The sequence below is a fragment of the Amphiura filiformis genome, chromosome 18 (genome assembly GCF_039555335.1).
Source record: "Amphiura filiformis chromosome 18, Afil_fr2py, whole genome shotgun sequence".
NCBI classification, from domain to species: Eukaryota; Metazoa; Echinodermata; class Ophiuroidea; order Amphilepidida; family Amphiuridae; genus Amphiura; species Amphiura filiformis.
Genome location: NC_092645.1, coordinates 64,644,101 through 64,704,169, shown reverse-complemented (window position 1 = coordinate 64,704,169; position 60,069 = coordinate 64,644,101). Strand labels below are relative to the sequence as shown.

General features: G+C 40.2%; 2 protein-coding genes across 2 annotated transcripts; one reads left to right on the top strand and one right to left on the bottom strand.

Moving 5' to 3' along the window:
• Nucleotides 1-273: 273 nt before the first annotated feature.
• Nucleotides 274-37,112, top strand: LOC140138928 (DNA polymerase alpha subunit B-like). The gene is given in 16 exon segments (XM_072160710.1): nt 274-410; nt 3,673-3,680; nt 7,500-7,616; nt 7,719-7,807; nt 8,566-8,623; nt 21,491-21,600; nt 22,803-22,996; nt 24,606-24,694; nt 25,872-26,090; nt 27,570-27,737; nt 28,167-28,205; nt 29,628-29,695; nt 30,541-30,643; nt 32,310-32,416; nt 34,454-34,640; nt 36,810-37,112. Coding segments are annotated over 16 exon segments (1,848 nt in total). The 5' UTR covers nt 274-277; the 3' UTR covers nt 36,969-37,112.
• Nucleotides 37,113-42,408: 5,296 nt separating this feature from the next.
• Nucleotides 42,409-54,471, bottom strand: LOC140139315 (uncharacterized). Its single transcript, XM_072161095.1, has 10 exons — nt 54,426-54,471; nt 52,341-52,823; nt 51,322-51,605; nt 50,434-50,509; nt 49,371-49,532; nt 47,188-47,432; nt 45,836-45,920; nt 43,990-44,103; nt 43,243-43,356; nt 42,409-42,665 (listed from the first exon to the last, which is right to left on the bottom strand). Exons 1-10 carry the CDS (start codon nt 54,469-54,471, stop codon nt 42,409-42,411), a joined length of 1,866 nt encoding a protein of 621 aa, XP_072017196.1.
• Nucleotides 54,472-60,069: the final 5,598 nt, after the last annotated feature.

The window sequence follows — 60,069 nt, the reverse complement described above, 5'->3', positions numbered from 1 at the left end:
ATATTTATTAGGTTAAGTCATATTTTATTAAATCAAAATTACTGTCACGTACTCACGTTTTATTCGAATTTTGATTACTATGCTTTAAATATAAAATAATAACTTAATTTTCATCATATTGAAGTAAGATTTGTAAATATTGTCACAAATAAATTTCAAAAGTAAAGTCTCCCAAAAAATATCTTAATATGACGTCACGTATTTATTATTCATATTTAGCAATCTTGCGTATTGTGTATAATGTCTATCCAAGTACAATAAATTTGCCGGGAAACTTATGATTGCAAATTGGAAGAATTCCGCCTCTGCAGATTTACTCACTAAAATGACTGAAATTAGCGAAGAAGACTTGATCTCTGAATTTGAGGTGTTTGATATTGATCTCACTAATGCTGAAGTAATAGACAAATGTAAGTATCTATGTGATGTCATCTGTCCAACACAAAAAAGTATCATCCAGTTTTTGGTCCAACACATGATATAGGTATCCTAGGTGAATTCAGATTTGCCATCAAACTGCATCATTTTATATATCAAATTAAAGCCCTTGAGTAAACAAAGCCAAAACTGAAAACCATTTTTTCATAGCACTTTCCATAGCAAAGTTACATCTTGTCAAAGATTGACTTTCATCAAAAAGTTTCAGCTAGCAAAATTCCCCAAAACGGCATTTCGGGGGTGTTTCTAGATCTTAGTCTATCTGTATCTGTCTTGTCACGTACAATCACCATCTCTGGTTGTCGCATACGTTGGGGGGTCATGTGCAAGTCGCGGTTAAATATTAAAGTGGGCCTTTGAAGTCAGCGTCTTGATGTTGATGGTTTCTAGATTGGTCTTGAAGGTCTTGACGTCGGGTGCGGTGCGTAGCCGTAGGTTCTGGTCGAGTTGGTTCCATTCGCGAATAGTCTTTGGATAAAGCGAGTGCCTATAACAGTCCTTGTTTGTGGTGATTATGTTGTAAGATAAGGCCCCCGATTGCCTGGTCCTGGGTTGACTGGATGAATTTGTATCACGAAGATGACATTTGATGTTACTTGGACTGGTATGTACCCGTGAGTTTCTTTGTAGATGGTCGTCAGCGTAATTTGGTCCTACGGTCCTGAAGAGGTTCCCACTCTAAATCAGCAAGAATTTTAGTGATACTGGACTCCCTGCTGTAGTCGCCAACAGTAAACCTGGCAGCTCTTTTTTTTTTTTTTCTAACTTATCCCCATCTGATTTGTGCTGTGGATCCCAGATCCCGGAGCAGTACTCTAACTTGGGTCTTATCAGGGACTTGTAGGCAATAGACTTAGTGCTGTTGTTGCAGTAATATATGTTTCTCTTCAGCAAGCCCAGCATTTTATTAGCCTTGGTAACAGTTTGATTGATGTGAGTAGACCATTTCAAATCATTGCTAAGTTCAACGTATACCTGGTCTCATGTACCCATACCTAGTGTATGGGTACATGGTATTACCAGGCATTCAAACAGGCACGGAGAGAGCTGTCAAAGAGTGTATATTTCAAAACATGATAACTACACCAGTTATAAAAATTCCTGTATACCTACCACTTTCAACTTGCATTAAAAGTCCTTATTCCATGTCTGAAAAATATGATCCCCAATTTGTACTCACTTTGTTCAAGAAAGTTTAAATATCCACAGTCAAATTTCAGCTGTATATGTTCAATGTATATACTCCAAAACATAACCCCAAATCATGATTTCCAATTATTACACCTCAATACAGCCCAAGGCAGTGCAAGCAATAAAAAAGTCACTGTGTGTCCACTAGCATTTAATCCATAGCACCCCAATGTGTGCAGAAAGGCATGAAATGGCAACCCTTTCTAAATTGCCAACATGTTAACTCCTCATTGGTTAATGCTTGCATGCTTGAGTGGAGGGTATTTCAAGACATAGCATGCCATGCATGTGCAATGATGTGTGCAATATTGCATCATTATCTGGAACATGTGTGCATATTATCATCATATTGAGGCATAGTTCTTATTCTCTGCACTAGATGGTATTGAAGAATAGGTCAGCCAGTGCAAGGAATGAGATGGAAAAAAACATCCTATCCTGCATTTGGGAAGAAGCCATCTCCCAATGAGTGTGGTTGGGAGTTGATATGGCAATTGGGAGGCTTGGCCAAGCACATTGTCATAAAGGTCAGAACATGCTATGATAACATCTCTGATCAATTCATGAAAGTTGGACATTTAGGAAGCTGCTGCTGGGAATATTGACATGAAATTGTCATTTTGAAGGAACATACATGTTGAAAATGGATTCTATAAATTCTTCACCATGTGCTGGTCAAGCTTGAGCAAACATGAAATGGTAAGTGAAACATATTTGGGAGAAAATTACAGCTGTACATCGAAGGTGGCATGTTTTGGTAGTCCATTGGGAAAGTGAATTAGTATGATGTTCTGAACATAAGTTCAACGCCGAGGTACGGGTGATGTTTCACCTCCTCGAGGATATGGTGACCCATCTTGTAATTCTTGGTAACTGGATTCCTCTTGTGAGTGACTCTCATACTGAAGCACTTGGAAGAATTAAAAGACATCTGCCAGTCTCTCTCCCACTTGACTAAAGCATCAAGATCTTCTTGGAGTTTCTCGAATCCTCGGTGGATTGTATTCTGTTGTAGAGAATACAATCGTCCGCCAAAGTCTGACCTTTGAGTGAACTTTTGACGGCAAATCATTAATGTATGCCAAAAACAGTAGGGGTCCCAAGACTGTACCTTGGGGGACCCCGACGTAACACTAGCTCTGGTGGACGAAACTCCTTCCAAAACCACCTGCTGGTGACGACAAGTAAGGAAAGACTCAAGCCACTTCAATATGTTGTTTCTGATTCCCATATGGTGAAGCTTCATCAAAAGACGTTGGTGGGGCACTGAATCAAACGCCTTGCTGAAATCCATAATAATTAGGTCCGCCTGGCCTTTATCATCCAAAATCTTAACAATGTCGTCAACAAGAGCAGATAATTGAGTGTCACAAGAACGTCCTTTACGAAAACCATGTTGCACGCCAACCAATATGTGATGTTGATCAAAATGATTCATGATGTGGTGATGCAGGATATGCTCCAAAATCTTACATGGAATTGATGTCAACGAAATTGGTCTGTAATTTCCAGGGTTACTTCTATCGCCTTTCTTATGAAGCGGAGTTACGTTAGCATCAAGCCAGGCATCAGGTAAACATCCCGAATCAAGCGATTTTTGAAAAATCTTGGTTAACACAGGAGCCATTGAAGAGGCGCAAACTTTCAAAATCTTCGCTGGTATAGTCTCATTATGATAGCAGCTTTTTTTAATGGAAATGCTATCCAAATCCCTCTAAAATTCCATGTGCGGGTGACTTATCACCATAAAAATCATATATTTGGGTCAAGTGAAGTATAGAAAACATATTTATGTAGGTTTCTTTCTTCGGGCACTTGTTTTAAATTTCTATGTAAAAATGCATTGACATTGTCGGCGAATTTGACTGACTAGCAAATGTGTTAACTAAGGCTTGCCTGGGTTACCTACATGATATTTACAGGGCTAGGGACAGGCATAAAAATTTCAAATTAATTCTATTAACATGAATTGTTGTTCATTGGAAGAGGGAACTTCTCAGAAACAATTTGACACCAAAACCAATCTTCTACTGTATTGCTAAGTAAGTGAAGTTATGTCATGACGAAATTACTGTCGCAACATTGGGCTTACCATATAGGTATCCCAGGTGAATTCAAATTTGCCATCAAACTGCATCATTTCATATATCAAATTAAAGCCCTTGAGTAAACAAAGCCAAAACTGAAAACCATTTTTTCATAGCACTTTCCGTAGCAAAGTTACATCTTGTCAAAGATTGACTTTCATCAAAAGTTTCAGCTAGCAAAATTCCCCAAAACGGCATTTCGGGGTATTTCTAGATCTTAAGTCTCATTATGATAGCAGGTTTTTTTTAATGGAACTGCTATCCAAATCCTCTAAAATTCCATGTGGGTGACTTATCACCATAAAAAATCACATATTTGGGTCAAGTGAAGTATAGAAAACATATTTATGTAGGTTTCTTTCTTCGGGCACTTATTTTAAATTTCTATGTAAAAATGCATTGACATTGTCGGCGAATTTGGCTGACTAGCAAATGTGTTAACTAAGGTTTGCCTGGGTTACCTATACCATAGCATAGGAGTGCATGCCATGGGGGGGGGGGGACTTGATAATTTTTGTGCCCCCCCCTGTCAATTTTTTGTTTTCACTGTAATTTAATCTAATTTTTGTTAAATATTATGTATGTTATCATTTTCAACACATCTGTGAAATTTTGTATGAAAATTCAAATTATAACTTATATAAGGTGGTAAAAAACCCGGGGGGGGGGGGGTCACTCCCATTGTGGCATGTACACCATCCGCGATAATGAAAACGCGTAAAAGGGTAGTTTTTCGTGAGGTAAGCACGATCACGCCAGTAACGCGCTTAGGGTGTCAAAACATGAAATATTGGGAAAAAGGGTAGCAAAATTGCAATTGCGGAAATGAAATTTAGGGTATGAAATTTGATGCAAGGAATAAAATCCTTGTTTAGGGTATTGTTTTAGCCAAGGATTAAATCCTTGTTTAGGGTGCTTTTCAAAAGTTGATTATCGCGGATGGTGTACAGGCCACAATGGGAGTGACCCCCCCGGGGTAAAAAAGTGGTCAATTTTGGTCAAAGTTGGCAATTTTTCGGCCATTTTGGGCCCATTTTAGGCCAAAACAATGATTTTTCCCGAGCGATAACAAAAAAGTGCTTTCTCCCAGCAAATAAGTAAACTGGAATTATTATGTGAAAAGGATGAAAGTTTTTGTCAAACCATGTTTCCCTTTTGTCAGAAGATAAATTTTGGGTCAGAATAGAATTTTTTCCCAAAAATGCCCCTTTTTGACCCCTTTTTTGACCAAAACAGTGATTTTCACCAAGGCATATCTCACAGAAAAAAATATTCAAAAATGAAGTCAATGTTGCATTCTGCTTCCTAAAGCATTGAAACTGTTGTCAATGCAAACTAGAGCATCTGAAACAGATTAATTTTGGTTTTATTCATCATTTGCCATCAAACTGCATCATTTTATATATCAAATTAAAGCTCTTGAGTAGGCCTAAAGAAAGCCAAAACTGAAAACCTTTTTGTCATAGCACTTTCCGTGGCAAAGTTACATCTTTTCAAAGATCGACTTTCATCAAAAAGATTCGGCTAGCAAAATTCCCCAAAACAGCATTACGGGGGTGTTTCTAGATCTTAGTCTCATGATGATAGCAGCTTGTTTTAATGGAACTGCTATCAAAATCCTCTAAAATTCCATGTGTGAGTGTCTCATCACCATAAAACATATATTTGGGTAAAGTGAAGTACATAGAAAACATATTTATGTACGTTTCCTTGACCGACCTGTTCTTGAAAAAAATTGAAATTTCTATGTGTGTATCGTGTTTGGTCCCCGGTCTAGGCGAATTTCGCTGACTAGCAAATGTGTTAACTAGAGACTGACCGATCAGATCGGTAGCTTCCGTATCGGGCCGATTATTAGCTTATCGGTAGTGATCTGCATCGGCCGATTTTTCCTTCATCCGCCGATGTAATGCACCGATCACCCAATATCATGAAAGTAATTGTTGAAGCTTAACAAGTATTCATTTATTGGTATATTTCTTTGAATTAGACTAGTTAAATCAAGCGAAATTTAGCAAAAGAACAAGCTTTGTAGGCGATAAACATATATAAAATCATACCGTGATTCAGGCACGCAGCTGAGATAATCAGGTAATTCCCCGCATGCACATTACAATTGTAGTTCTTACTTCCGGGTTACATGTACACACGTGCGTACGGGCCGTGTGCAAAACTCAACACTTCCGGGTTACACACGTGCGTGTCAGATTGGAGAGAGCTACGGGCAGCGTGCAAAACTCGACACTTCCGGGTTACACACGCGCGGGCCGTGTGCAAAACTCACACTGACTTGAACGTAAACACAATATTAAAATGGGGCGATCGAATGATTCGATGGACTGGGACATCAGGGGGAAAAGGTAAATTGAGCTTATAATAATCATGGTCAAATTCAGTATTTTAAATGCATATGGGAGTGTGTTTTTTGTGCTCAGAGCATACATAATTGTGGTAATACTTTATGCATAAGTACCCTTTCAACATACGGGTGAAATTTACTCACGGTGATGGCAGCCATTGTTTACAATTGGGGAACTGGTAATCGGCGATCGGCGATCGAATCGGCAGATCAAAGAGATAAGGACCTGATCGGTCAGTCTCTAGTGTTAACTAAGGTTTGCCTGGCATACCTAATTTATGGGTAGTGGCAGAGGCTCTTTACTATAGAGCTACCTATAACCATGATAACCCAGAGAACTAGTTAACCTACTATAATAACTTTCATACCTACAATGTATCATTGTATGTGACTTATTTGTAATATTAAATATGCAGTTCTGATACCTTATGTTTACATCAATGACAGAAGTACTCCCATAATTGACAACTCAAATACAAAGGATATCAGTTATGCAATCAAGTTTACAACACATCAGTCTTACAATGTGCAGAAAGTCACTGAGTCACGCCATTCAAGTACCAATATTGATTACTTCAAGTGGCCTACTGGAGTTACCAGATATGACCCTGTGTGATTTCCATGTTATTTTGCAATAACAAAACCATGTTTTCCTTGATTTTGGTATGAAATTGAGCAAATAGAATGCATTGTCATGTCAATTTGGAGTTATTAGGGAGCGATCGTTATTTATGGCAGGGGGGGAATGGGTAAATTTAGGGGGGAACACAACATTTTTTTGTGGTTTTGAGGGGGGAACCTGAAATTTTTAGTTGAACCAGGAGGGGGGATTGTTAAATTTTAAATGGAGAAAATTGAGAAAACAAGGGGGAACGCGAAAATTTTGAGCGGACGCGAGGGATTGAACGCGAAATTTTTTGTCGATATTTTTGCCAAAACACCCATTCCCCCCCCCTGCCGTAAATAACGATCGGTCCCTTAAGGGCAACTAAAACTGATATAAGGTAAGTTTTATCTGTTTGGAATCTGTATTGACTATTCTGAAGGAATTACTGCAATGTAAACAAACCAACTCATGGCCCATATGGACATCAAGTGTACTGGTTTTCAGTACCCTGTTTTCCATGGGTGACTGTAGGAACCCATGGATTCAATTCGATCCATGCAGCTCTATTGGGTAGCTGTGTTAACATGCCTATACTGAAATCCTGTCGAGATCGACCAGTAATGATTTCACATCAATGTTTGTAATTTGTACATTACAGTGAAAGAGTTATGCTTGGTGTTCCGCCGACTGTACAGACCTGGCATCAGAATGGGTGGCATTCTCACATACCAATGACAACTTGAATCTTACCTTGGACACATTAGATAGGCTGGAAAGAGATGTAAGTTATATGTGTACAGACCCTTGGGGGGGTGAGTTATGCTTGGTGTTCTGTCTTGACTGTACAGACCTGGCATCAGAATGGGTGGCATTCTCACATACCAATGACAACTTGAATCTTACCTTGGACACATTAGATAGACTGGAAAGAGATGTAAGTTATATGTGTACAGACCCGGGGAGGGGGGGGGGTGAGTTATGCTTGGTGTTCCGTCTGATGCGATTAAATAAAATGTTCACTTCATTTTGTTTACAGAGGCTGAGTAAAAAGAAGACTATTGCCAAGACGCCAATCAGCAGTAAACCACAGAGCCGTTATGGGAGTGGAATTAGTAATAGAACCAGGTATGTGTTGGGGAACAAAGCATAGGAGTGATGATGAAGCCCCATGATGCATTTTCGTCGTAGAAGTGATGATGTAACAGGATTAACTACCATAGCAGTTGGGTCAAACAATTTTTGAATATATACCGCATTGCACTAGTATGTTCACGCAGTACCTCTGCATTGTAACATAGATCAGGCCAAAAAAAAAAATTGTTTGTTTGTCCTCCACAGGTTTGAAAGAGGATGTGCGGGCGGGCGGATTTTTTTTGTTTTGTTTTGTTTTGTTTTGGATTTGGCGCATTCCAGGACCTAGCTAGAGCTAAATGCTACAATCATTCATGGTGACTTAAAAAAACCAAACATTTTGATTCTTTAATATGCAGTTTAAGTTATAATTTGTGTTCATGTCATAGTATTTTAATGATTTCAAATCCAATGTATTTTGAAGTCACTAAAAATAATAGACTATGACATGACTTTACATATTTATAGTTATAATTTTGCATATTGAAGACACAAAATGTTTTTGTGGGGCTTTTTTAATTTTCAACCATGAAAGATCTTAGTATTTAGCTCTAGCTAGGTCCAGAGATACTTCAAAAAATGAAAAAAAAAATGAATTTTACTTATTTTTATAAAAAAAAAGAAGTTGAAAAAAAAAAATATTGGTCAGGCCTTAATCTGAGGAGCGGGCGGTGGAGGACAAACAAACATTTTTTTTTTGGCCTCATTTAAAGAAATGAACTTGACATCACACATGTCTTTTGTATTTTCAGTTTGGGATCAGAAGCTGAGGATGACTTATTGAGCTCTTATGGCACACCTGCAAGAAAAGTGAGTACAACTTGAAGGCAAAACTTTTGAATCACTGTTAAATTCTGCCCCCACAGAATGAAAACCAGAGAACCAGGACTGTATACACACATGGAATTCATATTTCGCTCGCAATGCACCCAAAAAGAAATGGTGCATGTGCGTTATACTAGTCATTAAAAGATTGCAGTGACGTGTTGACATGGTGGTAGGGTGGAAGAGCGGCCAACTCAGACATTGGGCTGTATTGGCTCAATGCGCCACCATTTAACAACTATAGCCACTGAGTAACATGTTTATAAGTATAATTTTGATGTATTTTTACCATTCGACTGTCAACTAAATAAGTTTAATTGTCTTCAAATATTGTTCAGCTGATGTGCAAATCAGGTAGGAGAATTCTACAGTATTGACAAGGATTTGTGTGGTAGTATTGATAACAACTACTAGGCCCATGCATGGTTGATTTCAATCAATTTTCCAATAATCATCTTCAATAAGAGCTATCAAGGAACTTCTACTTTTAAGCAATTTGAAGTGGTACTTGACTTGGCAACAATGAATTTCTACCAGCTTGCTGTGTTGCTGTTTTTGTGTTTAGGTGCAGATAGCAATCAAGTAACCTGTGCCAAACCATGTCAAACTGACTGTATTAAAACAACCAAATGTACTCTATCTCGTCCAATTTGCTATTATAGTAACTCGGTTTCCACCTTTCGAGTTAACTTATTAGACTGTGGGGACATAGAACCCCACCCTGGTCCAAACGAGCAGCTCTCTAATAATGGTAATAGCAAAACAAAAGCTACAGAATCCCCTTACGCAAACATAAGGATGGTTAAAGGGCTGAAGATCATCTCGCTCAATATATGTTCCTTATATGCAAAATTAGAGGAACTACGCCTGTTAGTTATTGAGTGTAAGCCTGATGTCATTGCTTTAATGGAGACTAAGCTCAATTATACTATCTGCTCATCAGAGCTGGACATTCCAAATTTCAATCTTCACCAAGGGACAGGACCCGAAATGGAGGGGGTGTAGCCATTTATGTCAACAGCCAACTTTCTTATACACTACTTGAGCCTATTCTACCGGAAACATCAGAAATGTTATGGATTCACCTTTCATTACCAAAAACTCGTCCAATTCTTCTTGGAGCAGTTTATAGATCAGAAATAGAAACAAACTTTTGTGAGACTTTTGAAATTGCTTTACATGATATATTAGAATCAATAAATAAACGTAAAATTCCATGTGAAATAGTGTGCGTAGGAGACTTTAACTTCAACCAATTTGAAACAAATACTTCTCAATGGAAAAAAAAAAAAAAAACAATGGGTATTTTTAAACTTCAACAAATCATAACAAAAGCAACTCGTCTAACTAAGAACACTATAAGTTGCATTGACCATATCTGGACTAACAGGCCACACATGTACTCAAGTAGAGATGTAAATACCTGTACACTTAGTGACCATTCACTTATTTATGAAAGAAGAAAAAATATTACCATCAAACGTCAGTCCAAAATTATTGAGGCTCGATCTTACCGCCATTTTAATGAGACCAAATTTGCAGCTGATCTTCAAGATATCAACTGGGATCCTGTTAGCACGGCTGATAGCCCAGACCAAGGTTGGGACAAGTTTTTTGATTTATTTCTTCCAGTATGTGATAAGCATGCTCCTATAAAGAGGATCAAAGTATCTGACCAACAGCCCACATGGATCACTAATGATTATCTAAATTTGAGACGGCAGAGTCAAAAGCTCGTGAAATTGCTGAGAAATCCAAATCCTCAGCAGATTGGGAGAAGGCAAAACTTCTCAGAAACAAAGTTAATAATTTGCGCAATAAATTGAAATCCAAGGATCTTCAGCAAAAACTTAATGAAACAAAAAGTGATCCACGTGGACTTTGGAAAACACTTTTAAGTGTTACCAGGTAATACCAGGTAATACCAGGTAATACGGTTTTAAAAAACCGTATTACCTGGTAAAACCAAAAGTGATATCCCTGCTGTTAAAACGCAGGATGGAATTGTTAATGACAAACAACAAGTAGCTGATGCTATGAACAATTTCTGACTCAGTACACCGGTCGATCTTACCGTTTCCGATGTTGATTAAGATACTTCTTGCATCGATCCCGAGATGCGGAAAAAACCAATAGTCATTTTGTCCCACATAAATGAATAAATAACAAAAACCCCGATCCCCGAGTGGACTCACCCATTCGGTGACGTCACACACGATAATCACCCTTATCCTCCTTGGTTTCTAGATGAGATAGACGTGTGGATTTTTCTTTACCAACGCTAAGTATCATTACTGAACCAAAGGATGAGATATACAGTTTGTTTGTTACACTGAGGTAAAAACCAACCAGTATATTCGCTAGTGAGATAGTTTTGACGACATTTTTCGGCTAGAAAAGTGACAAAAAGCGATCCAAAAACTTAGCTTGTATGTGTGTTTCCGTTCATATCACGGGACACACGTTTTCAAAAATGGCCGCCTTAGGACGCCATTTTATTTTTGTTCTCACGTAAAACAACTATAACAGACTAGTAAGTTACAATAGATGTTTGTACAGTACTGTGTATACATGTATGGTGAGTGATTATCGCTATGTTTATGGTGTGCTCTATCGTTATATCTTTCAGTACGCGTCTGATGACGCCTTGAGTTACTGCTAAGAGTTCGGTGGGTTTCAAGGACCAGCCTGACAAATCTTCCCCAAAAGGTTTTCAGTTTTTCATCCCTTTGTATATATATTTTTATATCATACCACTACATCAGCGTCAGCCACTGTGCGTGTGGGTCTGTTTATTGGGCTTGAGCTTGTGTTCGGGGGTAGTGCTGTACGCCCCGATTACTACAATGTCTAGGCCTTGTCAATCATGCCCTTCCCTTGTACCAGAGTGGGACCGCATCCACTCTGCTACTCCCACAGGGATTGCTCTAAATCAAATAAGTGTGCTTCCTTTTGCATAGGCTTATCGGACATCCACTTCAAGGATTTAGAAAGTAGCGCTCGTTTAGGTCTTCGACACAGACAGAAGACGAAGACTAAGAAACAGAAGCCTACAGGTAAGATTGATATGGTAGGTACTAGCGAGGCGGCAAGGGCCACGCTAAGGTAACCTCTGGGGCTCCGGTCCCGGCAAGCAGGCGGACCCTCCGGGACTGCTAGCGAGCCCGAAGGCCTAGCAGCCAGCGAAAGCACTGACTTAACGTCTAAGCTAGTAGCAGGCAGCAGGGCGGTACTTGCCCCCTAACAGGCGAGTACCAGTCTACCAGTGAGATCTCTAGCGAGCTTCTTGCAGGTGGACACCCGCTCTATTGCTGGCGACGAGCGGGTCTAGCACCAGCGAAGTAGCCGGCGACGGACAGTATGCCAAGGGTACCCGGCTTGCCTGGGTTGAATCTAGCATACAGCGTGCAGCGGACTTGCCTCGGCCGGTCTGTAGCACGCAGCGTGCCAGTGGAACCCGGGCTTGCCTGCGTTGATCCACGGCACGCAGCACGCCTGTCGTTCCCGAAAGGGTGGAATGAAAACGTGCATGGGTTTAGCAGAGACGATACCGGGGCTAACGCTTCAGGTGTAGTCTTAGCAGAACCAACTGGGGTTGTCACACGGCAGCGTTCCGTGGTGGGACCGCCGAGTGATTCCCTGGGCCTTGGAATGGCTGCCGGCTGTCCTCCGGGACTGGCTAGCGGCTGTACCGGGGTTGGGCTCGCAGTCTCTCACGGGACAGCGACCCAAGTGCAAACAGTGGCAGCTACCGAGTCGAGCTACGGCTTGACTTCAGTGGTAGCCACTATGCACGCCGCCATAGCTGCCGTGAGTGGTCCGCCACACACAGCGACCTTGGGCAAGGCTCAAGAGGTTAGGGTAGGTAGTTTGAACAGCCTGGCTGATCAACAACCCACTTATGTCCTCGAGAGCCAGCAGAGCGTGGTGATCCATTACAGTCAATGGGTCAATTACCCTCTTATGATCGATCACTATCTATTCAGCGGAGCATGGCTCCATTGATTGATACTGCCTATTCAGGTAGCGAGGTGACTGATCGAGGGCATACACGCTCAGCTACCCGTGATACTAGGCAAGCTCCTTTTAGCCAAGGGACAGCCAGTAGAGCGGGGTACCCATGCACACGGCTTGATCCTCTAGCGGGGAACGCTGTGAGGCATGGGTACAGTGGTACGCAGCCGGGAGCCCTACCGGGCACCTACGCTACAACCACGCAGGTACCGCAGTACTGCGTCCTGGTTACCACAGTCTCTGTGGCAACAGGGGGAGGCGGTACTGGTACTGCCGCTCCATGGGGTTTCCCTGGTGGCGGATCCTTTCAGGGTCAGCTACCAACAGGGTATGCCCCGTGGTATCCGCCGCAGGGTGGTTTCTTCCACGGTCTACCACCGTGGCAAGTGCCGCCTAGCGTTGGGCAAGCAGTACCACCAGTTGTTACCCAACCCGGCGGCGAGTGGCTAACCCTGATACAGCTCAGGGTAGGCCGCACACTGCTATGGCTAGGGCGACAGCAGCGAGAGCGTCACGCGGATCCCGGGTGCTATAGCTAGCATCTCGGGTCTAGCGGGAGTACTCCCTCTTCTGCTGGTGTTCAGTTGGCTAGCCACACGGTGGCGACACCTCCCTGTCCACCTTCAGATGCCTGTCGTCAGATCTCTTCCTCATCAGAGAGTGAGTCAGAGTCTGAAGGCGAGGGAAAGGAGGCGGAAGATGAAACCAGTAGCGACTCACAGTCTGATGAGACTGTGCAGCTAGCTTCAGGTATCCTTCCCCGCTTCCCGTGAGGAACTCGCTAGCAATGGTCTGCCTGCGGACACCGCTGAGGTGATGAGCCGTGTGGCCCAAGGTTTGGGCCTGGCTTTCTCTCAGGAGGAGTCCGTTCAGGAGGACCAGGGCATCTTTTCAGTAGGATGCCCAGCTAGCGCGCCCACACAAGGGTCGCCCGCACTTGCATTCCCGGCGGACCTCAAGGGTAGGTTTCGTAGGGCTTCGCTCGCTGGAGCTTCGACGCCGCGTGCTTGCACGCTTCCACTGCGTGTTTCGCAGGAGGACTACGAAACCTACCTCAGGGTCCCTGACATGGATCCAGACGTTGCCAAGCGCCTGCCGCTGGCGGCCAAGGCGCACGGGTCGCTTCTCCCCCAGTGGGAGGAGGAGCTAAAGCTCATCGATAAGCGAGCACGCCGCTTATCAGAGTCTCTAGCGTTGCTACCACGCTTGCCGAGCACCTCGGTAGGCAGGTCGCGAACGACCACGGGGCAACGTTGGAACTCTTCCGCGAGGTTAATCTGTTAGCGGTGCTAACAGCTAACCTCAACGAGAGTTCTATGGGCCTAGCCCATAGGATGTCATCTCGCCGCCGGAGAATGCCTGTCTGTCCCTCCAGTCAACTTACGGCTCCGACTTTGCTGAAGCAATGAAGAAGTCAGACTCGGTGGGACAGGGGCTACTTTTGGTCAGGCCTTTTGCGCCACGGTGGAGGACCGGGCGAAAAAGGCCACCAATGAGAGCACTCTGAAGAAGTCAGAGGCTGCCCTGACCAAGGGAAGGGCAGTAAGGCGAAGAAGAAGCACAAGAAGAAGAAGGCTTCTAAGCGTTCTTCAGCGCCGGCTCCGGCTTCAGCAGGACGCGCACCACAGACTACACCCGAGCCCGAGGCTACTCCAGCACCTCCCAAAAAATCTGGGAAGCGCAAGAGTAGTGCTGGATCGTATGGCAAGCCCCCTAAGAAGAGCCGTTCTTCTAAGGGTGGCAAACCAGATCGGTCCTGAGGGCACGGCGGTCGACAGTCCATGCCGGCAGGTTTGACTTCCACAGGGATTCCCCTGTGGGCGGCCGCTGTTGCATTACGCCCAGAGATGGCATGCCATCTCACCGGGCGCCTGGGTATTGTCAGTGGTCAGTGGGGTTACAGACTGGAATTTACCAGCCACCCTCGTGCGCCTGCACGATTCAGAGGTCCACGGTAGTGCCGCCAGACGGGCCCCAGCGTCGGGCACTACTGTCAGAGGTCACTCAGCTTCTCACGAAGCAAGCGATTGTCCCGGTCTACCCCCCTTTCACCAAGGGGTTTTGGAGCACTTTTTTTTTTTTTTTTTTTAAGACTGGCGCCTGGAGGCCCATTCTGAACCTCAAGCCGTTGAACGAGTTCATCAGGCCCAAGAGGTTCAGAATGGAGACTCTCGCTTCGGTGCTAGCCTGCCCCATCAAGGGTATGTGGGCGGCATCGCTAGATCTCTCGGACGCATATCTGCATGTTCCGATCGCACCTCAAGATCAGAGGTTTCTACGCTTCAAGGTACAGGGTCAAACTTACCAGTTTCGATGCCTGCCATTCGGCTTGTCCACCTCCCCCAGAGTGCTTACACTCCTGGTCAGGGCGGTGGCAGCGTACCTGAAGCGCAGGGGAGTCAACATGTGTTGCTACCTGGACGATTGGTTCATTTACGGACGCACCCCACTGGAGACACAGTGTCTCGTGGAGTTAGTAGTCCGTGACGGTGCGGGACCTGGGATTTCTGATCAACGCCAAGAAATCCAATTTGGTCCCGACGCGAGACACCACTATTCTTAGGGGCCCAGATCAACCTCAAGGAGGGGATCGCGGCGCCCCCACCCGAGAGGGTGACGAACATGGCGAGGTGTGCCCGACTCTTGGCCGAGTCAGAGGGAGCACCCGCTGTGGCATGGATGAAGGTTTTGGGCCTTATGGCCAGTATGGTAGACCTCGTGCACTGCACTGCCGCTTTCACATGAGGCCTATACAACTACACCTTCTAGCCTTTTACAGGCCCAGTCGTCACCCAATATCCCTCGCGGTTCCGATGTCGGAGATCGCGCGAGAGGAACTCTGGTGGTGGACCCATCAGCCCAATTTGACTCAAGGTGTCAGGTTCCTGCACCAGCGGTCAAGGCCACGTAGTGACGCCGACGTCAAAACTGGGCTGGGGGGCCACATCCACGGGACTCAGTCTCGGGCCTATGGTCGGCCACGGAGACGGAGTTCCATATCAACCTTCTCGAACTTTGGGCAGTGGAGAGAACTCTCCAGCATTTCGAGAAGGTGATCGTGGATCTCATATCGTTGTCCAAGCGGACAACACAACCGTGGTGGCCTACCTCAACAGACAAGGGGGCACAAGGTCACCACGGTTGTGCCTGCACGCACTACGCCTGATAGGGTGGTGCAAGGCCAGGCAGATTACGTTGAGAGCGATGCACATAGCGGAGTCACCAACATCCTCGCGGACGATCTGTCACGAGGAAAGGTGTCGGGACCTACAGAATGGTCCCTTGCTCCGCAGGTCGCCCAGACGATCTTCGAGGTGATGTACCACCCCTCGATAGATTTGTTCGCATCTCATCGCAATCATCAGCTGCCGGTGTACTGCTCGAGGGTCGCAGACCCACAGGCATTCGCCGTGGACGCTCTGTCCGTGAGACTGGGGAGGAATGACTGCTTACGCTTTCCCCGATCTCGCTACTCGCAAGGGTGGTGACCAAGATCGGGAGGAGGATTGCAACGTCATTCTGATAGCACCGTGCTGGCCGAAACCCCTGTGGTTTCGACCGATGGTGGATCTACTAGCGGCACAGCCGCGAGTACTCCCCGAGTTACCAAATCTACTCCGGATGCCCGGAGGAGAGGTACCAAGTCTACCACTAGAGCACCTGCAGTTAGCTGCGTGGCCCTTATCAGGGAACGTGCGGCGGAGGGAGGCTGTTCATCAGAAGCTGCTTCTCTCATCGCCGGGGGTAGACGAGTCTACCCTCCGTGCGTATAGTCAGCGTTTGGCTCCCTACTACGCATGGTGCGATGAGAGAAATACATCTCCCACTAGAGCCTCTGTGCCTCTAGTGGCAGATTTTCTGACAGAAAAGTTCAGGTCAGGACTTCAGCAGGCAACGATAGCCAACTATAAGTCAGCCATTCTCTCGATTCACCGGGGATTCGAAGACGGGGCGACTATCAATTCAGATGGGTCCCTAAGTCTTCTTCTCGACGGTATGTTCAACGAGCGCCGAAAGGAAGGTGGTCCCTCCATGGGACCTCAACACAGTCTTGGAGTATATTAAGGGTCCCCTTTTGAGCCCCTGTCAAAAGCGACCCTTAAATACGCCACTCTTAAGCGGCCTTTCTTCTGGCGTTGGCTTCGGACGGCGCTGCTCAGAGTTGCACGCAGTCTCGAAGTCAGCCTCCGTATTTACTAACAACGGAGCGACGCTGTTTCTTCGCCGGATTTCCTTGCAAAAATGAGCGAAGTACATTCCGACACTCGCCCTCTTCCTCCCCAGTATTGGGCAGGGTTCGTCAATAGCAAGACAGGTTGTGGTGCCCGTGAGGGCGCTACAGCACTACCTTGGCGAACACAAACCTTAAGAGGGGCTCATGACCGCTTATTTATCACTCACGCAGAACCGCCGCGGTCCAGCCGCTAAACAGACTCTGGCACGGTGGCTGGTCCAGGTGTTGGTGGACTCGGGGCGGCAAAAGACGCTTCGCCCCAAGGCCCACTCAACCAGATCTATCTCATCTTCGTGGGCCTACCATAGGGGGTCCCCATAGAAGAGATTTGTCAGGCTGTGTCTTGGAAGAACCCGTCGTCCTTTTTTCCACGGTTTACTACAAAAACGTAAACCAACGACCAGGCGATAAGTTCTCCAGGGCTATTCTCGGAGATAATATGGTGGTTGGGTATCAGGTGTTTTGGGACAATCAGAATTCCAACATGGTAAGAACCAGTGTTTCTATTTCTTAACCACTGAACTTTCAGTTCAGGGTTTTTGTCTGTTCACGTAGTCTTTCTGTTTCCGGCCGTGAGGGGGGGAAATAGTTTGACCTCGCGATTACCATGCTACCCACTCTCCCGATCCTTATCAGATGCTGGCCAATCTTGTACCTCCATCCGTCGGTTACTTGCTAGATCGATCTTTCAGATGTTGATGCAAGAAGTATCTTAATCAACATCGGAACGGTAAGATCGACCGGTGTACTGAGTCTAGTCCCAAACAAAAATGTTTGGTAGACTCATAACAACGTGCGATCTTACCTTTCGATGTTGATTATCCGACCCGGCCGCCCCTACAAGTTTGGCCGAGTAGGGGCTGCCCAAGTCGGATAAGGGTGATTATCGTGTGTGCGTCACCGAATGGGTGAGTCCACTCGGGGATCGGGGTTTTTGTTATTTATTCATTTATGTGGGACAAAATGACTATTGGTTTTTTCCGCATCTCGGGATCGATGCAAGAAGTATCTTAATCAACATCGGAAAGGTAAGATCGCACCGGTTATGAGTCTACCAAACATTTTTGTTTGGGACTATTTCTTCTGTTGGTGAAAAATTAGCAGAAAAGTTTGACAATGTTGATGATAAATATTCTAATCAAATGTCTACTTTTAAGGGTAATCATTTTAAATTTTCCCCCATAACTGAGGAGCAGGTTTTTAAGTGTCTCAAGTCTCTAGATACAAAGAAATCAACTGGTTTAGATGGTATTAACAGTCGGCTTCTCAAAGCAGGGGCTGGTCCCCTTACTACTCCTTTGACTAAGTTATTCAACAACAGCTTATCCAGTGGGCAGGTCCCTCAAAAATGGAAATTATGTAGAGTCACTCCCTTATTCAAAGAGGGGTCCAGAGACGATGTCAACAACTACCGTCCCAATTTCTGTTATTCCTGTTGTTATGAAAACTTTTGAGCGCCTAATTCATAATCAGTTGTATGCCTTTTAAGTCAACATAATTTGCTCTCTTCACATCAATCCGGATTCAGACCCAAACATTCCACACTTACCACTTTGATCGATGTTTCAGAATACATCCTCCAGAACATTGATGCTGGCCATTTTGTTGGAGGGGTCTTTATTGACCTAAAAAAGGCATTCGATCACGGTCAATCATGCCATTCTTATTCAGAAGCTTACATCTTTTGGAATTTTGGGTCTGGAGCTGGATTGGTTTAAATCTTATCTTAGTGATAGAGAGCAGGCAACTAAGATTGGTAGTACTATTTCTGCATTCAAATGTGTCAGCTTTGGTGTGCCTCAAGGTACAATTTTGGGCCCACTTCTATTCACGATGTACATCAATGATCTGCCTCTAACTGTGTCCAGTGATACCAAAATCACGCTTTATGCTGATTTACACGGCCGTTTTTTCGCTCATCAAAAGACATAAATGAGATCAATGTGCATCTTAATGATGATCTTAAACGAATTACATCGTGGATGGAAGTGAACAAATTGACCTTAAATGCTAAAAAAACAAAAGCCATGCTTTTTTGTTCAAGTTATTTTAATGCAAGAGTTGATGAGCTAAGTCTTTACATGAATAGGGTACAACTTGAAAATGTAAATCAATGTAAATACCTGGGAGTCATTCTCGACCAAAATCTAAAATGGGAAGCACAAATTAATCAAACTTGTTTAACAGTTTCGAAATACATTGGTATGTTGTACAGAATCAGGGAATGGCTATCTGCTAACCACATGAATACAATTTATAAAGCTCTTATTCTTCCAAGATTGACTTACTGTGATACTGTATGGGGAAATTGCAATAACACGCTTCTGAATAGGATTGAGCGTCTCCAGAACAGGGCTGGGAGGGCCATTCTTAAAGTTCCAGTCAGGACACCATCTTCTTTAATCAGGGAAAAACTTAAATGGAAGCCTCTTAGCAACCTTAGACAAGACCATCTGTGTCTTTTAACTTATAAATGTATTGCTGGTTTTGTTCCAAAGTATATGCAAACAATTTTTACCTCTGTGAAAACCAGTCATCGCTTAATACACGTGGTAGCGCTCATGGTAATATTGCACTTAATTTCAAACCCAGAATTGAAGCTGGTAGACGCTCATTCTTATTCAGAGGGGCTAAGGCCTGGAATTCACTAGATCCTAAACTGAAATCACCTCTCCCAATTAGCACAGCAACTTTCAAAACAATATACAACTCTCAATTTTATGATTCTTAAATAGTAGCCTTTAAATGTGTTTCATATTTTGGCTTCATTCGTTTATTTTGCAAAACAAGAGTTATATTTATACTATCATGCTATGCCTTACTACTATTTTGTGCAATCAATTTCCATATTGAATTATTTGTATTTGACATTAAATGAATTATTTTGTTTGTATTTGGTGCAATCGATAGTTTTGAATAATATTAATGTTTTATAGCTATGCTGGTTCATAGGTTGATTTTTGTAGTGTTTTATCTTTTAAGTAGTTTTAATGCTTATTGGGTCCCCCATATTATTTGATCCTTTATTCTATATGCTTTGCCTATGTATGTAGTATTAATAGTATTTTAAACATGTTGTAAAGTTACATTGTAATTTGATTTATTTTGTAAACATTGTATTTATCTAAATTTGCAATATTATCATGTATTTGAATGTATTTAGTATTTTTAAAACCTTAATAATTATGTTATGTAAATGTTGTATTGATCCCTGGGCCTCAAGGAAGAACAGATGATTAATTGTGTTTTCAACTGATTGAGTGTCCCAGGTTAAAGAAGAAATAAAACAAACAAACAAACACTTCATGGCGTGATGCACTGCGATTGTCAAGTAGAATTGTTTTTGTTTGTTTCCGCGTTTCGTCGGCAAGGACCCGATTACTCTTATCGCGCTGTTGCATGTGGCGATATAGGGAGTCATGTGACCCCCATAAATGCTTTGCAGTATGAAAAGGGCTGGGGTATGAGCGTTTGGACAGTATTTATTTTGGGACATCGAGCACATCAGACATATCGAATTGCATTCTGAATATTAAAGAAGAATGTCATTCTGATATCAAATAATTTTGATTTTTGAAATTAGTAATTTAATACACATTTTATGGCAAATCATTAAAATTGATATTTTTGATATTTAACAGTACTTGAAGTAAACTTTCTAAATCTGATGATTTATACTTTAAGTGTATGTAGGTGGGATGAAAAGCCGACGATCAATTGAAAATTTTGACCTTTAGTATTGAAGATATGGATTTTTTTTTCCAAAACACCAAAAAAAATTAGGTCTTTTTGGAAAAAATCCATATCTTCAATATGAAAGGTCAAAATTTTCAATTGACCGTCGGCTTTTCCTCCCTGCTACATACACTTTAAGAATATATCATTAGATTTACATAATTACTTCGAGGACTGTTATATATCAAAAATTTGAAAAATATCAAATTTTTATAATTTGTCATAAAATTTGTATTATATTGTGATTTTCAAAAATGAAAATTATTTGATATCAGAAAGACATGCTTCAGATTCAGAATGCAATTCGATAGGTCCGAGGTGCTCTCATGTCCCACAAAAAATACTGTCGAAACGCAATAAACGCTCATTTTAGATCCCTTAATCTATGTGTTAAAAACGATTTTGGAAAGAATTATGTCACATCTGTTGAATTAAGAATTGTATCAATTTTCGGCCTGTTTTAGGGTATTTTAGCCCGATTTGCCACAGTTTTTCAGGATTTTCTATCACTTTCAGGATATTTCACAAGCTTTGAATCACACCCCTTAAATGCAATTTTTTACTTTTTATAAGTTGTGGACATATCAAGACATTAGTGAACAAAAGGTCAATGTATGTATAATGTGCCAACTTTTTAGTATGCTAGCAAATCTATAGTTTGTTTGGCTTATAATTGGCAAAAAAGACTCGTAAATAGTGTGTATTGATATAGAATGGCGTGCACCACTTACGCTAGTTGCGCGGTGCATAATGCATGACTAGCGATATCTTGTAAAATTGATTTTGCTTTATTTCATGGTTTAATTGCATTTTATATGTACAATTTGCTTGTTAAACATACATTGAACTTGTCTTTTTTTCTTTTTTAGGGAACCCAAAAGAGACCCCATACTACTCCGGAGAATGTGTCTAACAAGAGAGGGATTCTGCCTAAAAATGTGACAGCAGCATTCTCACCCGGTAGCCTAGGATCACAAGCGTAAGTATCTTAAACAAAAAAAAAAACAGGTTTGTCTCAAAGCTCATGAGAAATTTAAAAACAAATGCGAAATGCAATTTTTTTTTTTTTTTTTTTTTTATTCCGACTTTTTTCATGGTATCTTGAGAAAAAAAAAAGTTGGATTTTCACCGATTTTTTCTGGAAAAAACTAAAAAAAAATATTTTGAAATAAAAAAATTTCCGCATTTGTTTTTTGTCAAATCGTGGGATTTTACAAACGCGCGCGCAAGCTTTGAGACAAACCTTTTTTTTTTTTTTTGTGGCCTTATTCATATACCATCCAATTCATTGGCGGATCCAGGAATTTAGGAAAGGGCTGCCACCTTCACGGCCATGGTATTAGGTTTGCGTGCTGCAGGGGATGTAGGAGGGATCAACATAGAGGAGCAAAACAAAGGGGTTTTATTGTTTTCCAATATTGTCCAACAAAGTTGTAAAAAAAAGGAGGGATAAAATGGGGAGATACAGGCCCGGTGTGCCCATGCCTGGATCCGCCACTGATCCCATGAATGTGACATCACCATTCTCACCCAGTAGCCTAGGATCACCACTTTCACCAGCAAAAGTTTTTTATTTGTACGAGACTAGACTTGTCCATCATGTAGCTATTACATTTATATATAAAACACTGATTTGTATTAATTTGTGCACAGTTGATAGATTTTCCACATCTGATCTTTTCAGTGGTCATACTTCCTCTGTTTGCAAACTGCCCAAGTGGACTACTGAATTGAATTAAAGATATGGATTTTGTTCCCCAAAACAGCAAAAAATTAGGTCTTTGGGAAAAAAAATGTAAATCTTCAACATAAAAGGTCAAAATTTTCAATTGATCATCGGCTTTTCATCCCAGCTACATACACTTTAAGTACATATCATTAGATTTAAAAAGTTTACTTCGAGGACTGTTAAATATTAAAAATTTAAAATTATCAAATTTTAATAATTTGTCATAAAATTTTTATTATATATATCGCGAATTTCAAAAAATCAAAATCATTTGATATCAGAAGGACATTCCTCTTATTCAGAATTCAATTTGATATGCCTGATGTGCTCTCATGTCCCACAAAAAATACTGTCCAAACGTTGCTAAGAGCCCTTTAAAGACGGGAGGGTAGCAAAGTTCCCAGGAATTTGTCCCAGCTCAAGCTGACATCGATATATATTTCTTTTTACAGAGCTACACCATCACAGAAGTACAGCAGTAGATCCAATGCCAAGGAGATCGTAGCCGGTATGGCGCTGTCGGAAACGTGAGTGTGGACAGGAGCTGAGAACGCTGCATCATGTCAGATAGATACACTCAATCCTCAAAGCACGCTGAAAAACAACTACAAGTATATGTTCCAAAAACTTACGGAGAAAGCTCTTGGTAAGACTAAGTCATGTAATGATTCTGCTTAGTAATGGGCTACAATGTAAAGGTCCATTAAAAAGAACCGTGTTCAATTTTGTAATTGTGCTTTCAAGCATGTAATATCCATATGGGGCTACATAGAATTTCTAGTCAAAAACTAACTGAACCGCTTCCCCAAATTTGTTTACATTCATTCAAGTATTGGTAGTATTGGCACATGAATATTGAATGATTATAAAAAACACCTGTGGTCTCTGAAGACCCAAGTTATTCAAAATCAGTCTCCTGGACATTTTGTGAACCTAAGACCAGGTCAAGATCTAAGACAGAGACCACAAGTCAAGTGGATTGAACGACGCATCAAGGGGGCAGTGCAAATCAAAGTTAACCAGCTCTCTCAACAAAGCAGGAATGTAAATCTTCTGGAAATTACTGGAATTCTGGAAATTTGCTCCACAAAAAAAAAAAAATCCAGAAATGTAAAAAAAAAGTTGTTGTTTTTTATTTCTGGAGTTGGATGATGATAATTAGTCATAAAAAAAAGCCAAAAACTTTTTTTAGGAGGGAGTGATACCCTGCAGCCTATTCCCCGGACAAACCCCTTTAAATATTCAATACCCCACTCAAGCACTCGGCCACCTACCTGTCCAAGGACCAGATGGATTTTCAGGAAATGGATATGTTGCCCAGGCCAAGAAAAAAAAAATGTTTGCTTGCCCTCAAATGAATTTTAACAATTGGGTCGGTCGGTCGGGATTTCTTTTTTTTTTTTTTTTTTTTTTTAATTACCATTTTTTTTTTGTATTAATTAAGGCTCAAAATATGAAAAATCAGACAATTATGGTGTCAAAATGAATCAACTAACATTACAAAACAACTAAAATGTTGAACACAAGCTCTAAAATACATTTTTGTTACATCTTCAGAATGCAAAAATTTGAAAAGAAAAAAAAAATTTCAGGAATTTCCAAAAATAGGGTCGGTATTCTTTTGTACAGTAAATAGAAAAAAACAACTTTTTTCTGATTTCCAGAATTAGGGTAGGTCGGTTGAGGGCAAGCAAACATCTTTTTTTTTTTTGGCCCCATTTACATCCCTGAACAAAGACAGGGGCAGGTACAAACTTCCAGGAGTCTGTGATCAAGTCTAAGGTCAAAAGGTCACAACCTGATGATATATACCATGGTCTCAATCTCGCTGATGAAAGATGGAAAGCCATCTGAAAATTCTGTGGTAGGAATAATTTATTGTGTTTGGATCAAAAGTTTTAAACTGTTTAATAAGCCCAATCGCCATTCTAACTTCCGGTTTTTTGAGAGCAGTTTTGGGACACTTTGACCTCTGACATATCGGGAAAATTTACGTAATTATTATTAATTTTCTTATTATTGTCACAATTTTGATCATTAAAAATACCAAATAATTAATTTATAAAACACTAATATTTTTTATATTTGTTTTAAATATTGTAAAACATTTTAGATTATATTTTGTACGTATAAAAACCCAATATTTCTGAATTTTCTGAAAGGTCAAAGGACAAAGTGTCCTAAAACTGCAAAAACTGTCCTACAATGCATTGCAAACTTCCAATGACGATTGGGCTTATTGCATTTGTTTACAGTTCTCAATGATATGATAGAAGACATGACAGAAGTTCTTCAGGAAAAGTACAACATAGAGAGTATATCTCATGTGGCATTCCCTGTGCAGGTTAGTAGATTCCATTTGAAATCCACACTCCCCCTGTGGATTCCACTGGAAGATTTAGCTATAGACTTCCACAGATGGAGTATGGACTTCAAATAGAATTGACAATTAGGTAACTTCCGTGGGAAATATTCACTTCAGTTGTGGAAGATATAGGTAAAGCTATGTCCAGGAAGAGTATGGGTTTCAAAATAATTTACTGGTTGTCCTAAGACTATAGACTTTAACTTGGTATATAAGTTATAAATAGTCATCCCTGTAATATTGAGCAAAATATTGGCCTATAATTTGCGCATTATTTTCTGGAATTTCCCACATTATATTTATTAAGCCATAGCGATATCATGTGGGGAATGTTTATACTTATTTTGGTATCACTGGATAGAGGATACCTACAGCTATCCATTGGTATCAAATATATTAGTATAGGACATTTAATATAGAAAATGTGGGGTTTCCAGCAATACAATACTATAGATCAACTGATTTGTACAGCTAAGTAGGCCTATACGATTCATCTATTTGTCAAATTTATTATTCGCACTTAGGCGCGATTGGTCCTAATCAAAATTTTAATATCTATGTCGGGGAGTAAGATTTGCCATTAATTTTTAATGGAAATAAAAATCACCTGAAACATAATCATATTTTTACCATCAACCACCGCTGTTTCATAGTTATTACCATCACAACGATTCAAAATTGTCATATCAGGCACGATATTTTCCTTATCTACGTAGGAATCTCTACTTTTTAATAGCCAATATTTATGCCTTTTCATTTAGTTTCAGCATGACTTTAGGGTTTTGGCCTGGTTTTACGCTGTTCCCCCCCCCCCATTTTCCATTTTTTATCATACCTGCATACGAGTCATTTTAACCCTATAGGCACTACCAGCTGAATTATCAGCCTCTTAGAACTACTTTGATTAGTTACAAAAATGACTATATCATGTATTTAGCCAATCATAGATATGGTAAGAATGGTCAGTAGGGCTGACAGGGGATAAAGCTTTTAAGTACAAAGAGATGTAAGCTCTCTTTTTTGATTGGTTTCTGAGATGATTATATCATGTAATTAACCAATCAGGGGCTCTGTAAGAAAGACAGCAGTGCCCACTGCCCATATATGGGGTTAACAAATAGTTTTGTTCAGTCCGAGTCATTTTTGCATATTGCAGGAACCGGTAACAATCGTAGGTCGTGTGTGCTGTGACAGCAATGGCCGCCTTAATGCCCAGTCAGTGCTGCTAGAAGGCTCTGTCGAGACATCATCTGGCAAACAAGTTGCTATTCATCTGGGCAATGTCCATGAATTCTCTCTGTTTCCAGGACAGATTGTTGCTATGGATGGCACCAATACATCGGGCAGCAAGTTTGTGGCATCAAAAGTGTATGAGGTATGTACACTATTTTGCAAAGACCTTTTTGTACTGGCTGACCGATTGCATAAAAAGATCAAGGTTCATGCCTGTGTCATGTGATGCTACGTCATGTGATGTGACGCAGATCTTTTTTTCCTTCCTTTCTCTCTTTAATATAGTCGGATAACTTGTCGTCGTTTTGTCTTGTACTGTCCCATGTAGGAGGGCACTACATCCCCACGCTTTGCGATTAGCAATGTCCTCATCCTCCATTGTATATGCATTCAAAAGTAAATTCAATCAATGTAGCTTCTATTTAGACCTAACTTATCATAATACTAATCATGGCGTGTCCGTCCGTCCGTCCCTCTGTCCGCTGGCGCTATCACGTGCGCGTGGCTTTCGCTAACGCGTGCTTTCATGGTGCGTGTCGCGTCTGAAAACTATCGCGTAGTCGCGTGAGTATACCGATAAGGCGCAAAGCGAGCATCGGAAAGCATTACAGTGTGGTTAATCGTGCAGGTGCATCTCATCGGATTCCAAAACGGCACACGTGCAGAGGCATATTAGTAGTTTAAAAGGTCAGGGCAAATAGGCCTATATGGGTAACGGGTGTTGGGTAATTAGAGATAGTCACAAGAACCACCCAACCCGAGAACCGTGAAATCTAGTATTATATATTGTTTCAATAGCATTATTACCATGTGCAAAATATATTATAATGTACATTATTGTATTGTAACCTATTCTTGGTATACTTTGCATATAATATTTATAAATTTCTACAATTACGAGCATGTTGCATAGTATAATTTGTACTACACAGAATCGTATATATTTTATACCCAATACATATAGTATTACTCTGTACCACACTGTATTTGTATTGTGCATGTATTGTTGGATGAATGAAATTTGATTGATTGATTGATGATTGATCAGTCAATGAGGAGCAGATGTGATGATAACGTGATTCAATTAGCCAATCGGAACCAGACTTCATGTTTACATCATAAACGGCACCAAATCAGGCAGTGCAAATGGTCTTTACTAATGGGTGTAGGCAAGATCCTGATTATTATTGATTCATTATTTATTTAACCTCTTGACAACTACCTGCCGATTGGCCAAAATGACTATTATGTCCAATTTTGAACCAATCAAGGATGGTATTAATAAGATCATCTGCAAATGCAAATATCAGTGTTGAATAAGATGGGTCCTAAAATAGATCCCTGTGGGCCCCCATATTTGACTTACAATACTCACATTGATAGGGTTTCTTGTGCTTGTGTTCATACAGGGTGTACCTCTACCGTTGCCAGATATTGAGAACTCTCTTCTAGACTATGGTGCCTTACAAGTATTGACAGCTGCTATGCCATTCACTACCTCTGATAATCTCAATGTTGAATAAGATGGGTCCTAGAATAGATCCTTGTGGGACCCCAGATTTGACTTGTATTTCTGACAATACTCACACTGATAGGGTTTCTTGTGTTTGTGTTCATACAGGGTGTCCCTCTACCATTGCCAGATATTGAGAACTCTCTTCTAGACTATGGTGCCTTACAAGTGCTCACAGCTGCCGGGCCATTCACTACCTCTGATAATCTCAACTTTGATGCTTTGAATGACCTCATAAAAGTTGTGCAGCAAGACAAACCAGATGTCTGCATATTGGTAAGTTTCTTATACATATAAACATGCAGTTCAGGGTTGCAGCCAGCCCAAGTTGAGTGCCGGTTATTTACTATCCAACTATCTGGCTCTGGGCACAATCTTTTTAGCAAACGCGAGGATCAGAGAATAGGCTACGGGGTATCACCTCCCTAAAAATTTGGTGTTTTTTATTCTTTTTATTTGCCAGTGTCCTTGCCGGTTAAACCCTCTGACGTGGCTACAAACGTGTTGCAAACGATCAGCTTAAAAAGAATCTGGTCCTGAATGAACATTTTTTAATTAAAAATATCAACAAATGTTGTGCATATCAATGACTGGGTGCATTTCAAGGGTAACTGTTGAATGGCATTTTTTACGTTGTCAACAATAGTCATGTCCAAATGGAATCTAAATATCAATGAACTTTGCACTATCTTGTTTTTCTTTCAGTTTGGACCATTTGTTGATGCTAAACACACTCATATTGAGGTAAGTTGAAAAATGAATGTAAACTACTTTTGATGTATTGATATCTTTTTAAGCGTGTATGTAGTTATTAGGCCATCGTAATTTAAAAGTTTGTCTCAAAGCCATTCCCAAGTTGAAAACATAGTGCGGAATGCATTTTTTTTAAGGATTTTTTTTTTACTTCAATTTTTTTTTATCTGTTGGACAAGCTTTTTAACAAGAATGGACCACCTATCATATCTCAAGGAGGTTTCACTGTGGTCAAGATGAAGACTTTTATTGAGATTTACGATTTGGGATATTTTCACGTCTGACGATGTCAGACATGATATTTTTGTGTGTTGGATTTGAAAAAAAATGTTATAAAAAATGAAATTTACTCAATCCAGCAAGAATAATTCACAAAAGGCGGGGTCTTTGAGACAAAATTTTTAATTAAGATGGCCTTACATGAAACTAATATTTAGCTATTCTAGTTAAAATCCATAGCCCCCGATGGAAATAGGCTTGTGTGGCAATTTGTAAGGCATGAGACTTAACAAGTCTAAACAGGAAATCACCTGTCGTTGGGCAGGAAAAACCTGTGTCATTTGCCCCTGAACATGTTTAAAGCAATACTTCCTCTTAGCAGTTTTACTTTAAACATGTTCAAGGGCCACAAGTACATAGGAGGTTTTTCCTTTGCACTTTGTGGACAGACCTTATTGACAGAGAAGATATCTCCCAGAATCCTTTGCAACATGATACATCACCTCATTTCATCAAATGACACATGCATTACTTCGTACAGGTTCCGATTTTCGCGAATTAAAAAATTAAAAATTTTTTTTTTTTTTCTTTTCCAAAGTTTTCGGCGACTTTGGAGAGCCACTGGACCTGTTCTGAAGTGCTAGGATCATTCGCAGTTAATTTGAAAAGAATTGGAAAAAATTACAAAAAAAATTACAGTTTGTTATCCTTAATATGCAAACCACTAACTAATGTTTCGTTCAGAGTACATGGCGTTCGCCATGTACTCTGTTTTCTAGGTTTTCAATGTTGGCAGGTATGAGGTTCCCATTGTTTTCATGTTGAGAATAAATTGGATAAACGTGGGCCAATAGTTAAGAAATTAAAGCATATTGCAAGATCTTGATGTGCTCTGTTGATTGAGGTTAAAAAAAAGTTAAATCCTAAATCCTTCCCAAGCCTTTCGGCCCATTGGGCGGCAAACCCTTTTTGGACTGCCATCTGACTAATGGGCTTTTCCTCTTTTCTCCTGTTTTATTTACCTCCAGGAATAAGAGGGGTAAAAACCTTTTCAGACTGCCTGGTGACTAATGGGCTTTTCTCCAGTTTTTTACCTCCAGGAATTAGAAGGGGCATTAGTCCAAAAACCCAATAACTTAGACCTTTTCAGACTCCCTTCTGACTGGTCTTTTCTGCTGTTTTGTTTACCTCCAGGAATTGGACTCTACCTACGATGAGCTATTCACCAAACTAGTACAAGAAATGATGGATGCAACTGAAAGGCAAGTTGATTTTCAAAATTCCTTACGTTTCACTCATTCAGAATTGTCAGTTTTCAGGTAATTTGTTTGAATATAACCAAACAAAAGCAGACCTGCCAACTGTCCCTCATTTTGAGGGACTGTCCCTCCCTCATTTGGGATTTACCAAAGTGAAAAAGAAGGACAGACCTGTTTTCTGAAAATTTCAGTGATGGCAAATTTAAATATAAGAACAACAGAAAATGATGCAAATTTCATTTTGCAATAGCATTCTCTTTACTCTATTGTGATAAATTCAGACCTGCAAAACCTTCTGAATTCTGAAAGTATCGCACACCTAAAGTCTTTAAATTTGTCAGTATCTGGTTTGTGTACATATACAAGGTTTTGGCCTCAATGTCCCTCTTTCTGACTTTGGTAGGTTGACAGGTCTGCAAAAGTATAGAAAAATTGACTTCCTTTTGGCAACACTGACTGGTATCTCAGATAATTTAAAGTGGTGTGTGAATTAAGGGGGAAATATGTAGTCCTATAGGATACCCAGTCCCAGAATTGAAGACCGAAGTAAAAAGACTAGTTTGCGTATGACATCCTGTCATCAACCAGACCAAAAGTGTTGTACTGTCAGGTCAGCAACCAATCATGTCGCGCCTTTACCCTGACGTCAGACGCAAACTAGTCTTTTTAATTAGGTCTTCAAGTATAGAACTACTCTGCCAAGATATTTAGTAGTCTACAGATTTGGTTTAGGATAAGATGCCAAATTCAGCACCCCAAATTGCAGACCTAGTTGTTTTCCGTATCACATTAAATGAAATTCGAATTTATTATAAAGATTTGATGGTTATTATGTTAATTTATTTCAGGTTCGGAACTCAAGTTGTGTTGGTGCCGTCTTTACGGGATGTACATCATTGTTATGTTTATCCACAACCACCGTTTAGCTGTAAGCTGAATGAGCCTAGTGAGGTAAGGAGTGGGTGTGTATGCATGTGGGGTGTGTTTGTGGGTGATGGGGGTGTGTGTGCGTTTGTACATCATTGTTATGTTTATCCACAACCACCGTTTAGCTGTAAACTGAATGAGCCTAGTGAGGTAAGGAGGGGGTGGGTGTGCATGGGGGTGTGGGGGGGGTGAGTGTGGGAATGTTTATTATTTGTTATGTTTAGCCACAGCCACTGTTTAGCTGTAAACTGAATGAGCCTAGTGAGGTAAGGAGGGGGTGGGTGTGCATGGGGGTGTGGGGGTGAGTGTGGGAATGTTTATTATTTGTTATGTTTAGCCACAGCCACTGTTTAGCTGTAAACTGAATGAGCCTAGTGAGGTAAGGAGGGGGTGGGTGTGCATGGGGGTGTGGGGGGGTGAGTGTTGGAATGTTTATTATTTGTTATGTTTATCCACAGCCACCGTTTAGCTGTAAACTGAATGAGCCTAGTGAGGTAAGGAGTGGGTGTGTATGCATGTGAGGTGTGTTTGTGGGTGATGGTTGGGGGTGGGTGGGTGTGAGGATGTACATCATTGTTACATGTACCCACAGCCACTGTTTAGCTGTAAACTGAATGAGCCTAGTGAGGTAAGGAGTGGGTGTGGGGGTGTGTATGCATGGGGGTGTGTTTGTGGGTGATGGGTGTGTGGGGGTGCGTTTGTACATCTTGTTACGTTTATCCACAGCCGTCGTTTAACTGTAAACTAAATGAGCCTAGTGAGGCAAGGAGTGGGTGTGTATGCAAGGGGGTGTGTTTGTGGGTGTGGTTGTGCGTTTGTACATCATTGTTACGTTTATCCACAGCCACCGTTTAACTGTAAACTGAATGAGCCTAGTGAGGTAAGGAGTGGATGTGTATGCATGTGGGATGTGTTTTTTGGGTGATGGGTGTGCGTTTGTACATCATTGTTACATTTATCCACATCCACCGTTTAGCTGTAAACTGAATGAGCCTAGTGAGGTAAGGAGTGGGTGTGTATGCATGTGAGGTGTGGGTGGGTGGGGGTGTTCATCATTGTAACATTTAAAACAGGCAAAACTCACAGAATTATGAAAAATAAAGCCAAAATCATGGAAAGTGGGTAGAGGATTATTGAACATGGTTCCCTGCCACTTTGGGAAATACATATTCCGGACCAGGAATACTCACAGAATTTGAGAAGAAGAAAAAATTTAAATCAGAGAAAATTTGGAGAATTTGAGTGATTTGACCGATTAAACACCCCTCCAAACGGTGTAAGTCCCAATTTTCATCAGCCTTGCGCTAGCAAAGTGTGCATATTTCTCATGGAATTTTGGAAATGTGTGAGGGAAAACGTTTGTGTTTTTGAAATGCTGGGAACCCTATTTAAGCACTACCCAACACCGACTGGGCAAACTATGGTATAAGTAACAAAGCAGGGATGTAAGTTTTCAGGATTAATCTGTAAATTCCAGATTTTTTTGTGTCCAAATTTCAGCACATCTATTTATTTTCAGCCTGTTTGGGAGCTTTTTAGCCCGAATTCACACATTTTTTTCAGTTTTTTTTTTTACAGATTTTCAGGTTTTCTTCTTTAGGGCTACTTAATCCCTGAACAAATTTAGGTCAAAATTTAAATTTAAAATGGTTATAATATAATGAGTAATTTCTGTTGCTATTTCTTCCAGAGACTACACTTAGTATCAGACCCCTGTACAATCTCAGTTAATGGCATTGTATTTGGACTCACCTCGACTGATATTCTGTTTCATCTTGGAGCTGAGGAAATCTCACAGTAAGTGAAATAAAACCAGTTTCACGAGGTCAAAATTTGGCTTTAGAACCAAGAGATCCCACAGTAAATGAATAAAACCAATTTAACAAGGTCAAATTTGGCTTTATAATGAAAGACAGAGATAAAAAGAATTTATCGCGTCTGATGTCACTGTCAATTATGATCCTTGTTTGGTTTACGCAAGTTAATTGCGCGTAAAAGGAAGACCGATTTATCTGGTGCCAATCGGAGAAAAGGATACTTTTACAAGACAAAAAGCAACTTTTCTAGGCATTGTTGACATGGTTCCTTCGTGAAAGAAAGTTTCCTACTATAAAGACCTAACTTTTGAGATGGTTTGTATGTTTGAAGGTGCAAAATCAACAATACGGCGCAGGTTATACCGCCGCGTTCAGCAAGTCATCATCACGATACTTGTAAACAAGTCGTGCTCAGACGCGATAAATTCTTTTTATCTCTGTCGTTCATTATAGGGTCTGGAGATCTCACAGTAAATGAAATAAAACCAGTTAAACAAGGTCAAATTTGGCTATAGAACCAGGTGATTTACCAAAGCGAAAACCAGTTAAGGTCAAATTTGGGTTTAAGAACAAGATCCTACTGTAAATTGTTCAGTTCAGTTCAATTTATTGACATCACCAAATACGTAGGTACAGTCAAAACAACAAATACAAGTGTTTCTAGAAGTTTAACACCAGTTTAATTCAATTAAAACCAGTTTAACAAGGTTTTGATTTAGAACCAGCAGATTCTTTTATGCTCAAAGTAGCCATCAGGATCTATTGTATTCAATTATTTTTTTAATCCAGATATGGGAATTATGTGTAATTCTGCACTCGTAGAAGGAGTCGTAATATATAAATCAAGAGTTCTCACTTTTATTTGCACATGGCCATGGTGGGCCATACTCATTTTAAAGATCTGATCTGTTTTTGAGGGGGTCCTCTCGCTATTCCGAAGGTCCGCCATTCCAAAGATTCGCTATTCCGAAGGTTCGCTTTTCCGAATGTGTAATTTTACCATTTGCTATTCTGAATGTAATTAAAGGTTCGCTATTCCGAAAAAACAGTTCTCTATTCCAAAGGTTCTCTATTCCGAAAATTCCCAAAACACAAACAGGTTCTCTATTCCGAAAACAGAAAGGTTCTCTATTCCGAATATGAAAAAAGGTTCTCTATTCCGAATATTCAAATATGGGTTCTCTATTCCGAAAACGAATAAAGGTTCTTTATTCCAAAACAAGTCACCATGTTCTCTACTCCGAATATGAAAAAAGGTTCTCTATTCCGAATATGTTATATGCAGTGGAATTCGTAACATCATGGCTAACCGAAAAACTTTACTTGGTTTCTTTTAGGGCCTTTTCCTCCGTCATCAAACACATCATTCCGTCAAGGCTAGCGCCCATATGTGGTACACTAACGGGCCCTACCCCGTCGATTTATCCTTTGCCCATCTTGGCCCCAGAGGTCAAAGGTCACGGGCCCCAGATTTCGGAATTGTAGAGCCCTTTTTTCATATTCGGAATATAGAACCTTTTTCATTTTCGGAGTAGAGAACACGGTGGCTTATATCAGAATAAAGAACCTTCTTTCGTTTTTGGAATAGCAAACCCATTTTTTCATATTCGGAATAGAGAACCCTTTTTCATATTTGGAATAGAGAACCTTTTATGTTTTCGGAATAGAGAACCTTCGTAATAGAGAACCTTTTAATTTTCGAATAGTGAACCTTGAATAGCGAACCTTCGAATAGCGAACCTTCAGTATAGCGAAGTTCGCCCTTTTTGAGGGCCAAATGCACTTTGATTTGTTGCATAAGATCATCAGATTTGTTCATTAAATAATTCATTAAAAAGATCAGATGGCTATATCAGTCATACCTGATGGAGTCCTCCGGTGTGAAGGACAAAATATTGTAGCGAGTCTATTTTCACTTGGTTTTGTCAAGCAAAAATACCAAATTGTGCAATTTGTGCGATATGTACTGAACATGAAGTTTTATTGATGGACAATTTGTTTTGTTTTCTTCTTTCAGCCCACCAGGTGGTTCTGATCGCCTTGGTCGACTCGTCAAGCACATGGTTGCACAACAGAACTACTATCCACTGTGTCCGTCTCATGTGAGCGTACCCATAGACTATGAACAGTTTGCTAACTATGCCCATATGACAGTCACACCTGATATACTGATTACACCTTCAGATTTGAGATATTTTATTAAGGTAAGGAGCTGTTTATATTTACAATGATATTCCAGTTGAAATCCATACACCCCATATGGAAGACTTAATATTCCACACAAGGGGTGTGAATTTCAAATGGGGGTTACCTGAATGGGTGATGGATCACTGTCTGATTTTTCCGGTTTTGTGTCCTTCAGTGTTTTGCTTTGCATTTGTTGTTTGAGCTTTTCAAATGTCCATTTTGGGTAACCACAGTTTGCAAGGGCTCTTCTTATTCTTTCCTCCTCTTCCTTTTTGTCTTCGTCTTCCATCACTATGTTATGCATTCTGTCTAAAAGAGTGTTCTTTAATATTATGCTGAGTTTCTGATGCTGCAAGGTAAAGTTCAAGTATTGGTCTCTGTGGATCTTGTTTGTGGACGATCAAGGTATCAAGAAATGGTATCTTCCTGTCGCCCTCCTCCACATAGGTGAATTTTATGTTCCTGGTGGTGTGTATGGTATTGAGGTGTTCAGTCAGGTGTTCGGTAGTGTCCTCTTTGATGATTTCAAGAACATTGTCAACATAACAACACTACAATTTTGGTTTGCAATTTAGTGGTGTACAAGCAATGGCCTGTTCTTCCTACAACTCCATATAAATATTGGCGATAACAGCACTTAATGGACTTCACATAGCTGTCCCAAAGCGTTGGCGATACCTTAAAACGTCATCTTCAAGCATATAGAGTACTTTTGATGAAAGCTAAATTAATCCAAGTGCCATCCATTGACAAAATTATAACATTATGGAGTTTGAGCAAATAAATTACCAAGACAAGTATATACAAAGAAGTACTATTGTAAGACCAATCTATTGTATTGGCATATTAACAGCTGTTTGGTATTAATTTGGCTGTCATCAAAAACATTCTATATGCTTGCAGACGAGGTTTTACTGTATATGCTGCCACAGAAGAGATATAGTTGTCACAGAAAACTTCAGTAAGTCCATGGATGATATCTTCCCCATTAAGATTTAGTGCGTGTTGAGAAAGAACGTTCTTGCTCCAGTTTTATCTTGATAACTTCCAACTCTTTTTCAACTGGTGTGTTTGTGAAAAATTACATGTCCCTTCCAGTCAACTCTTCTGCCAGAGATTTTAATTGGTCACATGGTGCTCAGTGTTTCCCATTGGTGCAAGGATATCTGCCAAGGCTTTTGAAATTTGATAACTGACACTTCTGATGCAATCTACTGTTGGTCTTATTGGATCATACTGTTTATGTACTTTTGTAGTGCAGTACGGTCGAGGGGTGTTCTCAGCTGTTGGGTATAGCAATTGGTACTGCCCTTCGTCAATATTCTTTTCGGATTTTAGCCTTTGTAAAATGTTAATAAGCTTCCTTTGATATATTGGAGTGGGGTCTTTTTGAGCTTTTTGCAAGTTCTTTTATCACTCAGCATGGTTTCCACCTTTGTATGTGTCTTAAGGGAAGGGGTATGAACGTTTGGACAGTATTTATTGTGGGACATGAGAGCACATCAGACCTATCGAATTGCATTCTGAATACGAAGAATGTCCTTCTGATATCAAATAATTTGGATTTTTTGAAATTCGCAATGTAATACACATTTTATGGCAAATCATTAAAAATTGATATTTTGATATTTAACAATACTTGAAGTAAACTTTATAAATCTGATGATATGTACTTAAAGTGTATGTAGGTGGGATGAAAAGCCGACGATCAATTGAAAATTTTGACCTTTCATATTGAAGATATGAATTTTTTTCCCAAAAACACCAAAAAAATTCTTTTTGGGAAAAAAATCCATATCTTCAATATGAAACGTTAAAATTTTCAATTGATCGTCGGCTTTTCCTCCCAGCTACATACACTTTAAGAATATATCATCAGATTTATATAATTTACTTCGAGGACTGTTATATATCAAAAATGTGAAAATATCAAATTGTCATAAAATTTGTATTTTATTGTGAATTTCAAAAATGAAAATTATTTGATATCAGAAAGACATGCTTCAGTATTCAAAATGCAATTCGACACGCCTGAGGTGCTCTCATGTCCCACAAAAAATGCTGTCGAAACGCCGAAAACGCTCATTCCAGATCCCTTAAGATTGCACCACAGTACATTTGCCTTTTTGTCAGCCCCATTAATGACTGAACTTTTTAACTTATTTTTTTTATTTAATACATTTCAGGATGTGTTGGGTTGTATGAGCATCAATCCAGGTCGTCTGACAAAGGGCCAAGGAGGTGGCACATATGGGAGACTTGTTATACAGCCAAGCAAGACTGACAATGGAAGCAGGGGTAAAGGTGTACTGGATAGGACCACTGCTAAAATTGTCAGGATATAAACAAGTAATTCTATCAGTTGTTATATCTGTCACTCTAATGATGGTTTTATACTTTCTGCCGCTTGTCGTTTAACGGCGTGACGCTTCATCATGCCGCTTGCACTTTCTGCAAGCTGAGTGGCACGCCACTCAGCGGCAGCGGCAAAACTACATTTTTGTATGAAAGCCAATGTTGCTGCTCAGCATGCCAAAAATCGTATCATATTCTCATACATCAGAGGAGCACCGCTCTCAAAGCGGTGGAGTGATCGATATATCGGCTTGCCGGTGGTCACCGCTAGCGTTTTTGGTGCGACTGTGCAGCCGCAAACAGCAGGAAAGTATGAAACCAGCATTACTCCCTAGAACTATACTGAAACCTTATAGGGAAATGACAGGTTTTGTTCAGTTCATTCTTCCCAGTTTGAAAAACTGGATTATCATTTTTTTGAGCAGAAATTGAGATAATTCTACAAATTGGAATAGGTTTATTCCAGTTGAAATCCATACACCTCTTATGGAAGATATGACCTTAATCTCCCACACAGGGAGTGCATTTCAAATGTAGTTACCTGAATGGGTGGCTCTATTTGAAATCTACACCCCCTGTGTGGTCATGTCTTTCATAGGGGGTGTAAGGATTTCAACCAGCATAGCCCGTTGCAAATATGGAAAGAGTACATGACATCGGTCAAATTTATTGTAGTGTTCACTTACTGTGAACATTTATTCACATGATATAATGTCACAAGATGTATTTAGAATCAAAGTATCAACAAAAACGTAACAAAAGTACTATAAATTCTTTTACAGAATGTTTTGGGGAAAAAACACAAAAATGATTAAAGATTACAGTATTTATATATAACCTTTGTAGGAAGAAGAGGTAAATTAATTGAATGTGTATAGAGCAGGGGGTTCTCAACTGGCTGCCCACGGGCCAGATCCGACCCGCCAACCGCCCCTTGAACAGCTCTCTGAAATGTACATTGTACAGTAAACCAATTTTGTGCTTATGCTCGCGTAAATTCACATAAGAGCGTCAGCCACGTATTATGCAACATGCAACTATACTCTGATTAGCTGGTAATAGTCAGGACTCATGACTTAGGGATTCAATCATGTTTTATCGTTGTTCATCACCGATTAACAACGATGCGGCCGCGTCGTCTGCGTGGTTCGCCGGACGCGAGTTGTTAACCGGTGATGAATAGCGGTGAAACATGATTGAATCCCTTTCAACAACGAAACAAGCAAAAGATTGTCTAATTCACATGATTCTTTCATTCGGAATATCCGTTTGTCATTGCCTTACAAGAAGATCGATGATTTCTCTGTTGATGTTAACAATAAAACTAAAGAATACAACGGTAATGTTTTGCTTACTTTAATAACATTTAAGAAAGTGTTTACGCAAAAGTTCCAGGTATGATGAATTTTACGCACTCACGCGTAATGCGTACGCGTAACCTTGTGTCCGCGTATACGCTACTGGAAGTGTGGATTCATCACGGATTAACAATGCTTGGCACCTGTACAAAGGTATCAGAAGAGTTGTTGAAATAGTGGATTGATATAGAGTAGCATAAAAACAGCTTGGTGCACCACTTACTCAAACCGCACTTTGTATTGCTTTGCTGACGCGGGCTTTTGCAAATTAAAGCAGGCGTAATTTGGGACTTTATTGACATGCGCAATAACAAAAACCGAATAATTCTCGCCTATTACATGATGATCAGAGTATAATGCAAGTGCTGTGCACACCTGCGTGCATGACATTGTATATCAAAACACAATGTTATGTGTCTAATTTTTTTCACCATTAATAAGCAGAATAAACTATATGTTGTTAGAACTTCTTTTTCTAAAAATGCACAGTATGTAAATAAATAGTCCTACCCTATAGGACCATGCAATTCAGAAAATGCAAATGATGTGATCTTTGGTGTTGATATTGGAATTTCATATGTACAAAATAATAATAATCCCCAAAATGAAAAATTTGGGTCAGATAGGCCCAAAGAACATTTTTTTTGTCTACATTTGTGACCTGCGCCCACGAAATGAGCTTAAAGTCGCAGCAACTGTTGAGTTGCTGTTCTTTGTTTGAAGACATCTACATCTATACTGTATTGGCAGTGGTATGTCCTTTGTGAATGGAGATATGCTGTACTCTGTATTCAGTTGAATACCTGAGTGGAAGAAGGGCCCAACTCCATCAAAACTGTTTTTTGAGATATTAAGAAAAAACTTAATATTTGGAAAAGTTTTATAGACAGAATGTTTTCACAAAGGACATACCACTGACTATACAGGTGGTATGTATTCAAACAAAGAACAGCAACTCAACAGTTGGAAAATCTCAAAACACCCAACTTGCAACTTTATGCTCATTTAGTGAAAGCAGGTTACATTTTTTTGAGGCAGACATTTTGAGTGTTTTTGAATTTTTCTTCCAAAGTCAAAGCCAGTATTTGCTTGTAACTATTAAAAGATATTGCATTGGGCTAGTCCAGTTAAAATACATACACCCCCTATGGGAGACATGCCCTGCTTGATACACCTGCATCACTGCCAAAGTGCAGCTGCGCTTGGTGCAAGGCTCTATCTGTATTACATGTAGCTGCCCTATAGACATTTGACAATTTCTGCATTCTATCTTGTACACGTATCTGAAATTATGACACCTGGCAGCTATTGCAGATAGGGCTTTCTTGCAATAACCCATAATAGCTGCCCTATACAGATTTGACAATTTCTGCATAGGTCTATCTTGTACACGTATCTGAAATTATGACACCTGGCAGCTATTGCAGATAGGGCTTTCTTGCAATAACCCATAATAGCTGCCCTATACAGATTTGACAATTTCTGCATTCTATATTGTACACACATCTGAATATCTGACACCAGGCAGCTATTGCAGATAGGGCTTTATGGCACTAACCCAGGGCAACATTTGTCAAATATTGTGTATCAACCTCCCTATACTGCTGAGATGAATACAGTGCCTTATACGATGAGAGTTGGTGGAGCCGTAACAGACGTATTGTGAGATGCATGGATAAACAACAGTAGATCGAGTGCTTACTTCTCATCCCTTTAGATATTTTCGTCTCAACTACACTGAACAGCTCATTTGCCGCGTTGTAAAAATTAAACCATGGCTGTGTCTGGGGATGTGATTGCCTACATCCTGGTCACTGGCCATGCAGGTATAGATGTTTTAAGGGTAGACGAGGTATTGTTGGTCGAAGCAACCTAAAAATCGATTTTTATTATCTAGATCAATATATTATTGAAAAATAACACCTTGATGTTTTGCAAAAGTTCATTCTGCAAATCATATACTTTGAAAACTTGCTTAATTTATTGTTGTTAATGAGTTATGTACGTTTTACAAAAGTGTTGTTGTTTCAGCCCTCTCTACAACGTAACTCAAGAACCGCAGCACCTATAAAAGTATATCTGTGATATTTTAATTCTTCTACACACTCGCTATGAATTGAGCAATACAGTTTTTGCCAAAGCTCACTACCATTCGTAAGATGCTGTGAACTACCAAATCACAACAGTTTAAAATAATTAATAACCTTAACAATCCATGTAATCTTGGACAGCTAGGTAGATGTTTTACAGTTCTGCTGGGTGGTCTTGGTCATGGGAGTACAGTATGGTTCCTCACAACGGCACCACAGTCCCACAGTACATGGAGGTTGAAACATAGCTACAGTATATGCCCTCTAAAAGAAATATATCGACTGATTAGTGCCAGAAGTGGGTAAGTGAAATATATACCATGTGTTAAATGAGTAAATTTATATTGTGCAAATTGCCAAAGGGCAACTAAACTCCTCAACGAAAGTTTGGAAAGTTTTTTCAAGCATCTGTATCTCCAAATATTTGTGACATATTCATATCGTGTTGCATATCACTGGATAGCTACAATACTCCCCGTTACAATGACACCCCATTTGAAACAATAACATTTTTCACGGCTGAGTACATGCCTTGTGATTGTAGTGGGGTCTCAAAATGAATTTGCCAAATTGACCATTATTCTGTGCAGCAAGCTGCAATCCCATAACTTCACAATCTGGGACCTAATGCAATCCTCCAAGATGACACCGCTCGCCCACATAGCCACGGTTGTCAATGACTATCTACAGAATATGGGAGTAGAGTCAAAATGGCCTGCCATCAGGCCAGACCCGGGGACCAGACCTCAACCCGATTGAACACTTGTGGGACCAGCTTGATCGCGCTGTGCGTGCTGAAGAAGCCCATAGGCAACCACATTGAATGACCTGCACGAATCCTTGTGGAAGAATGGAATTCCATCCCACAGTAACGCTTAACCAGGTCGGTCAGCAGCATGAGCAGAAGGTGCCTGACTATTGTGGCTGCCTGTGGTTTTTCCACCCGCTATTGAGGTTAGTGGCTAGCTTTGTTTGAGCACAGAATAATGGTCAATTTGGCAAATTCATTTTGAGACCCCACTACATTCACAAGGCGTGTACTCAGCCGTGAAAAATGTTGTTGTTTCAAATTAGGTGTCATTGTAAAGGGGAGTATTGTAGCTATCCAGTGATATGCAACACGATATGAATATGTCACAAATAATTGGAGATACAGATGCTTGAAAAAACTTTCCAAACTTTCGTTGAGGAGTTTATATGTGACATGATCAAGGGGAATGAGTCACTTGTCAGCAATTTTAAATTAGAAGTTTTTTGCATCATTTTCTAGCTGTTTACAAATGCTACATTTTGATGCAAACTCCATCAAAATCGGACATCTGGTTACCGAGTTATGAGCAATTTATCACTGGCTGAAAACAATATAAAACAAAAGAATTTGAACACTGTTTTTGCCAATATCTCAAAAACAATATTAGGGACATCTGACTCATTCCCCTTGATCATGTCACATATATGCACTTATCCACTTCTGGCGGTTCATTCATCTGAATGTTGATGGCAGTAGTATTTCTTTTTGCCACTATTTAGGTCCGTTCATACTACGCCGCAATTGCGATGCGTTGCTGATATATCAATTTTTGTCGCAACTTGTCGCATTTCCCAGTTACAATGTATTTAACTTTATTGCAATGCAGTACGATGCAGTGCGGCACCTCAAAGCAATTGCGGCGTAGCATGAATGGACCTTAAAGCAGTGAAAGGAAATGTTAGGCAGTGATATACAATGGAATACTCATGGTATACTAGTAAAGGAACAAATGAAAAGTTTGACGTCCCATAAATAAAAGTCCTTTTGTTAGAAGGACCGGGTCAAAAAGTCTGATTACATGTGTAGAGAATTTGCTAAAATATCGGTCAAATTTGATGTTTCGATTTCACTTTTATTTTAGGCAGCCTCTTAACAAAAGCACTTTTGTTTAAGACATCCAACTTTTCGTTTGTTCCTTAATACTTGTGACTGTTGAATAGAGCTTTCGTTTTCATTTATCGTCTTCATCATCAAGTGCATTCTTATTCACATGACCACCATCACCATAATCATTCTTAACTCCCTCCTGTACATGATGTAATTTGACCTCATCATTGAGTTTGGGTTTCCTCTGCCTTGTACAGTACACCGTCATCCCAGAGCATGTTAACACAACAATGAGTGCAATGACAGTACAGGTGATTATGATATTCACTTCATCAGGTTCAAGACCTGTGTCTGGTTCCTTTGCTGGTGGTTCTGTAGCAGCTGTAGAAAAAGAACAAAATGGGCTGTTCAATTTGAAATTGCTATCCCCCTGTGGAATATTTAATAAAATTCTTCCACAGATGGAGTATGATTTTCGAGTATAATTGCCTAGGGTTAGTTGAAACACACACCCCCTTGTATAAAGGTATAGTTTCCATGGAGTGAGTACTTTAAATAGATGATACACAATTCTCTCAGGGATGTGAGAGTTCCTCTTTTCAGCTGATTTCCTCTTTCTTTCTTTTTTTGGTTGCCAAAGTTTTCCATGTTTGGCATTTTTACCCTGGTTTTACACTGTTTTTCAACTTTTTTTTATAGAAATTTTCATCTTTTTTGGTCTGTTTTATAAAATATGATAATTCCTTGATTGTTGACCCATGCTTTGCCAGCCTAATCTCAAAATGAAAATGAAAAATGAAATGGATGTATCATGTTGCAAAGGATTCTGGGATGGGTAAGATATCTTCTCTGGCTATCAAAGTGTAACATTTCTAAGTTTGCCACAAGCTTTATTTTGATTGGTTACTAGGATGATTATATCATATAATTAACCAATCAGGGGCTCTGTAATACTTACATGTTTCACAGTTCTCTCCTTTCCACCCTTCTGGACACACACACTCATATCCATTGTTTAAATCATTACATATTTTAGGTTCTGGACATGGGTTACTGTAACAGTCACTAATATCTGAAAAAAAAAGTAAAATGTTGGGTGAGAAGATCCTGCAGACGATTCAGCAAAATACATGTGCATGTGCATAAAGAGTTTTTTGTGTTTTTCTCAAAAACTTTTTTGGTGGAGTTGGTCCCTTCCACTCTGGTATACAATTAATGACTCTTTTCAGAACCTCAAACTCTCAGTGGACAAGGGGAGCTCACTTTAACGGCTCTTTTCAGAGCCACCAAATCTGCAGTAGGAAAGGGGCATCTACAATTAACGACTCTTTTCAGAGCCACAACTCAGTGGACACGGGGAGCTCGCAAATCTGCAGTAGGAAAGGGGCATCTACAATTAACGACTCTTTTCAGAGCCACAACTCTCAGTGGACAAGGGGAGCTCACTTGAACGGCTCTTCAGAGCCACCAAATCTTCAGTAGGAAAAGGACACTTAGTATAAACAACTCCTTAGAGCCTTAAAGGGGCAGTCCATTTGAAACCACTCTTTACAGAGCCACTGAATTCAGCAGGGTCCAACACCTGCCATAAACGACTCTTTTCAATCTGTCCAAAGACCATTGGGAAAATCTGCTATACCCTTTTACCAAAATGAAAGCTGAGTAGGACCTACCACTCTTTGGAGATAACAAGAAACAAGCATACCTAAATCACACTTTACTCCCGTCCATCCTGATGTGCAATTACAGTAGTAGCTACCTCCCTCATCTATGCATTGAGCTCCATTAAAGCATGGATCACTTGCGCATACATCAACATCTAACAGAAATAGAAAAATATGGTGTTAAACAGTGCATTGTCATAAGGGATGCAGAGAGTGCATTGTAATGTCATTCCTCCAACCTTAAAGGGTACAGGGAGCACATTGCCTTCCCCTCTGCAATCTTGGGGGATACATGGAACACATTGCCTCCCCTTCCCACAATCATTAAAGGATGCAGGGAGTACATTGCCTCCCTCTCCTCCAAACATAAGGGATACGTGGAGCACATTGCCTCACCTCCCCAGTCATTAGAGGTACAGAGAGTACATTGTCCCCCTCCCCAATCTTAAAGGACACAGGGAGCATATTATCTCACCCCAATATAAAAGGATACATAGAGCTCATTGCCTCCCCTCCACAATATTAAAGGATACATAGAGCTCATTGCTTCCCCTCTCCCCCCAATCATAAGGGATACAGGGATCACATTGCCCCCCTCTCCCAAACAAACATAAGGGATACATGGAGCACATTGGCATCCCCTTCCTCAATCATAAGGGATACAGTGAGTACATTGCCCCACTCCCCAATTTTAAAAGATATACGGAGCACATTGCCTCCCTCTCCCCCAATCTTATGGGACACATGGAGCTTATTACCTCCCCGTCTCCAATCAAAAGGGATACAGGGAGCACATTACCTCTCCCTCCCCAATCATAAGGGATACAGGGAACACATTGCCTTCCCTCCCCTAGTCATAAGGGATACTGGGAGCACATTGCTCCCCCAATCATATGTGATACAGGGAGTACATTGATTCCCCCCTCCCCCTGTCATAAGAGATGCAGGGAATACATTGCCTCCCCTCCCAATCATAGAGGGTACAGGGAGCACATTGCCTCGCCCAATCATAACAGATACATGGAGCACATTGCCTCCACTCACTGTGGATACAGGGAGCACATTTCCCCCCTCCCCCAGTCATAAGGGATACATGGAGCACATTACCTCCCTTCCCCAGTCACAAGGGGTGCAGGGAGCACATTGCCTCCCCCAAATCATAAGTGACACAGGGAGCACATTGCCTCCCCCAGTCATAAGAGATACAGGGAGCACATTGCCTCCTCTCCCCAATCTTAAAGGATACAGGGAGCATATTGCCTCCCCGTCCCCTGTCATAAGGGATACAGGGATTACATTTACCCCCTCCCCAATCATTAGGGATACATGGAGCTCATTGCCTCCCCTCTCCCCCAGTCATGAGGGATACAGGGAGCACATTGCCTCTCTCCCCTAATCTTAAAGGATACAGGGAGCATATTAGCTCCTCTCCCCCATCATAAGGAGCACAGGGAGACATTCCCCTCCCCTATCATAAGGGATATAGGGAACACATTGGCTCCACTCCCCCGTCATAAAGGATACAGGGAGCACATTGCCTCCTTAATTTTACTGGCTTTTCCAGCAGATTTTCAGCCCCCCCCCTTCCCCAACAAAAGAATCCTGGTGCTGCTCCGCCACTCGATCTTCACATTTTGTTTCTATCCTTTTTAAAAGGGTTTTGTTTCCTGATTAAGCTGAGCTATTCCTATAATGGCACTTTCCTGCTTATGCCGTGGATGAGGTGGATACCCGGGGTGGATATCGATGTCACGACCTTCTTGACCTTACTTTCATTATCCTATAATCACTTGACACCCTTCTTGTCCTGTCTTTTGTCATGTGATATCAGTTTTCAGCCATCAACGGCAGGAAAGTGTCAGTTACAGGAATGGTCTATAAACTTACCAAAGCATCCCGATCCAAATATCCTAATATCATCTATTGCAATATCACCATGGTTACCATCACCACGTATGCCTGTGAAACCAACCTAAACACAGGAAGATGTAAGGATAATGTGGTTATTTATGGGATTACCTAGGCGGTGGCGTCAATTAGTGCCTAGCATCATCATTGCAATATTAAAATTATGTTCAGTAGGTCAAAATGCCATCCTAGCAGGGGCGTAGCCAGCTTTTTTTTTTTTTTTTTTTTTTTTTGCATTATTCTGACTCGCCTTTATCGGTTGGATATATTCATATAATTATATATAGTCCGAGGTTGCTCAGACTGATATTCTCCAATATATTGGGACGTCGATATATTCGTACAAGGCTAGAGAAACTCAGCTAGGATATAGGCCTACCGTTTTTCAGAGAGACTGTATACGTAAAGTCTTAAAGCTTCCAAAAAATGGTATTTTACACTATTTTAGCCCATGATTGGGGTGAATTTTGGTTGAAAGCAAGCTTCTTGCCCCTTTTCTTTTCCTTTGCCTTCCCGATTTTCTCTTTCATTTTTTGTCAGACGGGCACTCTGCCCCCTGGCTACGCTACTGCATCCTGGTCCAGAGGTCAGGAGGTCACCAAGAGGTGATACCCTGGAGAATGTCTCTTGCTTTAAATATACAGTGTTGGGTGTTTAAAGCAGAAGCAAAAATGGTGGGCCCCTCTAAAGTGAGAAACGTTTGCAACCTGAAGGCCCCATTGGAGCCATTTGGGGAACCATTTTGGCACTATGTGTACAATTTTAGTTTGGAAATCTGAAAATGGGTTAAAGACACCAGGCATGACCTTAATCTCACACAGAGATGGTGTACTTTAGATTTCAAATGGACTCACGCATCCAGGTAACCCCATTTGTAATTCACACTCCCTATTCAGATCAAGGTCATGGATGTCTTCCATAGGGGGTATGGATTTCAACTGGAATAGCCTAAATATAAACGCTATACTCAGTGGCGTAGATTTCTTTTTGACATTGGGGAGGGGGATGGGGTTGGAAAATATTTCTTGAAGTATAGTGAATCAAGCACCTTTTGGCGACAGAATAAGTTAACGGTACAAATGCGCGTGAAGCGCGGGCAAAAGTTTGCCATATTGAAGCTAAATTGATGAAATATGGTGCAAAAGTGGAATAAATTCGCGCGAAGCGCGGAAAAAATAGCACTTTGGGGGCTAAAATGGCCGGCCAAATATGAGGTTAATTTGGTCAGAAACCCACATACAGGCGTCAACATTGGGGGATGATTGTATGGACACCCCCCGGCAAATATTGGGGGGGGGGGGGCCGGGATATACGCATATGGCAATACTTACCGTATATCTACCATACACATCGTCAAACCCAATTCTCGCTCTCTTCCACTCATCCTCGCTCTCAGTGATCTCAAACTCCTGAATCTTATCCTGTATCAATACGTTAAGTCCTCCGATATTGTCTCCATAAGCATGATAATAAAATTCCAACGTACATCGGCCTGGTTGCTTGTAGTATTCAAAGCTTCTAAGAAAGGCTGTCTTCTCTTCGTCTGGTCGGGTAGTTTCCACAAAGAGGTAATGTCCTAAATATTTGAAAAGGGGTATAATCATTTTTGTCTTCCAGGAGTAATCGAGCATAACATCACTCATAATTATGACTAAGAAACCAGACAAGTAGGTTTCGAAACGTCGAGTCTCCAAAAAATATGAGTACTTCGTACATGGACATGTTATAGAACTTATTGTTTGATGGTATGCAAAACTGTATTCAATTTTAAGCAAAGTTGAACACTGATGGCGCTATTTATCTGAAATCTTGATTGCATCGTTACAAGGGGTAGACACTTGTATAATGACATTTTAATGTTTTAAAAAACATCAGAACAATTAGTAACAAATAGCAAGGAAATTTCCTAAAAACTTAATATCGTGAAATGAAAGGAATAACTCATATTTTGGTGCTAAATTAAACTTAAAATATATGTAAATAGCGCCCTCAATTTGCAAACAAATATACAATTTACAGAATAAAAATTACCACAAAAAGGCAGAAAAGGATGATATAGTTGATAAATGAAGGGAAATCTATGATAAAAAATAGATAAAAAATATATGTGTAGGCCTATATTAGTATGATACCGGTAGCTGTTGGTATTGTCCAGGTATAGAATTACAAAATTATATAATGTTTTGTTAGAAAAAATAATTAATATCACATCAAACCACCGTGTTTAAGGCTACAAAATAATGTGAAGTAGCTGGCAACAATATTAATTGCTTTTTTGACGATCAATCACAAAATTTGAAAATAAATTTTAATTTAAAATATTTAATTTAATATTTAAAAATATTAGGCCCACGGACTTATTACGGACCAATGCAAACTTCTGTACGAGTCTTAATTCGATCGACGTGTTGGACAAAGGCAGGGGCGTAGCCAGCTTTCTTGGTCAGGGGGGCAAAATAAAATTTTGGGGGCACAGACGAAAAAAGTTGCAGTTGCATCATATAATACATAGAGACTGTATGTCTTCGAGCTTCCTGAAAAGGGCCTTATTGGGATGATGTGCGCGCATAGCGCGAAAAAAATGGTATTTGACACTATTTTCGCCCATTATCCGGCTAAAAAGGGGCTTTATTGTTACAATGTGCGCGCGTAGCGCGTAAAATTTTGGTATTTTACACTATTTTGACCCTGAATTTTGCTAGAAAAGGGCTCCTTGCCCTTTTCTTTTCCTTTGCCCTCCTGATTTTCTTTTCTTTTTTTGTCAGAGGGCACTTTTTCTTTCATTTTGCCCCCCACAAAAAAAAAACAAAAACATATACTGTGACTGATACCATATAGAAACGTGCTCTTTGTTTAAACATTGCAAGTAACATGAGTGGCAAACATTAATGTTTCATATTGCTTGACTTCCCCCAAAGCAATGTTGGAGCCAATACTAGACCAAGTGTCCGTTCCTGTTACAGTATCAAAACAACATTGACTGGTGGGTGCGGAGGGGGGGGTGAGAATTTCATACTAAATTAAATCCTCATCACTGCCATCATCGTCACCATCACGACTCTAATAATCATCTGACATCAGTTGTATTATCCATCATCATCATCATCATCGTCATCGTCATCATGATCATCATCGTCGTCGTCGTCGTCGTCGTCGTCGTCGTCGTCGTCATCATCATCATATCATCATCATTACCTGACTACTAGCCACAAACCCATACCAAGGAAAATAAAATATCAATTTTGCTGCAAGCCCTCAGAGAAAAGTAATATACAAATGTTTAAAATCATGTTTTATTACAACGTATCTAATAGTAATAGGAATTTGCACACAACCATGACAACTGCTAAATTAAGCTGAAATGAAGAAAATATAGACTATAAAAAGTCTAAAATGAAAATAAATGTTGTTACTTACTAATTTTTAACTGGCAACAGTTTCTACTCTCTGATTCAACACGCTATACCGCACATAAAATTAAAACACAATGTGTATAGGTCCATGTTTTTTCTACCTGACTCGTTCTCGAAGGTGTGGTCAACCAACGGTCCTGTGTCGAGTGAGGGCGTCTCACCAGCATTCCACGTCCAGTCAAAGTGGTCGTTCACATCTTCTTGATAAAATCCACAAAGAGGACCAAAGTCGCTTGATTCGAAATCACAACTTTCAGGTAGAGCTGAAAGAAAGGACATCAGGTTGAAATCAGTGGTGGTGTCACTGAGAGGGGGGTGGATTCCTCGTAACTTTTTCTTGATTTCTTCCATTTCTGATATTTTATTTTATTTTTTATATTCTGTACTCACGTTGGGTGAATGTCATATCATCTATTACTGCAGTTACTGTCCGTTTTCCTATACACAATACACAGTGCTCTCACAATTGACGCGTGACCTTACAAATAGTGTATGTTAGAAGTAATAGGCAATTGCCTAATTAATGTCACTGTGTAAAAAATAACCGGCCAATATTTAAAGTATTCTCTGAAATTCTAGAAAATATAGTTTTGTAACATGTCCTAAATTTTTAGCTAATTTAGGTGTTTGGAAATAGTCGCACTTTTATGTTTTAGGAAGGATATGTAAACGACAGATAACACCAAAAAATATGAAGAAATTATTTTCAAACCGTGTTAAGTCTGCAACCATATATGCTTCTCATTTTCAAGAATGCTGGTTAACAATAAGCAGACCATTGTGTCATTTCGTAAACAAAATCCCACACATTATTGTATACCTTGCGTTTGCTTTATAATCGTTCACCCAACTGAAACTAGGCAGCTCATTGCTCATTGCACAGGTAAAATAGACACATGTGTTGTGAGGATTAAACCAGAGAAGATCTGATTTAATCAGTTGAGCTGTTTTCAATGAGTGTTATCTTGGTTTAATAGCTTTTAATGAGGTTTAAGTTCTGCAAAGGTCGTGGTGAATTCTACTGTGGACATGACTGCATCATGAAGCAGAACCTGGACCTTAAACGCATTGCAAAACACCCTAGGCCCTATAGACAATACTCCCTCACACACTCACCCCCACTCCCACCCCGGCCCCACCAACCCAACCCCTATATATACTCACGTGCTTGGGTGAATGTCACATCGTCTATTCCTATGTCGGAAGCAGGACCTGGACCTCTTACGCATTCCAAAACAACCTATAGTCAACACACACATAAAAAGTGTACATAAATTTACCGAATACCATTAATTACAATTTATACATAATTATAGTTACATACATTTTAAATCCAAGTAATTGGACACTATGCATTAACATATCGCTCATTTCTACTCGGACGGTGGCTTTGAAAAGAAATGTTCATCAAATAAGGCTACATATTACCTTAAAGGCCAAACAGAGTAGATAAGTATCCGTGCATTCTGCCACTCTCCCTTCTTAGTCCAATGCATTTCATGATCACAATGGTTATCCTAACATATTACTGTGCAGGTCATAATGCATGTGTCTCCAAGATCATAACCTCAGAATAGTCTCTCACTTGGTGGTGGAGACTTATCTTTGTTTGTTCCTATAGAGTCACCAATTCATTCCATTAATTAGCATATCACGGCCTCTTTCTTATTATGAAATCGATGGCTCTGAAAAGAGCTGTTCAGCAAATACAGCTCCTTCTTACCTTAAAAACCCCGAAGAGTAGAAATAGGTATCCGTGCTTCCTTCCACTCTCCTTTCTTTATCCTTGGCCCACTTCTTGACAATATTTGTTCTCCTACCATATTGCAGCCATTTTCTATACGGTGGTTCCGAAAAGAGCTGTTCTTCAAATACAGCTACTTCTTACCTTAAACACCCCCGCAGAGTAGATAGGTATCCGTGCCTCCTTCCACTCTCCTTTCATTGTCCTGGGTCCATTTCTTGACCATATTGGGTCTCCTAACATGTTGCGGCCCTTTTCTATACGGTGGCTCCGAAAAGAGCTGTTCTTCAAATACAGCTACTTCTTACCTTAAAGACCCCCGCAGAGTATATAGGTATCCGTGCTTCCTTCCATTCTCCCTTCTTTGTCCTAGGTCCACTTCTTGACCATATTGGTTCTCCTAACATATCATTATGCATGCTATAGACATTCAGTGTGCCCATTGACATTCCCATCTCATCCCACATGCTATACCAGAAAGTCAACACAGTAGTGGGTGCTGCGTTGGAACCTTCAATGGCGGGGCTTATGATGCGTGCTGTCGATCCTTCGGATTCAGCCTGACGTGAATCAGTAAAGATGAACCAACCAGCTGAAAATCAAGACATAGTGATTATTTAATGGTTGTTCCCTGCAAGAACACACTTGCGCTCTTATAGGACCAGTTTGCTTAGGCAAATTGTTTGGTGACCTTGGAAATATCACTTCTTGGGAAAGGGGTAGGCCTTTGTTGATTTGGAGTGACAGACATACAGAGAGACACATATGCAGACAGACAGAGATATGAAGACAAACATATACATAATTATATATACTGACAAATCTGTGCCCGACTATTTGCTTTTTATCTCCTAAGGGCACATTCTCTGGTTCATGGGTGCCTCCATTGTCATTCAATGCCTGTATCCAATACCACTAAGCGAGCAGAGTGGTGTTGGTGGTGGTGTGGGGGGGGGGGGGGAAGAATGTAGACATTTGTATTTACTATACTGCCTTAGGTATGGTAAGCTTGCGATTAATCCTGGACAAATAAAGATGATTGGCTACTGCATCGACAATCTCCTACTTAGGGGTTTAACAAAGTTGTTGTTGGAAATCAACAACGACAATAATTATATGAGCAAGCCTAATATTAAGCTCATTCTCCTGGAGCAAGAACTTACTGGTAATCGTCCTGTGTGGGCAACGTAGAAGGTTGGCTATTGAATACTTTTCCAGTATCAATATTCTAGTAAAATGTCATCTAATACTTGCACCAAATTAGACCGAAACCAAGGACATGAATTAGAGCGATATACGGGAGTGCAAGAAACGCATTTATACTTACTGCCTGTAGTATGGTCTTCTTGTGGTCCAGTACCGACTGAGAATGTTGGATACTGTCTCGCCTGCCATTGGTAGTTATCATCTAATACTTGTACCCAATCACACCAATGAGAGTGGGTCTGGGTATGAGAGTGGGTTAAGGGATGAGAAACGCATTTATACTTTCTGCCTGTAGTATGGTCTTCTTGTGGTCCAGTACCGACTGAGAAGGTTGGATACTGTCTCGCTTGCCATTGGTAGTTATCATCTAATACTTGTACCCAATCACACCACTGAGAGTGGGTCTGGGTATGGGAGTGGGTTAAGGGTCGAGAAACGCATTTATACTTACTGCCTGTAGTATGGTCTTCTTGTGGTCCAGTACCGACTGAGAAGGTTGGATACTGTCTTGCCTGCCATTGGTAGTTATCATCTAATGCCTGTATCCAATCACACCAGTGATCACGATCATCAAAATTACAATCTGGTAGACTAAAAACAAATCCTGCAAAACAACAGGGATATGATATCTCAATAATAATTTAATATTATTTTGTGCAAGTAATATTATTCCCTATGTACATATCCAACTTCTCAATATGATGGTGTACCACCATTGCCGAGTACCACCTAGTAGTATACCCGGTGTACCACCAGGTGGTACTCCACAATAGTGATACAACAGGTGTAGCACCATTGGAGGTACACCTGGTGTACAGTAGCGTAGCCAGCGGGGGGGGGAAGCAGGGGGGCAGAGTGCCCCCCCGACAAAAAAATGAAAGAAAAAGTGCCCCGCTGACAAAAAAATGAAAGAGAAAATCAGGAGGGCAAAGGAAAAGAAAAAGGGCAAGGAGACCCTTTTCTAGCAAAATTCAGGGCCAAAATAGTGTAAAATACAAAATTTTTCCGCGCTACGCGCGCACATTGTAACAATAAAGCCTTTTATTTAGCCAGATAATGGGCGAAAATAGTGTAAAATACCATTTTTTTTTTTTTTTACGCGCGCACATCATCCCAATAAGGCCATTTTCGGAAGCTCGAAGACATATTTTGCACCCCTGACCAAGAAAGCTGGCTACGCCCCTGCTGGTGTACCTCTACAGTGGGTACACCGTTGCAGAGGTACACATGGTGTACCACCGTTATGGTGTACCCTAGGTTATACCGATGGTTGTACACCAGGTGTTGCGATCGCACTGTCTGCAGCGTGGAGAATGTGTTCGTGCTATGTGTGTTATTTCTCCGCGATCGGAGTTGATTCTGACTGAAGTTTTATTGTGCAGTGCTAGTGGTTGACTATATCTTTCAAAAGGTGCAAGTGAGCAAGTCCCTTCTGGGATTGGAAGGATTATCTTGTTTAAAATGAAGTGGGTTATGGAGTGAATTTGGCGCATAGTGAGTGGTCTGCAAAAAATATAAAGTTTGTATGCAGTGGTATAAGCCTTGTGAGTTAGGGTGGTGTGTTTGTTATCCAAGAAAGAAGACAAGAACCAGATCTGTACATATGATTTGTAACGACTACCTATTCTGCAAGGTCTGTTCTTTGAATTTTTATACGCTCTCCCTTTTGGGATTGAGCACTTTATTCAAAAGATAGTCTAACTATGAGTAAAAGTTGTTATTACGCTCCTGTATTACAGCGTTTTCTGACTATCTCCAATAGACAGACTGACTCTGGGATAGACTTTGGTTGTGTTGACACCATGGAATGTATATTCATTCACATTCCGACGATTGCCTTCTTGAAACTCGGAGTATTGAGTTTTTGAATTTTTATGTAAAAAAATACATATCCTTTGTTTATCAAACCAAAAGGAGTATAGCCAATACCATTCAACATGTCTTTTACATACCCGGTTTACATAGTTTTTAACAATCTTTACTTGTGTGAATAAAAATATACAACGCCAAGGATGGAACCGTTTTCGTCTATCAGTTTTTAGGCAATAGTATTGAAGTACCGACAACATAGCTGTGATATGACAGTGTTATGATCACCGATTAGTCTTCAGTACGCGATTGTAATTAATCCGAGGTATTTGCTTATCAAGATACTCAATAAACCACGAATCAAATAATATGAATGCTAATTTTATCAAAGACTTACCAAATAAACAGAACACCAACAATGTATATTCCTTAACTCGAATCATTTTGATGAAATATGACAATCTTTAGTATAGAAACGACTTCACCACCAAAACTATTTGATCGATTTATCATAATAATTATTAAGGGCCGTATAAAGACAAGCACTCGCCCATTAGTCCACTATCAACGACCTTTGAGCTGTGGCTTAAAGTGGATGTACTTTGACTTCAAAATACAATTTAAATTTTATAATGCACTAACGACTCACGAGTCCTTTTGACGAAAGCTCAGATTTAGTTTACTGTGTATGCAGCATCTAGGCATATTGGCCACACCTCATGACGCACCCTGGTCAATGACCCCATGGAGCCATATATTGTGACCGTTATACCTTTTTGAAAATACCTCCCATAGTCCCATATATAGCATTTGTCATTTTCCGATGGCTAGAGGTATTATTTTGAACACAATTTGAGCATAGATAGTGATTTGAGCAAGTTTGAAATTTAACCCCGTGTTAAGTTTGATGCCTCTTTTCTGCTAAAAGCTACTCCGGGTCATTTATTATAATGCATAACACCCCCAATCGGTACCACCACCCCTGCCCCCTACACATTTGAAGGGGTCTAGTAATACAGGCTGTATCAAAATGACTGGTGTTGTTGACTCCATCCGGTGTCATGGTTGTTGGTGTTTTTGAAACTAACGATGGAGGACCCTACGGGAAGCCAATGTCCTTCCACTTTTTAAACCTTAATCTCAGTAGGTTACACAGTAGATAGACAAAAGTATTCTTTTTATGATTCCTTTCAGCTTAACAAACACTTTGCCACCATTTTTGTCAAAACCAGAGCAAGGTGATATCTATACCGTTGTACAACCCGGGGTACAACCAAAATATACCGTTTTAACCCAAAAATGAAGTTTTGTGTAAAATACCTCTAGGTCGTAATTAGCAGATTTTTTTAAATCCTTGGGATCAGACGAATAATTTAGTTTGTCAACAAGACTAGAACATCTTCAAATTTGCCCCCTGTATGACCTTTGATGACCTCTATGCCCCTGTATGACCTTTGATGACCTCTAGAGGTCACTAGGGGTCAAATCAGAAATGCCTCCACATCTTTATAAACTATTTTCGACCATAACCCATTTATGGAGACTCTCATGCTTTTATCACAAAGTACACTCACCTCAGTAGCTGTACAAAAAACGGACGGAGAACTAATTATTTTGATACAGCCGTAGAGGGGCTACATATTTTGCCAGTTATCAGAGCATTATAAATACAACACAAAAAGAAAGTCTGCACTCATGTAACCCGTTAACGTTCTACACCAAAACCTGATTTTGTTATGACATTTTGATTGAAAAGATTATGTGCAGAATCTTGTTATCTCCAATTTGATACCACTTTGCTACCAAACACTCTAAATTGACCAAGTTATATGAAATTTGGTGCATTTTCAAAAGTTGCAAATCACAAGTGCCCGGTTTATTTAATAGTTACTTTAAACACATGGATTGTTACAAGAGATCGACAGGGAAAGGGTATGTGTGTGTATGAGGGGGGAGGGGTAAGGGTAAGGGAGAAAGAGAAACAGAGGGGAGAGAGCATTGGAAGTGGGAAGGGAAGGAGGGGGAGAGGGGAGCTCAAGAGTGGAGTGGAATAATAGGGAAGAGTCGATATCTAGTGTGGGGAGGGGGAGGGAGGAGGTTATATATAGGTGGCGGAGGGAACATAGGTAAGAGGTATGGGTTGTGCTTTCCGGGGAATAATCTAATTCATAATCAAATCATCTACATCATCATGCATCGTTTATATTTCAGACAAATAAACAAAACACCCCCACCCCTCAATATATGCACATGATTTCTACATGTAGGTCTAGGCCTCGTATATATCCATCCTTTATGTCTCAACGATGTCTATGCATAACTTATCAAACGAATCTCGGAACTCGGGTGTAATTTTATGGTGTCATGGAAGTGTGCCACCTACGGCAGAGAGCATCAAAAGTTGCCCGCGTTGATAGATATCGATAATGAAAATGTTAGCACAATAGGCTATTATATACGTAAGGTTATAGGCCATTATACTTTTGATTATATATACCCTCTTGTGTCCTCCCAGCACAATAGTGTTATGATTGCATACCAGTTCATCTCCACATTTTAATCCCTTGATTTTTGGTTTCTGAACAATAGAGAAACCAAAACTATATATTTGAAATGAGGGAATGCTTATAACTGATGAATACTGTACGCCGTACAAGTGACGTCATAATCGGATAAACTACCATAGCAATAGATGAATAAATTTTTTGAATAGACCGCCCTGCACTACAAGCAGATTGCACTAATCACCTGTGTACCGGTATGTCAGCAAACATAGATTGAATACAATACCGCTCTTTTCAAAGATACTTATCAAACAGGTGCGAGTGATCAGCCTTTCTTTGACATCTATGGTTCAATGCATCAGTACCGCGTGAACGTTGTAGTGCAGGGCGGTATAGTCAAAATTGTATTCATCTATTGCTATTAACAACGTCACTTCTACGGCGTATACGCTATCGAAGTGATGATGTAACATGATTAATTACCATAGCAATAGAGGAACACAATTTTGGAATAGATCGCCCTGCAACACTACAACGTTCACGCGGTACCTATGCGTTGAGCCATAGATGTCAAAGAAAGGCTGATCACTCGCACCTGTAAGATTAGTATTTTTGTAAAGAGCGGTATTGTATTCAATCTATGTTTGCAGACATACACGGATGATTAGTGCACTCTGCTTGTATTGCAGGGCGATCTATTCAAAAAGTGTATTCCTCTATTGCTATGGTAGTTAATCCGAGTAGGCCTATTACGTAACTTCGGCAGCGTATAGGGCATGACGGATGTGATCGATATAACCTGGCGGTTGTATTACGTAACTTCGGCAGCGTGGCATGACGGATGTGATCGATATAACATGGCGGTTGTTACAGGCTATGTCAATGGTCGCGCTCTGCAATTCACCGCTACGTCTGCGTGCTCCTTTTTTAATTTGCAACTTTTACAAATGCACCAAATGGTATCAATCTTGGCTAATTTAGAGTGTTTGGTAGCAAAATTACTAACAAATTGAAGATTACACGATTCTGCACACGAACTTATCAATCAAATTGTTATAACAAGATCAGGTTTTGGTGTAGGACGGACTACATAAGTGCGGACGTTCTTTATGTGTTGTGTATATGAATCTTTGTCAATTTAGAGTACTGTTTGGTAGCAAAATTGCTAACAAATTGAAGATTACACGATTCTGCACACGAACTTATCAATCAAATTGTCATAACAAGATCAGGTTTTGTTGAAGGACTGGCTACATAGGCTATGTGCGGACTTTCTTTTTGTGTTGTGTATATGAATCTTTGTCAATTTAGAGTCTTTGGTAGCAAATTTGGTATCAAATTGGAGATAACAAGATTCTACACACAAACTTATCAATCAAATTGTCATGACAAGATCAGGTTTTGGTGTAGGACGGGCTACATAAGTGCGGGCATAAGTGTGGACTTTCTTTTTGTGTTGTGTATATTTCTATCACTGGAGTTACACTGTTTATTAAATATCAGCTGATTTACAGGTTGTATCCATGTTAATGAATAACTTGAGTTTGTTTGCATTTTTACTTGATGATCTGATATAACTACAGTTCATTCATAATTGTGCGTAGGGGTTACGTAGTATAGTTACTATAATATCTCTTTACTTAGTAACACCAAACAAGAAGCGACGCAATTTATGACTTCACAGTTCACAAATACATGTTGCCATGACATGTTGGCTACTTGGCTTCTTCAAAATACGATTGAACAGTTTCATTCACGAGCAGTAATGCCTTCTGGAAATATATGTAATTTTAAAACTTGGTCACCCACAGTGCACCACGGGTTTTGCACAGTATTGTTTAGGGACCAGAGGCTAAGAGCACAACCAGCACATCAGACACACCAAATTGCATTCTGAATACGAGGAATGTCCTGATGATATCAAATCATTTCATTATGAATTTCCATACATTATAGATCAATTTTACTTCGAGTAGGGCCTACTGTTAAATATCAAAAATATTAATTTTTAATCATTTGCCATAAAATGTGTATTACATTAAAAAAAAATCAAAAAAATCAAAATTATTTGATATCAGAAGGACATTCTTCGTATTCAGAATGCTATTCGATATGTCTGATGTGCTCTAATGTCCCACAATAAATACTGTTCAAACGTTCTTTTCCCCATCCCTTAAGGGACTGTTATATATCAAGAATGTGAAAAATATCAACTTTTAATAATTTGTCATAAATTTTTTATTATATCGTGAATTTCAAAAAATCAAAATTATTTGATATCAGAACGACATTCTTCGTATTCAGAATGCAATTCGATATGTCTGATGTGCTCTCATGTCCCACAAAAAATACTGTCGGAACGCTCAATACGCTCTCCTTCCAGATCCCTTAAGGAAGAATTTTTGGAAATATTAAGGGGGTAATTCACCCCTGCCCAAGTTTGTGCCTATTTTTGCATTTTTCTCAAAAATTATGGTGCATTGGGGACAACTAAGATGTGTATTATAGGGGCAAGGACTACAACTACTGCACTGGAAATTTTATTTCAGCACAGACAACAGTTGTGGAGTTACAGTCAAAAATGAGGGAAAACCAATATTTGATCAATAAATCAATTACTATTTGCTTTCATTACGTTTGGGTTTTGGAAAGAACCTTCTGTTAAATCATGCATGACTCAATTACAAATCTCTACATCCCTTTCTTCTTGTCTATTGATATTTTGAATAGTGTTTATCTTTCCCTAATAGATAGCACCCTGATCGATTCTTCCTGTATATCAATATGCTTCATTTACATTACATTACAGAGATCGGACACTAATCCCTACCATAACAAACCATGTAAAGGTGATATAACAGGTCTATATTACAGGATTAGATTAGTAAACTATGATCTATTTGCAAGTATTATAATATATTGATTGAGCAGGAAAGATGTGATACTATTTTTTTGTATAGTAGTCTAGTTGCCGGCGTGCGATTTTTTTTCCTAGTCAACATTTGCATCACATAATACATTTACATGATATAGGCCTATGAGGCTGGATTGAGCTGTGTTCAGTTTTATACGGCGGATTTATTGCCATAATTATTACCTCTTACTTAAGGGCTGGGGTATGAACGTTTGGACAGTATTTATTTTGGGACATTAGAGCACATCAGACATATCGAATTGCATTCTGAATACGAAGAATGTCATTCTGATATCAAATAATTTTGATTTTTGAAATTCGCAATTTAATACACATTTTATGGCAAATCATTAAAAATTGATATTTTGATATTTAACAGTACTTGAAGTAAACTTTGTAAATCTGATGATTTATACTTAAAGTGTATGTAGGTGGGATGAAAAGCCGACGATCAATTGAAAATTTTGACCTTTCGTATTGAAGATATGGATTTTTTCCCCAAAACACCAAAAAAATTGGTCTTTTGGGAAAAAAATCCATATCTTCAATATGAAAGGTCAAAATTTTCAATTGACCGTCGGCTTTTCCTCCCTGCTACATACACTTTAAGAATATATCATTAG

Bases quoted from the DNA above. Each gene is read 5' to 3' on its own strand.
- LOC140139315 (XM_072161095.1), bottom strand. From the start codon at position 54,471: ATGATTCGAGTTAAGGAATATACATTGTTGGTGTTCTGTTTATTTG. The intron at 52,824-54,425 runs GTAAGTCTTTGA...GTTGTTTTGCAG, and splicing joins GTTGGTGTTCTGTTTATTTG to GATTTGTTTTTAGTCTACCA. The intron at 44,104-45,835 runs GTAAGTTTATAG...TATTTCTGTTAG, and splicing joins ATTTGGATCGGGATGCTTTG to ATGTTGATGTATGCGCAAGT.